The 71,064-nt window shown below is 46.5% G+C and overlaps 1 protein-coding gene across 1 annotated transcript; it reads right to left on the bottom strand.

The window, feature by feature from the left end:
• Positions 1–48,189: 48,189 nt before the first annotated feature.
• On the bottom strand, positions 48,190–68,435 carry LOC114225355 (myosin-3). The gene is made up of 39 exons (XM_028124993.2): positions 68,232–68,435; positions 67,000–67,143; positions 66,449–66,605; positions 65,976–66,003; positions 65,067–65,175; positions 64,398–64,490; positions 63,352–63,415; positions 63,175–63,273; positions 62,350–62,453; positions 62,126–62,264; positions 61,605–61,723; positions 61,372–61,521; positions 60,481–60,651; positions 60,073–60,379; positions 59,890–59,960; positions 59,163–59,250; positions 58,957–59,074; positions 58,431–58,554; positions 58,205–58,341; positions 57,864–58,119; positions 57,421–57,663; positions 57,154–57,330; positions 56,918–57,063; positions 56,749–56,839; positions 55,935–56,324; positions 55,708–55,834; positions 54,288–54,406; positions 53,918–54,114; positions 53,351–53,534; positions 52,537–52,702; positions 52,145–52,269; positions 51,287–51,595; positions 50,982–51,185; positions 50,782–50,907; positions 49,494–49,664; positions 49,296–49,400; positions 49,038–49,133; positions 48,792–48,929; positions 48,190–48,216 (listed from the first exon to the last, which is right to left on the bottom strand). The coding sequence occupies exons 1-39, from the start codon at positions 68,433–68,435 to the stop codon at positions 48,190–48,192; spliced, it is 5,823 nt and encodes a 1,940-aa protein (XP_027980794.1).
• Between the last annotated feature and the right edge of the window lie 2,629 nt (positions 68,436–71,064).

Genomic DNA, 71,064 nt, shown 5'->3' with positions numbered 1-71,064 from the left:
TTCCAGACTGACTGGTTTAAAATTCAGCTCCTGGGAAGGCTGAAACTGCAGTTCGGTTAGCTATGAAGTCCTGGTTTGCTGACCTGAGGCTTAGCACAAGTGACTGCATTTTGGGCCTGTCATTTCTTTTCTTTTCTTAGCAATTCCCCCTTTTTGATCAGACTCTCAGCCTGAGAAATGGAGTCAAAATTTAAGGCATTAGCACTGCTCTCAGCTATTCTTTTATTCTCACAGCTTTTACTGATAGTCTGGGTGACACTCATGATTCATGATGTTTTCTTTTTGTGTTTTTATTTTGTTTTGCTTTTGCTGAATCTCTGCGGTGTTCATAGGTCATAACTTCAGACTCACAAGTTTTGGTTGGTCATTTTCTTTCTTTCTTTTTTTTTTCTGATGTTCTAGTCTTAGGGAGATTATTTGCTTGGTGGTTAGATGTTGCTAATATGCATTTAAAACCTTTGAGAGAATACAATGCACCAGGGAGATTACTATGACTATTATAAACAGGATAATCCCCAGGTATATTTTGGGGCCAAGACCCAAACCAATCAAAATCAAATAAGTAAGAGACCCCGTTGAAGGAATCAACTTTTTAAGCCAAGTGACTTGCTCAGTGATTTTATGTCATTGAGTTTCAACTTCCCCAGAAGTGTTAATCTAGGTGCAGAATGTGATGTGGGCTACAGCTCAGCTAAAAGATAATCATGGGCTATCCTATTGTTAAGAACAACTTTGGCCAGAGAGTCTGAGGATTTTTGTTGGGCCACTATTACTTTAGCAACAGATTCTGCAATTTCAAGAGTTAAGGAGAGGTTCCTGATTATAACCTCATTTACATTTTTTTCTGAACCAGGGAAGTGGGGCCCTGCCAAAGGAAGCAAAGCCTGAATCGTGAAAGCTTCCTGGTAATTTGCGTTTGAATCTGTGGCTTGGGACTGGAAAGGTGACAGCCATGGATGCCAGTAAAATTATAAAGGTCTGTAAAGCACAGTGCAATTTTATTCTTAACCCTTGCCTTGTGCCCCCTTCTTTGCATAGGTCCTGGATGCAAAATTCCCCAATTTGGGGGTTGTTGACTGGAGATAGGGAAATGGACCAGGGGGTCTCTAGCATCATGGACAGATGAGAGTTTTGATGACAAATCCAGCAGTTTGAAAGGGTACCTAGCAATAGCCTAGGAGATACAGATGATGGTATTATCTTTCCAGGCCAATGCCAGAGTAAAGGAAAGAAAGAAAAGAAGGGTTTCATGTTTAGTTAGAGTATAAAGTCTTGATGTGGCATCTTGGGTGGGAACAGTCTATATCAAAGTCTGCTGCTTCTTCTCCAAGTCAGTTGGATATGGAGGTCTCCAGCGTTTGCATAGGACCAGGTGCCAGGTGGAGCCCTTTTCACTTGTGAGATGTGCATCCAAGGTTCAGGTCTCTGAGGTCTGGCTGTCATCTGGGTAGTGAGAGGACCTGGTGTAGTAACTTTTGAGGAGATTTAAGGTCCGTCTTTGTTCTTAGTGATTCCCAACTAGAGAGTGGAAGATGCATGCAAATATTAGTTTAGTGAATCATAGTCAGATATTTGCAGAAGCCAGAATTCAGGATCCAGTACAATTGACAGGTATGTCATAAAGATTATAACCATCCTCATCACTCACTCAGTCCCATGTTATGTATTCTTTTTCTGCTTGAAGCCAGTTTTTCCATTAGTTCTGGGAATTCTTACCCAGTTCGGTTTTATCTTAAAGTTATCAGAAACCTGTATTCTAGAGTAGTTTCCATGAGTCTCCTTGAAGATAAAGCACTTTTGCAGAAGCACTTTTACAAAAGCATCAAAGTAAAATAATAACTCTCTGTAAATGACAGACTTAAAAATGTCCATTGTTAAAGATCTGATGAGAATTTACTGTAATTATAATAGAATTGACAAGAAAACTTGGTTATTTCTGTAAGGCACAATATTTTAAAATAATAACTGGAATTATGATGATAACATTATACCAGGAAATATCAGACTTTTAAGAATTTCATGTAGTCCCTGGAGCACTTATAACACATACCTATGAGTATTACTTCTTCTTTGATAATGCCTCCAATGTAATTTACGCACCAGATTAGCATATATGTGTAGCATCTTTCTTTTTTAAGGAGAGACAACAAATAGATGTTCCAGGGACCCTCTGAAAAATCCCAAATATGTTTGATGTCAAAAAGACTTTATTTAGAATTTGATTTTGGGGAAGCTTGTCAGTAATATCAAGAGGCGCTAAAGCACTTGGTCACCTAGGATCATAGGTCACTGTGTAACAGTAGATATCTGTTTAACCAAAGTGACAAAGAGCATAGGCAATTATAGAAGGTTACAAAATTCTGAGAAAAACTTAACTCTTGTAATATTTAGAGTATTAGATCTGAGTCATCAAAGACCCACTGAAGACAGTGAACACAGAAAATTATTTTGATGAAACGATCATTTAAAAGGTAGAGGAATACTAATTTCTTATTGAGAGTGGACCAACAGCAGCTCCTGGGTGGCTCAGTTGGTTGTGTCCAACTCTAGGTTTTGGCTCAGGTCATGATCTCATGGTAGAGGGATGAGGCCTGCAATGGGCTCTGCGCTCAGCATGGAGTCTGCTTCAGATTCTTTCTCCCTCTCCTTCCCACTTGTGCTCTGTCTCTCTCAAATAAATAAATAAAATCTTTAAAAAAAAAAAGAGTGGACCAACCAACACAAGAAAATTGTCCCTTCAGCAGACACATTAAGGTTTAGTTTTACATAAGTACACAATAGACATTAAAGCTCATTAAAACATTTTTTAATTCGCATAGCTTGATCATATGTAAAATTCCTTTCCCAGGATACCTTTCCACAAACCTTCTACAACCTTCTTTTTTACATTTAGATTTCGTCCTGTTTTTTTCCTCTTTAAACAACCCACCTCACTTTAAGACAAAAGTTACCTTCTTTTTTCTCAACCAAAAATGCATCTCTTTTTCTCCTCGTACCTTCTCTCTTGCTGAAAACATGCATCCCACTTTCCTTGCCTATAGAGGTATTTCCCTTATTATTTCTAGTAGCTTACATATATATTGAATTTTCAGCCTTTAATAACTGTAATTCCTCATGAAAATAAAGAAGTAAACACTTGTGAACTGTTACCCTAGTGTTCTATAAATGGACAAATTTATGAATACATTTAGACATTAGACAAAGTCAGCCACTACTACAGCTGTTTTCTTGCTGACAGATTTTGTAAGAGAAAACATGAACTTATTTGACCTTTAGTAAACCCAGGTAGAATGAAAGTATTACATTTAATGCTTGTAACTCTGGAGTCATGCCTCTTTGTAATTAAACTGATGAACTTAAACTAGCTTTAATACCAAATATTTTTCTAGATCACATGAATCTGTAATTTACTTGGATTAAATCTCTATTATATTTCTGAGAGTTTAATTTATATAGGCACTCAATTTTTTTTAGCCAATTAAATAGAGTTCTTTTACAAATTAAGTTTGGCAGTATCATCCCGAGGTAGTGAATACCACACATCTACGACACCTGTATGTAGACATAATTGAACACAGACATAGAGGCCTCCTAGCTTCCATTCTAAAATTTTAGCCATGAGATGGGTTTTGGTGGAAGAGACACTCGAGGGGTTTTTTTTCCACTTAAGTTTCAAATAACCTTTTCCCCTTTTGTTTTTCTTCTGACAAGAATTTCCTCCCTGAAGTAGGTATTTTAAAGAGATGACCTAGGTAAGAATCCCTGAAGACCAGGCAGAATGTTTACATCTCAGGGCACAGGGCAGACTTTTGAGATCAAAGGGGGGAAGTTTTAGGATTGGTGAAAAGAATTGGTGGGTTTGAGGTGCTTCTGGAGCCATACCTTTGGTCCTATAAAGACTAGATTTGTAAAACAAGAACAGCTGTTTTTAATTCCTCAAAGAATTGGGTCATCCCTAAAGGATACTAAAGGACTGACACATCCATTCACTTATGTTGGAATGCTTTTCTTTCTCCCTGGGTACATTTAGCTGAGGGGATAAAGCCTAAAACCAAGTTCTAATCAGGCTCTGAATGTCATCCTCCAGCTTGGCCCACCTCCACCATAGAGCTACTTAAAAATTCTTTTAAATATCTTGTCCATTTTCACCTGGAACAAACAACAGATATTTCTGACAGTATTAAACCACCCCATGGATCCAAGAGGTGTCCTCAAGGAGGGTACAGAAGGCATTATCTTCATAAGATGTAGAGTCACTCCCAAAGATCAGTGACCCACGGCCTGGACTTGGAAAGCAAAGGACACAGTGACCAAGGCCCTTAGATTGGCCTTTGACCTAAGAGTGGAAGACACCTGTAGCCTTTGCTGGTCTTGTTTCAAAGTTTATTTATTTTTAAGTAATCTCTACACCCAACGTGTGGCTTAAACTCACAACCCTGAGATCAAGAGTCACATGCTCCACCAACTGAGCCAGCCAGGTGCCCCAAGTGGTCTTAGTTCAAAGGTAACTGTTTAATACTCTCTTCAGAGTGGAAAGGCAGGCTCAGACACAGGAATTCTAGAATGAGTGCTCAGATCGAGGAGGGGAGGAGGGGAGCCGTACGAGTTACGTCATTCTTAACGTCTTTTGCTTTAGGTTTTATTATATATTATTTTTCATCAGCCTTTTGATTAATCTTTCAATGAAGCTGTTTTGGAAATTTGAAACTTTTGGGGGGCTTCTGCATGCCAATTCAAGTAGGTATCCCATTCCGTTTGCTTAATTTGGGAACCCTTACTTTCAACTGCACTGCTTAAACGAATTGTCGTATCTAATTGGGATGTTCCCCATAACAGCGGTTGTGAGTCTAGGTTGTCATTAGTAAGATTTTGCCATTTTTGGAGATATCTACAAGGACCACAGTTCTTAGATATAGAATAAGCAGCTGTGCTGGAAGGTGGCACACTCAACTCTTTGGAATTAGACAATCCCATTTTTTATTCTTTTATCTTCTCCTTATTATATTTTTAGCTAAGCCTTTGAGTCTTTCAGAGTTGAACAAACACCTAAAAGGGACATGTGCTGGGTTGGGAATTGTGTGGTGTTTTACAATATACCTCATTTAACAGAAATTTTCTTGAGGTTGGTGGGTGATCTGTGGGGTGTCCTGACTGGATGGGGGGGAGTACCAAACGTGGGTGTGCTCCGATCAGGTGGAGGCTAGGGGCACGGGTGGTGAAAGAATCCACCCAAGACAGAACAGAAGAGATAGACGTTTATTGGATACACTGCAAGGGAACAGCGGGCAAGACAGCAGAGGAGAGACTTTCTGCCATGAGGTGGTGGAGGGGTCACAGTTATATGGCGGAGTGAGGGAGTAGAGGAACAGATGGAATTTTCCCTTTTTTGGTAATGTTAGGAACTGTGCCTGGTTGTAACTGGTCAGTTAGGGCCTATGGTTATTTTGAGGTGGGTCACCTAATGAGCCTGTTTGCATTCAGCTCTGGGGTCACCGTGGGCCCTTATGCTTATTCAGGTTTCCAGTGCTCAAGCTTGTTGCCAAAAGGGTCAGTCTAACCTGGTCTGTGACCAATTTATCCTAACTTGGGAGTCTTTGGGTTAGGTGGTGAGCACTCTAGCAGCTTTTATTTTTTTTTCTTTAATTTTTTTATTGTTATGTTAATCACCATACATTACATCATTAGTTCTTGATGGAGTGTTCCATGATTCATTGTTTGTGCATAACACCCAGTGCTCCACGCAGAACGTGTCCTCTTTAATACCCATCACCAGGCTAACCCATCCCCCCACCCACTCCCCTCTAGAACCCTCAGTTTGTTTTTCAGAGTCCATCGTCTCTCATGGTTCATCTCCCCCTCCGACCGACTCCCCTTCATTCTTCCCCTCCTGCTATCTTCTTCTTCTTTTTTCTTAACATATATTGCATTATTTGTTTCAGAGGTACAGATCTGTGATTCAACAGTCTTGCACAATTCACAGCGCTCACCATAGCACATACCCTCCCCAATGTCTATCACCCAGCCACCCCATCCCTCCCACCCCCCACCGCTCCAGCAACCCTCAGTTTGTTTCCTGAGATTAAGAATTCCTCATATCAGTGAGGTCATGTGATACATGTCTTTCTCTGATTGACTTATTTCACTCAGCATAACACCCTCCAGTTCCATCCACGTAGTTGTAAATGGCAAGATCTCATTCCTTTTGATGGCTGCATAATATTCCATTGTGTGTGTGTGTGTGTGTGTGTGTGTGTGTGTGTGTGTGTGTGTGTGTGTATATACCACCTCTTCTTTATCCATTCATCTGTCGATGGACATCTTGGCTCTTTCCACAGTTTGGCTATTGTGGCTATTACTGCTATAAACATTGGGGTGCACGTACCTCTTCAGATCCCTACATTTGTATCTTTGGGGTAAATACCCAGTAGTTCTAGCAGCTTTTAAATGCTTGATTCATGCCCACAAATTATTGTGGCTTTGCTTATTTCTGAGATTCCCATTAGCAATTAGCCTTTATCTACACAAAAGACAAACATATGCACCTTAACATACTAGCAAAAATCAAGAAGTATTACTGTGTCCTGGCCAAGAAATGGCCCATGTGCACTACCTCCTATTCCCATGGAACCTTGAATGGGGAAAGGACTGAACTGGTAGGCAACAATGGGGGATTGTGGACTGCAGGCTCCACATGGATGGGGAACTGCACCTCGCCACTAAGAGTTCCCATGTGGATCTTGAGGCAGAATTATGGGCCCGGGGTTTTCCACTCAAAAACCTGGTAATTGGGGCGCCTGGGTGGCTCAGTCTTTGGGCATCTGCCTTCGGCTCAGGTCATGATCCCGGGGTCCTGGGTTCGAGCCCCACATCGGGCTCCCTGCTCAGCAGGAAGCCTGCTTCTCCCTCTCTCACTCTCCGAGCTCGTGTTCCCTCTCTCGCTGTGTCTCTCTCTGTCAAATAAATAAAGTCTTTAAAAAAAAAAAAAAACTGGTAATTGCAGTCTGAAAGGCACGTGGCTCCAAACAAAACTGTCTACAGGCTTGGTTGGGGTCTAAGGAGAACCGTCTGCCAGCTCAAGCTGACCTGCCGTATATTAGAAAGCCAGTTAGATTGGGAGCTCCATACAGAGAGCAGATCTCACAGCTGAGAGGAATTTATCCACAGCCCTTAGAAAGTGGGGAGGAGAACTCAAAAATGAGTTCACAGTTTCCATGCCTGCGTTTCTCATTGCCCCCGGACACCATTGGAAGTTTGCTTTGGATCCCCCTGGTGTCATGAAATCTGTTAACAAACAAACAAACAAACAAACAAACAACATTCAACTTGTTTGAAGATCTAAATTTGAAGTTCATTTGAAGACCTAACTGACTTTATTCACTGATTTATGAATTGGGTGGCATCCCATCTAGCAAGTAGAAAGGAGCCATGGGAAGTGGGAGGCTTTCATAGACAGAAAGGGGCAGGGAAGGACATCGTAAACAAAAGAAGGGATTTCTTCAGGCAGAGTCACCTTACTCTGGGGGAGGGGCAGGGCTCTATCAACAGATCACCTGCCTAGTGCTGGCCAGGAAATTCAGACTGATTGGTTTAAGTTTTGCTCCTGGGAGAGGGTGACCCTGCAGTTAGGTTAGGTATTAAGTCCTGGTTTACTGACATGGGGCTTAGCACAAGTGACTCCATTTTTGGACCTGTTATTTCTTTTTTTTTTTTTCCCCAAAGTAAACATATCATAAGATTACAGCTTGATGAATTTAGCCAGGTCAAAGCTAGAACATCAGCAGTACCCCAGCAACCCCCTTCTACATGTTAATCTGATAATGTTAACATTTAGTCCAGTTTAGGCCTGAGGCTACCAAAAAAAATGTAGTCTGCCTTTAAAATAATATGATAGCAGTTTTAGAGTAAACTGTTTACTTGGTTATATGAGCATTTCAGTACTGGAAAACTGATTTCAGAAATATTTTGCTCTTAAAAACCACATCTTTAAGCAAAAATCTGAATTGCTCACAGCAATAATTTTCATCTTTTGGTACATCAGCAGAATCTGTCAACTGAAGTGGTAAATTGGTGAGAAATAGAAGATGAATAGAATAGAAGCAGTGATGAATGAGCAAAGAAGCAAAATATTAGGAAGCAAAACAGGGGTGACTGTACCTTAGTGATTTGATTCAGGATACTGCTCTATAAACGCACTCTCTGAGTGTTATGAACCTATTAATGGCTCTTGAAGGTGTTTTGCTGTGTAAAAGGTGGTTATTATAGGAGAAAAAACTGTTGTTGTTTTTTTACTTCATTTAATGGTAGTAATAATGTCAATTAGTATCTTGTTTTATGTATTTTTTAAAGATTTTATTTATTTATTTATTTGAGAGAGAGAGCGTCTGCAAGTGGGGGAGGGGGAGGGAGAGAATCTCAAGCAGACTCCTCACTGAGTGTGGAGCCCGATGCAGAGCTTGATCTCACAACCCTGAGATCATGACCTGAGCCGAAACCAAGGGTCAGCTGCATAACCAAGTGAGTCACCCAGGTACCCCTCTTGTTTTATATTTTTATAGAGCGTTGATATATTCATTTTAATTATTCAAATTCTTTCCTTTTTAATTTGTACATCGATGCAGATCTGGCATCTATCTTCATTCAATCCACACAAGTATGTTTATGTAAATGGAATGTTGGACATGGTACCTGTGTTTTAAAACATCAGTAGCTGGTTACAGTTTTATAGCTGTTTTTTTTTTTCCCCCTGGGGTAAGGTAGAAGAAGCAGTTGAGGATTAGAAGGGGAAAGATAAGAGGCCAAGAGGTCATGGGGGTTACTCTGCTGAAGCTGATAGTCAAACCAGGGGACCATATGGCCAAGCTGAGGTGTAGGGGATCCTCCTCCAGTGCCCCTAGCTCCCTTAACCTTGCCTGGTCTCTGCTGGGACTGAGGACTGGGAGGGGGGTTGCCATCAGCTCACCTACTCTGGGTGATTCAGTGCTTCCCTCTATCCCTGCTTCCAGCAATGCTGCAGTTCCTGGGGCCAGGCCATGTGTTTGTATATGTGCGTTTAATTTATAAGTGCACACCCTCATCCTATCACACACTGTTTACTGGGAAAACAGTAAACATTGACATCTGTTAGGCTGAATATCAACAGTAGCCAAAAAGTCTGGTGAATGTCAGCTCTTAAAAAAAAATTGTGATAAGAGCATTTAACATGCGATCCACCCTCTTACTAACAAATTTTCAGCGTACAGTACAGTATTGTCACTATAGGCATGATATTGTACAGCAGATCTCTAGAACTTATGCATTTTCCAAAACTGAAACTTTATACCTGTCGAATAACAACTCCCTATTTCCCCTTCTCCGCAGCCCCTGGCAACCGCCATTTTACTCTCTGCTTCTATGAGTTTGACTATTTTGGATTTTTTATGTAAGTGCAATCAGGCGGTATTTGTCCTTTTGTGACTGGCTTATTTCACTTAGCATGATGTCCTGGAGGCTCATCCACGTTGTTGCATGTGGCAGGATTTCCTTCTTTTTAAAGGCTGAATGATATTCCATTGTCTGTATTAACCACATTTTCTTGATCCATTCATCCATCAATGGACATTTAGGTTGTTTTCCACATCTTGGCTATTGTGAATAATGGTGTAACAAACATGGAAGTGTAAATACCTTTTGGTTCTTTTGGATAGATACCCAGAAGTGGGATTGCTGGATCAGATGGTAGTTCTATTTTTAATTTTTTAAGGAACCACCAGACTGTTTTCCATAGTGGCTGCACCATTTTTGAGCATGTGATACGTTTACTTAAGTTTTTTAGGTAACGCTCTCACTGCAATATGGTTGTGGGTACAATTTCTACTTCTCAAGACATACCCACACCAGTAGTTGTAACATTTTCAGTTTTTAGCTTTTGATAAGAAAGGAACTTCACTATAGGAAAGGAACTTGAATATGAGGAGGGTCATACTCTTTGAGTCTCAAAAATGATTTTTTTCTATCAAAGATACTTTAAATCTACCTTTTTTCTTTTCCCTTCCTTCCCCGTGTGTTTTAAATTCAGCACTTTAGGCTTATTACTTTTTGCCTTCATTTAACTTTTCATTCAAGGTAATTAAAATGTAATGGATGGTCCTTAACACTCTGCCACTCTTTATCAAAATGGACTGTTGGATATACAGCTTTTAAAGGGGAGAGTTTATGCCCACCTTAGGGGTGGGGTTGGTGCTAGCACTGAGTGAAATGGAAACAGTGATTTGGAAACTCAGAATTGCAGGTTATTGACATGTAGACATCAAGAAAGTTACACATGTTTTTCTGTCCATGGAAAAGTGTGAGGGTGACTGGTGATTGGAGACCGAGTCAAATACAGAGGGATGAGTTAAGGCAGCAGAGTGGGGAAGGTAGAAGGAAGGGGCCAGAGTGGATTTGAAGAGAGAGGACACCGGTGGTGGGAGTGTAGGGCTTGGAAAGTGCAAGGGGGAAGAGGAGCAGGCAGGAAGAAAACACAGAGAGAGAAATAGGTTGAGAGGTGGTCCCTGGAATACGAGGGGAGGACCTCCTGATCCTGGAGTACGCAGGGACGGAAGGGGGAGCTGAGGCCAAGATGGCAGGGTGGGTAGAAAGGGACAGGGGCAGAGACTTCAGTTTCCAGCAAACCCACTAGCATTCCACCTGCCTGTAGAATTATGGCCTTAAAATAGCTCCCATGGAAAGCTAGCACGTCTAGAAAAGTATTGGATACAGAGCATCTGTCAGTTTACTGAGCCTCCGAAAGGCAAGAGCTTGATTTCCTGACTTGTGAATAAACATTTACTCTACTAAGAAAAATTAAGGGACTCCACCTCATCCACTTAAGTCTAAGTCAGAGAACTGAAGGCATGGTCCTGCTCCAAAGCAAAGTGAGTCCATTTTTTGATCAGCTTAAAGGAATATTTTTGTGTGTCAGGTGTTCCAGAAGTAGCCCATGAGAATATTGGTACTGGGTATCTTGCCAACAGCTAGTGATATTTATATTAGACAACCACCTTACCAGAATAACATGTCTTGTGCAGAGATTTCTTCTTATTAATCAATTCATGAAAATACAAGGGTCTTAGCTAAAGACTTAAAATATCCTAGCTGAAACGTCTCCACTATTAACCTTCCTGAAAGAGTGAAATAGATTCATATGAAGTAGAAATGCCTCCGTTTAAGAAATGAAATATATCTGCTACTAATGAAAGGAAAATGGCCTTACTTCTTCTGGGGATCTGCAGTGCCTAGGAATGTCCTGAGCACAGAAGTGTTAAGTACAATGTTGCCCTTGGGAGTCTCACGATCAACCTGGTGAAAGATGGCTTGTGTTGAGAGACAGTCACCTTCATCTGGAACTTGTAAATTTGAGCTGGGAACACATTTGTCACATAGCAACCTTGAAATAAACAAGGTGGTTCTCCCCCAGAAATAAGATCTTTATTTGCCGAGGGGGTTGGACAGATAATCTCTCTGGTCTGGTAGGGCTCTAGTCCTCTGTGACCCTTTCTCTGCCTTTTCCCTATGCCTGTGGTGAGGGATTCTCAACTCGTCTTGGTGGTGGTATAAACCAAAGTAGTATCTTTCAGGGGGGCAATCAGGGAGTATGTATCAACAACCCACTTACATGAGTAAATCCTTTGGCCAAGCAGTTCTACTTCTAGAAATTTAACTTGTACACTTAGTTCCACAGGCACACCAATATACACACACAAGATTCATCGTAGTGATGTTTGTAAGAAAAAAAGTAGGGAAAACCCTACACACCCATCAGTGGGAGACAAATGAATACATTATGATTACTCGTTCAATGGGATACTGATCAATATTTAAAAATATGAGCTTAATCTGTTATGTGTTCATATATATGTATTCTTATCTCTGTGAGAGCATGTATTTTTTTGTCTATTTTCCCTCCAGCACTTAAAACAGTACCTGGAACGTAATAGATGCTAATAAATTTTTGAACTGAGTAAAGGAATGAGGAATGAATTTTAAAAATGAGTTTAAAGATGCCTATTCTAAATGCCCAAAAAGCACTTTGTCTTTCCCAGGGCACTTCATAATTGGATCCTCGGCCGTTCCCAGTTGCAGTTGTAGGAGATAGGAATATTTTACACCACCCTGCCCTTGAAGAGTAGATGGTTTTGTTTAGAAGCGGTAAGGCTTACTCCCCAGTCCAGATGATGTCCCTGGGTTGTGGAGGTGGAGGTGGGAAAAGTCACCACAGGCACTGTTCCCCATTCAGAGCACTCCACAAACTGTTCTCACGGCTGCAGGCAGCTTCGACCGTACTTGAAAACTGAGTAGGAAAGAAATTGCCAGCATTTTACTTGATTCCTTCTTCGTTTTACCACAAACTCTTTAGCTCAGCAAAATTTACTCCTTAAACGAGACAAAACATTTGAAAAGAATGCATGTTTGCAATGAGCGTGGTGGAGTTACACTTCATATCAAGGAGTTTGAAGCTAGATTCTTAGCGAAATGAGAGTAACTTTGAAAATGTTCTTTTCCTGAACTGATAACATAAGAGACAAAAATCCTAACATTAACCTTTATGGTTACCTGTATTTTGATTGGTCAGAAAGCATGGATTTCACTTCCCCTTTGCTATTTTATTTCTCCGCCTCATGGTTTTTTGTTTTGTTTTGTTATGTTTAATTTCCATTCTGTCCATTTCAGTCAAACACCTGGGGATGTGCTCTTAAAGGAACACGGCCTAGTTTTCACACCCCTAGTCCTTTATAGAAGACATCAGAAAGCCTAATAACTATAACCACACCTGTTGGTTAAAGATACATGTCACAGAAAATAAAACTGCCGCTCATTTTCCTTTCCGTGTTCACAAGATTACTTAAGGATTTGCTTCAAAAGAACCGCTGAAAATATGGGAACTTGACATCATCTTAAAACTTGCTGAGATGCTAGGTGCTGGATTTACAAGTACACTCCCTCAGCACTGGTCTTGCAGTGGATAAGTCAGGTCTTGGCAGCTTGTTTGCAGCCACTGAAATGTGTATGACTCTCATATTGTCAGAAGCTCAATATAGCTTCCGATGGACAGCTCTATGGCTTTCAGAACCACGGTATTGATGCCGTACAACCTTCTTATTTGGGGGCATAGGATTGAAGATTAGCCACTTCGTTGCTTACCATTAGCAAGATCCTGCTTCTGTCTCTGTACTGTCTTAATAGATTCCAGAAAGACTGGAAAGAAATGTATTGAAAATTGGGCCCATTTGTCAGCTTATTCTATGGCAACAGTTCTTACAATTCTTTTTTTCTTTTTCTTTCTCTCTCTCTCTCTCTCTCTCTTTTTTTTTTTTTTTTGGCTTTCAATCTGACACATTTTATCTTTTCAGTTTTTTAAACGTTTTATTTTTTAAAATTTCATTTTTAGAAGCTTTACATCTACAGAAAAACCGAGAAGGTAGTCCAGAGAGTTCCCACCCACCTATGCCCAGTTTCCCTGTTATTAACATCTTATGTTAGTATAAAACATTTGTCACAATTAATAAAGCAATATGGATACATTATTATTTTTTTTAAATTTTTTATTGTTATGTTAATCACCATATATTACATCATTAGTTTTTGATGTAGCGTTCCATGATTCATTGTTTGTTCATAACACCCAGTGCTCCATGCAGAACGTGCCCTCTTTAATACCCATCACCAGGCTAACCCATCCCCCTACCCTCCTCCCCTCTAGAACCCTCAGTTTGTTTTTCAGAGACCATCATCTTTCATGGTTCGTCTCCCCCTCTGACTTATTCCCTTTCATTCTTCCTCTACTGCTATCTTCTTCTTTTTCTTTTTTCTTAAAATATGTTGCGTTATTTGTTTCAGAAGTACAGAGCTGTGATTCAACAGTCTTGCACAATTCACAGCGCTCACCGTAGCACATACCCTCCCCAATGTCTATCACCCGGCCACCCCATCCCTCCCACCCCCAACCACTCCAGTAACACTCAGTTTGTTTCCTGAGATTAAGAATTCCTCATATCAGTGAGGTCATATGATACATGTCTTTCTCTGATTGACTTATTTCACTCAGCATAACACCCTCCAGTTCCATCCACGTCGTTGCAAATGGCAAGATCTCATTCTTTTTGATGGCTGCATAATATTCCATTGTGTATATACACCACCTCTTCTTTATCCATTCATCTGTCGATGGACATCTTGGCTCTTTCCACAGTTTGGCTATTGTGGACATTGCTGCCATAAACATTGGGGTGCACGTACCCCTTCAGGTCCCTACATTTGTGGATACATTATTATTAAGTAAAGCCCATAGGTTATTCAGATTTCCTCAGTTTTTACCTAATATTCATTTTCTGTGCCAAGATCCCATCCAGGACACCTTGTGACATTGAGTTGCCATTTTTCCTTATGCTCCTTTTGGCTGTGACAGTTTGTCATGCGTCCTTTCCTTTTGATGACCTTGACAGTTTTTTTTTTAAATGTTATTTATTTATTTGTCACAGAGAGAGAGAGGGAGAGAGAGAGCATGAGCAGGGGGAGCAGCAGGCAGAGGGAGAAGCAGGCTCCCCGTTGAGCAGGGAGCCTGATGTGGGACTCGATCCCAGGACCCTGGGATTATGACCTGAGCCAAAGGCAGACGCTTAACTGACTGAGCCACCCAGGCATCTGGCCTTGATGGTTTTGAGGAGTACTGCTCTGGTACTTTATAGGATACCCCTCTATTGTCTGATGTTTTCCTTATTATTGGACTGGGGTTATTGGTTTGGGGAATTGAGATCACAGAGGTAAAATGTAATTTCTTGTTAATGTTGAGTTTGATCACCTGGCAGACGTTGTATTTGTTAGGCTCTCTAAAGTTACTCTTTTTTCCCCCTTTCCACCTTGTATTTTTTTTTCTGAAGGAAGTTACTAAGGCAGCCCATACTCATGGAGTGGGTAGTTATGTTCCGCCTTCTCAAGGGCTGAGTATCTACATGAGTTACTTGGAATTCTTCTGCATGAGAAATTTTTCTCTTCTCCCCCACTTACTAATTTCACCAAGTATTTGTGTCAGTATGGATATTTATTTTATACTTTGAGTTATAACCCAATACTACTTTATTTATTTTGTGGCTCAAATCATTCTACTTTTGGCCATTGGCAACTGTTTTAGTTGGCTCCTGTTGTGTCCCTTTGACATACTCCTATTATTGTGTGTGCGGGTGTTTTGTTTGTTTTGTGTTAGCACTGCCTTACCTTCTGACACTATAAGATACTCCGGGCTCATCTATATTTCCCTCTCTTATCCTTCATTCAACTCTTTCTTCAAGGAACCTGCTTCCTTTTATTGGGGAATGGTATTAGAAAGCAATATCTGGGCTTTAAGTGTGCTTGTTGCTAGGGCGGTATCATTACGTTAAGCCTTTTCTGTGGACAGAGCAAAGAAATATACGTGTAAATCTTCACCTGTGTATATATACATGTCAGTATTATATAACCATCTGTCTATTAAGTTAATCCTGGTGAACTTTAATCTGTTACCACATAGATCATTCTAGACTCCTTCCTTTGCTTATCTATAAACTCCCACTCCAGGAGTGAGAAATCTGGGTCCCAACATCGACCATTCACTTAATTGTTCAATTTCAGTATATATGTACAGCGGTATCGGACTTCTTACCCTGTATCCCCCATGGGAAACAACTTCATCAACTAGAGTACGGAAGGTATGTGTAGGCCCTTTTGCTTTTTTAATCTTACAGATTCTATTCATTCCTAAAATTACTTAGGTTACCACCTCTTCTCCCCTCCCCTCCTCAGTATGATTGTTTCATACATTTGTAATATAGTTATATTCCTTTATTATAGTCTGCATTCCTTTTGGGATCCTCTGGCCTCCTAAAGATTTTTTTAAAATTTGCATACCTTAAGGTTCACTCTTTGTACTCTAAGTTCTCCGGGTTTTGACAAAGCCATATGTCATTTATCTATCATTGGAATATCATACAGAATAGTTTTACTGGCCTCAAAATCCCCTGTGCTCTACCCATTCATGCTGCCCCTTTCTTGTAAATAAGTTAGCCTAGAAATAGAATATCTATCTCTAACTTCCTGACAATGACACCATTTAACTTTTTAAATAATTCTTAGTATTACCAAATATACCTACAAAGGAGCGTATCTAAGATGTGTGTATGGTTTAACTAATAGTAATAAGTTTTCCCCACCTTACAGTTGTAGTCTTTCAGAATGTGAAGGGACCTCGTTCCCTTTCACACCAGGGCTCTAGAAGCTTCCTGACTCTCTAAGGTGACCCCTCGGCAAGATTGGTGCCTGGTTCTACTGCTTCTTGGTCTAGTGGGCTCTTCATTGTTCAGCTGTAAAATGCTGCTATATCTTTAAAAGCAAATATTTGACATTCATTTTGAACAAGGGCCATCTTTCAAGTCAAAATAGATACCTAATGATTATTACGTACATCCATTCTCTACTACTTTTTGGTTGATACAAACATTCCTTTTTCTAGACCCTTGGTGGAGCAAAGGCCCAAAGATTTCTATTTCCTTACATAATGAAGAAAGTAAGGGAGTAGAAGTGATTTCTAAATACTGGATATTATGACCTGTGGCTTTTAAATAGCAACAGGTTATAACAAAGGGCTACCAAGAATCCTCTGCATCCTGGTGCTACTCAGAAATGGTCCACAGGCCAGTAGCATCAGCATCACCTGGGAACTTGTTAGAAATCCAGAATCTCTGGCTCTGCCACAGGATGCTGAATCAGAATCTGCATTTAATGAAATTCTCAGGAGATTCATATGCATCCTTCAGAGTCCAGTGTCCAGGATGCATAATTAGATGTCTACCCAGCTTACATTTAGGGCACAGAAAATCATTTTCCAAATTCTAGAGTTTCATAAAGAAAGAAAGATAGAGTTTTCTAGAATGCTTTTTTCATCTCTTAAAATACTGTTTCTTATATACACACAATTAATGCATCCCTTAGAGGCATCAATCAAGGTACATGTCTGTATATCTTTGTCACCCTTTTGCTTACCACTGGAAGCTGACCTGAGGTAAATGCCCAAGAATGGGAGCTGGTTCTGTCTCACCTCTGCAGGATCTGGAGGAATCGACAGCTTATGAAATTGCAGATTACACCAAATGAGCTCGAGTCAACTTCATTCAGTGTCATTGTTAAATGACAGTTTTGAGACACAGTGAATAAAATAAGGAAATCTATTGAGTCAGCAGTGCACGTCTCAAAAATGAAATGCTGTAGGCTAACCAAAAGTACGGATCCCAGATTAATTCCTATGTCTGGGTTTTTGATTGCCAATTATATGTCAACTCCTACAAGCTGTAAATTATGAATTTGATGGATAATGGCCTGTCAGCAGATGGACTTGAAGTAACAATTGAAATACATTTCAATGTATTTTAAATACATTTTGAACAAGATGCTACAGCAGGATAAAATCCCCGTTCCAGGGTTTCTCACCCTCCACAATGACAAGGTGATTCTTTGTTGTAGGGGTAGACCTCTGCATTGTAGGTTGTTCAGCAGCATCCCTGGCCTTTTCCCACTAGGTACCAGGAGCATGTCCCCTCCCCTGAGATGTGATCATCAAAAATATCCCTAGGTATTGCCAAATGTCACCAGGAGGGGCAAAATAGCCCCCAGCTGAGAACCACTGCCCTATGCCAATGTAAATATTCACACCCAAAAAAACATCTGTTCCTTGGCAATATGCTGAAATCATAGCCACAATGTATCAAACAATGAAGCTTCTCCACACTGGCTGGAAATACCTAGAAGGTTGAATTTTAAGGATGAGGGCACTCAGTTAATAGGCTTGGTGTCTGATAACATCGGCAGTCACTGGTGTTCTATTCTACTTCTGACATGCGGTTATGGTTTATAGGACAGTTTCTTGCAGAAGGCCTGTGGTAGCTTCTACTGACTTTAGAATTAGGGCATCCTGAGAAACACGGTCATGAGCCAAGCCAGAGCACTGTTGGGATATGTAGAGCAACCAGTTCTCAAGAACGAAATGGTGACTTTTTCAGAGCTTAATAAGCACGGTGACTCTTGGTCTTGTTCTCCTTGACCATAGCCCTGGACTCCTGGGGACCCTTATAGGGAGTGTCTTAGTCAGTTTTGGCTGCTGTAACAAAACACCATAGACAGGTAGGAAACAGAAATTTATTTCTCCAGTTCTGGCAGCTGGGAAGTCCAAGGTCAAGGCATCGGCAGATTCAGTGTCTGGTGAGAGCCTGCTTCCTGTTTGATAGACAACCACCATTTCCTCTGTCCTCATGTGGTGGAAGGGCCCGGGAGCCCTCTGGGGGCTCTTCTATAAGGGCACCGAGGGCTCCACCCTCATGATCTCCTTGTCTTTCAAAAGCTCCACCTCCAAATACCATTACATTGGGGATAGGTTTCAACATAAGAATTTGGGGGAGACATACACATTTTGTGTATAGCAGGGAGATAGATCAGAAAGCTAACTCCTTCCCAGCTGTGTTTAAGCAAAGCCCTCCTAGCAGGTGCTCTAGGAAGAGAACCGTGTTAGATTAGAATCAAATCCAGTCATTATTCTAAAATCCTCCAGACTCTAAGATTTTACTTCCAGTCAGGCTGCCTTCTTTCCCAGAGCTAGGTTGACTGAAAATAGCGACAGCCCCTAAAATGGCCTCTGGAAACTTTGCCTTCCTTAAATCAGGGTGGTCGTGGCCCCTGGAATTCATGTAAGCATCAGCTCAGACGCAGTTCCTCCTGTTGTCCTCTCAGCAGCCCAAGCTTTGAATGTTTTTGCATGACAAATAATGTCTAAACTTGAAGGTTTTTTTGTTTTTTGTTTTTGTTTTACAGACACTAGTTGGATCACTAAGGTCATCCCTCTACCCCTCTGCTCCACCACGGGTCCCTCCAGTTCTTTTGATTTCACAGCTATGCCTTCCTTCATTTCCCTGCCTGCTGCTTCTACCCACGCCCAGTCCTGGTCTTCGTTTGCCAGACTGCTCTCCCTTTGACATTGCAGGCCCACTCCTTCCCAAGCTACCCGGGTGGAAGGAGACCCTAGGACCACCACGGCCACATCCTCCCATCCTGGCAGTGCAGCCAGCCTCCTGGTGGTCCACCCGTGAACTCTGATGTCCCCTCCCTGGAACTCTGTGCCTCAGGGTGGGGACTGCTCCTCACTGCATCTCTTCCCCCTCACGCCACTTACCTCCCTTACCATGGCTCTTACCATTTGCACGAAAATAGGGGAAAACTGTATCTTCTAACGTCTGATCCATGCAGTCTATGCTCATTATTCAGTGGTTCCATATTTGCTAGCTTGTTGCTGAAATGTATTTGTAACCCGCCAATCAGTCCTCATGAACTTTTGTGGTCACCGTGGACATGCTCAGCGTGGTGAAAAATCTGAGTTCCCAGCTGAGGATGAACAAGGTGACACTCTGCCTTCAGCTCACATACTGTGAGCAACGCCCTTTTCCTGGTCTGTTAGGTGCCCCATTTTTTTGCATTTGTGTGATTTTTCATCGTTTCAAGCCCAGGGGTAATAACATTCTGTTCACTGTCCCAAAGTGCAAGAAGGCCATGATGTGCCTTATGGAGAAGATACTCACATTCACTAAATTTCGTGCAGGCAGGAGTTGTGCTGTTGGCCATGAGTTCAACGCTAATGAATCAACAATGTATACTAAATAAGGTATTTTTAAACAGAATGACACATAAAACCAGATGATGTATTGATCAACTGACGCCGAGTGTGACCAGAGGCTCACAGGAACTGAACCCTAGTTTCCCCTAGTTGCAGTCACTCAGTATGCGCTAATTTATTTTTAATCATGTATAATTATATATATATGTATATATGTATGGGTGCTCCCTTGAAACTGAGAACCCTGATTGCCCAGCGGGCAAAACTAGGTGCTGAGCGACGGGTGGGAGGGGACTTTTTACTGGAATACCTTTTGTGTTTTGTGCCATACAGTCATACCCATCAAAAAATTAAATTTAACTATTTAAAAGCAAACAATAAAATGAAAAAATGCAGTTAAGTCATATTCCTCTTCAATTTCAGCAAAACAAAGCAGCTGCTGCTAAAAATCCAGTCTATCAGGTGACACCGAAACTTGCTCCCTGGTCTTTAATGTCCTGCACCAGCTCCCCCATGCTCTGCCTCCTCCACCCTGCTTCTCAGCTCCCTTTCATGAATGAGTCAGCTCTACTTGTTGCTCCTTCAAGTGCCTTCAATGATGTTGTTGTCACTTACTCCACATTCCTTATGAGAAACACTCCTCTCCTCTATACCTGCAGTCTGCTTTTCCTTCAAAGTCTTTGAAGGTGTCCTTGACCACTTTCTCCTTTCTCTGTTGGAACTACTTAGAAGAGGTCACTGTCACTTAGCATCCCCACCTGATTTTGTCAGTTGTCTTTAAGTTTCAAGTATCCCCAAACCCACTACTGGTTCTTGAGGATGGGACTGGGGTCTTACTAACCTTTGAATTCCTTCAGTGCCTGGCATGTAACAGACAATAATATTGATGGATTGATTGTCCTTTATCATTCAGTACTAAAAAATATTTTTATTGAAGCCTTTATTTCTAAGTAAATTCATACCCAATTATATGAAATTGAAGCAAGCTTTAGGAGTAGCATGAGGATTTTGTTTGGAGCCCTGGGAATGACTTGTAATTGCTCTACGAGATGCATGGAGGGAGGTAGGATTGTTCCATCTGTGAGGAGGGAATCTGGAAACCAGATTTTTTATCTCAAATAAGTCACAAAGTGGGAAGGAATCCCAGTGTGGTTTTGTTGAGTTCTTACTGTGCTGGGCACCATCCTGGCACCTAACATACCTCATTTTATTTATGTAAGCCTGTCAAGTAGCTATAATGAAGCCCGTTTCATCGATGAGCAAACAGAAGCTTAGTACTGATCTAAGCATTATGTAGCTGGTGAACTGCAGAATTGAGATAAGAACTTGGGTCTGAATGTCTACCACATTGGATTGCCCCTGAGCAGAACAAACAAGCAACATTTTGAACAAATATGAGTGAAAGTATTATTTTTGTTGTAAATTCATAGTATGGTGCCTTTGGGTAAAACACAAGGCAAGAGCATATGAGATGGTCCCGAGCAAATCACTGTATAAATGTGATATATGCTCTAAGGTGGGGGAATAAGATGAAGGATTTTGCCCTCCTTCAAAGTACTGACAAAAGTTGTCAATCACCTGACAAAAGCTGTCAATCCTGGCTGAACGTCAAACTCACCTGGTGACTTAAAAAAAAAAAATACAAATAAGAAATAAAATAAAAAATACAGACATGGAGGGCATTCTGTCCTAATTAATCTGGGTGGGACTCAGGCACTGGTACTTTTATAAAGCTCTCCAGATGATTCCACTGTGCAACCAGGGTTGAGAATCACTGAGATGGAACAACAGAGAGGAACAGGAACCAGGACACTTCTCTAGTGTAGTAGCTTTAAAATCTGGTCTCCCAGGGGTGCCTGGGTGGCTCAGTGGGTGAAGCGTCTGCCTTCAGCTCAGGTCATGATCCTAGGGTCCTGGGATTGAGTCCCATGTTGGGCTCCCTGCTCAGAGGGGAGCCTGCTTCTCCCTCTGCCTCTGCCACTCCCCCTGCTTGTGCTGTCTTTCTCTCAAATAAGTAAATAAAATATTTTTTAAAAATTAAAAAAAAATAAAATCTGGTCCCCACCTCAGCAGGATTAGCATCCCCTGGGACCATGTCAGACATGCATATTCACATTCACTCTTTGAATCAGAAACTCTGGGGGTCGGGCCCCACAATCGTATTTTAAGTCTTCAGGATGATTCTGATGTGTGGTAAAGTGTAAGAAGCCCTTCTCTTCAAACAGGCAGTTCAGTGGAAAGGGAATATAGAAAGTCAATAAACATATGGAAAGATGGAACCTCACAACTAGGGAGATACACATGAAAATAAAAGGGGGTACACTTTTTATCTTTCAGATTGGTAGCAATTTAAAGGATTGATTATCTGGTGTGGCAGTTGGATATAAGAAACAGATACTCAGATTTGACTAGTAGAAGGTAAGCCAATGCAACATCTTCTACTAGAGCAGAGTTTGGCAGGTTACTTTAAAATTAAAAGTAAGCCTATATACATGACCAAGCCATTTCCCCTCTTAGCCTCTCTGCTAGAGAAACCCTTGTACCAGGGCAGAAACAGACACATACAAAGATATTCGTAGTGCTATCATTGGCCATGAAGGGAAACTGGAAACAACCTAAATGTTCATCAATAGAGAAATGGCTGAGTAGACTGAGTAGCACAGCCTTCCTGTGGAATACTATGCAGCAGGTTAAAAGGAAGAGGTGGCTCCAAATATACGCATGTGGAGCTCTCCCTGAGACATTGTGGAGGGCAGAGGCAAGTTGCAGAAATATATATAAAACATAGTACCATTTAAGTTTGGTAAATCACACCCAAATCCTCTAAATTTTCTCTGTGACTGCAAAATTATGAAAATGCATAGAACGACCGTCATCTCTGTAGGGAGCCACAGTAAGGGGAACAGATAGGAGGCAGGTATGGAAGAGGCTTCAGACTTATCTCTTAATTTTTCAATTTCTTGTAAGATTTATGTAATCAAGTAATTCTTGTGCAGTGAAAAACAATTTTTGAGAGTGCACAAAACACCCATGGAAATGTTGTCCTAACTTGATGGTTCTTAGTCATTTTTTGGTCATGACTTCTGGGAATTTGATGAAAATTTCCCCCCAGCCCCAAATCCCACAAAGGCGTGAAAGTTTTTGCTCAATTTCAGGGAATTTCTAGATACCCTAATGCCTCTTAGGGCTTTTGGAACCTGGGTCAAGGGTTTCTGGCCTGCCTGATCTTTGAGGATCCTAAATAGCTTTGCTTTTCCACCCTGGGCTCTGTGACCCCTTCACCGTACGTGTCCCCGAGGAGTCATAATGTCTGACAGCTATTTTTATGAGCGTCAGCAGCTCTTCTCCAGCAGATTAAATTTCCCCAGAAGGTAGATTTTCGCTGACATCTTAATACTTGGAAAGGAACGGATGATCCTTGAGGAGTGAGTGAATATAGCATATGGTTTGCTGAGCTGCAAACAGAAGCTGATCTGTGTCAAGGAAGCTTCAAGAGTTATGCATTTGCTTTTAGACATCATCAGGTTCTTTTTTTAAGTTTTGCAGTGTCATTCTCCCTTCACATGCACACAGACCCTTTTTCAGACCCCTTTGGCCGTAAAAAGATTTTTTCTTTTATGTTTTTAAAGAAGAAAGGGACAAGGAAATGGTATCTTTTCACTTATAAAATTTTAATCACGTTCCCTTCTGCTATCCTAAAATGGTTTTTCAAGAATGAAGGCTTTTAATGGTCCTTTTTTAGTCTACTTTAAACTGTCTTAAATGGCAAAGTCATTCCTCATAAATGTGAAGCTCCTTGGTAACCTACTTCTTATTAAGTCCCTGAGCTGCCAGTAGATTTATGGTCCTTGTGCGCTGAGTCTCATCTTCAATGTGGTGTGTGTGCCTTCCACACTGTCTCCTGGGGGTTGGGGGAGCACTTTGGACTCTTTTGCTGTGCCTACCTCAGTTCCCCAATGCTTTTCACACAATGTCAGGTTTGGGAGAGCCCTGGAGAGGTTGGCTATGAAGGGATTTATTTATCCTTCCTCTAGCTTCTCATTGACTTGCTTACATTTGAAGTAGGAGATGAGAGGTCTAAGTATTGGATGGCATTAAACTGGTGCAGCCAAAGTGGACAAGAGTATGGAGATTCCTCAAAAATGTAAAAATAGAACTACCCTATGACAATTGCGTTATTTGGTATTTACCCAAAGAATACAGGAACACTAATTCAAACGGATACATGCACCCCAATGTTTATAGCAGCCTTGTTTATAATAGCCAAGATACGGAAGCAGCTCAAGTGTCCATCAACTGATGAATGGATAAAGAAGATGTGGTATATCGATAAAATGGACTATTATTCAGTCCTAAAAAAGGATGAAATCTTGCCATTTGCAACGACAGCAAAGGAGCTAGAGAGTATAATGCTAAGTGGATTAAGTCAGAGAAAGACAAACACCATATGATTTCACTCTTGTGGAATTTAAGAAACAAAAGAAAGAAGTAAAGGGGAAAATAAGAGAGAGAGGCAGACAAAGCAAGAAACAGACTCTTAATTATAGAGAACAAACTGATGGTTACCAGAGAGGAGGGGAGTTGGGGGGATGGGAGTTAAGAAGTGCACTTGTGGAGATGAGCACCAGGTACATGGAAGTGTTGAATCACTATATTGTACACCAAAAACTAATATAACACTGGGTGTTAACTAACTAGAATTAAAAATAAAAACTTGAAAAAATACTGTATGGCATTTTCTAGGAAATGTCAATGGTCATTCTCTCAAAACAACAACAAACTATGGGCTTTATTCAGTAGGAATGCAACCAAATATTCTTGAGTCCTTTCTCTTCTTGGAGAATATTTTCTGCCACTGGCACTGGGGCTGTCCACGGGCTGGTCCAGGCTGCCTTTTCAGGCTCACTGCTTGCTTCCACAAACTCTTGGGTTCAGCCATTCTAACGACTCCTTCCTGCTTCCAGGTCCTTCACTCATGCCCTTCTGGCCCACCCTCATATGGCCCCAGCCACATTCATATTTTCTTTGTTCATCATGATCTAGATTCCAATCTAAATTTTGCAGATAGCATTTGCTGATCAACCCAGTTCGCCATACTCATTCCCCTTACACTGTGCAAAACTTTGTCTCTTCTACTTATAAGGTACTTCTCTGTGGAACACTGTGCTGACTGCGCCCTCAACAAATGTGTGTTGAGTACTCACTACATTCCAGGTGCTCTTTGGGTTCTGGGGATACAAATGAGATCCTGTTGCCATGGAGCCACCTTCAACCGTGTGAAACAGAATCAAGAGGCACGCAGATGAATGCAGTCATTCCAAACAAAGAAGCAAATGAAGCAGTGTTATAGTAAAGTGAATAAGAGAGAGGGATACCATTAGATGAGCTGGTCGGGGAAGGTTTCTATGAGGAGAAAGCATTTGAGTTGAAATCTGTCTGGTCAGAAAAAGAGCATTAGGCAGAAGGATCAGTACATGCAAAGGCCTTGAGGCAGGAAGGAGCTTGGCATGTGGGGGATCATGGGTTTCCTTTAAAAAAAGGGATTTTATAAGACAACTATGTCTCCCCTGAAGCATCTAGCCCATAATAAGGCAATCAGATGCTAGACTGTTCTCGCCATAAGAGTAGATTCCATGCCTATCTCGCTTTCCGTGACTACTAGCATGGTGACTGGCAGATACTAGACACTCAAATTAATGAATGAATGCTCATTGAGTAACTGAATGACTCCTGTCTGGTCTGAGAGCAATTTTGCTGCAGAGCCAGAATGGACAAAAGAACTCCTTCATTTCCTAAATATTAGTTCTTGCTGAAGCCAACTCTCTTCAAATCTCTGTTACTATTCATTCAATGAAGTAAGAACAGGGCACTTAACTTCCTTTTTGGAGGATCACTATACTCATGAGAGATCTCATATATAAAATGTTTGGAACTTTTGGAAGCTGCTCAATAAATTCAGGCAATTCCTACAGCATGGCTCAGCAGGTGGGAAGCCGGAAGTCATTGTATATTAAATTTTCCCTGAGCAGCAGTAGGAATGCAGTGTGACCAGTCCCTGCCCTTACTGCTGTAGGATTCCAAAGCTGGCACCTCTTTTAAGCTTTTGGAATGTGGATAAAGCATTCCATCATGTTAGCAGGACACTATTTTACCTTCCCTGCTGCTGAGTTTATTGTTTTTGTAATCCCGGGGCACCCGTCTGGCCCTTCTCTTGCATTCTCTCATGGAGAAGGCTGTGCTACAATTATTCAGAGTAATCCCTAGTGGAATGGTGTTTTTAGCGAGCCTATCAAGGAGCCTGTCCATTCATAGAAGCAATAATGTAGTAAGATCAGTTTTCAGGAACCTCAAGTCTAATAAAGAATATAATCAAGAACTTGATTAAAATAGTGGACCTCCATGAAACCTCCCCCCTCCAAACAACAGTATTTGAAACTAGGCCTGCTTCAGCTTTCAACAGAAGTATAAGAAACATAAACTGCTCTGAACACCTTTGAAATGCCTAAGGATAATTTATGCTTTCAGGGTTATGCTTCTTTCCAGTATTACTATTTAGGATTATAAAATGGTAGAGAGGGGCACCTGGGTGGCTCAGTCAGTTGGGCATCTGACTCTTGATTTTGGCTCAGGTCATGATCTCAGGGTCGTGAGATCGAGCCCTGGATTGGGCTCTGTGCTCAGTGGGGAGTCTGCTTAAGGATTCTCTCTCTATCCCTCTGCCCCTTCCCCCTGCCCACCACTCATGCACACATGCGCGCGCTCTCTCTCTCTCAAATAAATAAATAAACCTTTAAATAAAAAAAAATGATCGAGATAGTGGCTATTAGGTCAAATAGGGAAGTGGATGAAGCACTCTGGTGCTCTTCCTCCAGTGAAACCAAGACACATCCCAGGTCACTCTATCAAGGGGTCAAATTTTTTCTAAACAATAAAAAGCGAGTGCTTTAGGAGTGATATTTCCTAGAAAGAATCCTTAGCCCACACCTATTTCTAGACCCACTCTGCTGCTAAGCATGACTGCTGCTGATGGCAGTCTACACCTGAGCACAGGTGCAGAGAACACCCATATGCTAATCCCCTGTCATGTGACTCAAGAGCCAAGCCGGACTCATAGCTAAGCTTTATTTTTGCACAGCAATGGAGAATCTGGGCTGAGTATTTCTTAGCACACGACCTAGTTGTTCTCACCACTCAACTTGAAATGTCAAGTCCGACAGTGACCTGGTGTAGTGGCCAGAGTTCACTATTGTGTGTGTAATCATAATGTGTGATGGATGAGGGTGGGAAGAGGAGACAGAGGATGAAATCGTAGAGCCCATACTCTTGGCTTAGCCCCTTTTTACCACTTCACAGCTCCTCTTGGAGAGGGCAGTGCCTGGACTACAGCCTGAGCTTAGACACAGACACATGTTAGGACTGGTCCTAATCATTTGATTGATTGACTGATGGATTGAATTGAGTTGGGGGCCGGTTTGGCAGCTGAGATCCTTAAGTATTCCCTGCTGCACCAGATACATCTTCAAAGCATTATCCAGCCTCTAACATAAGGACCTCTCACCTCCCAGGACCCGTAGTCCAGGTGGCTGCTAGGCCAGGCAACCAAGGTGCCCTGGTGTAAGCACATCTGTGGTCTCTCTGATTGACGTTGAACCCAGTTTGGAATGAACTTGAAAGTCCCCCCAACAGCATGGAGGCACATCATGAAGGATTATTATTTGCACACAGTTACAGTAAAACTTTTTTCTAGTTGGTGTCTACTTATTTCCAGAAGAAGCAATTTCCCCTCTTTTCCAGAGGTCTCAGGAAGGAGTTTTGACCCTTAGAAGTCAATAAATGAGGAAGATCTCCTTGAATCTATCTGAATAAAAGATGTTCCCATTAGATCCTTATGTGTCATCAAATAAGTCCAGTTTTCAGAACATACTTTCCATTTTGGACTACTTTTCATAAAAACAAAATGTACAGGTAGTAGGTTACCAGCTAAGACTGAGGGTTTGCTCAGTGGATTTACACTGGTTCTGATTTATCTTTTGCCTTTAATTCTTTTGTAATTTGGGTAATATGACTTTGACCCAATCATTGTGAGCCTCAGTGTCTGCACATGCAAATGCAAAACAGTGACCCCTGAAGTCCTAATTCTGTCTTCTAATTAAACTCACTTTTTCCCCCAATTTAACTCACTTTATGCATTCACTTATACTACAGATATCTTAAGTACCCAGCATGCACTTGGTACAATAATACTAGTACTAACTCATTATGAAGGTTAGTAAGATAAGGCAAGAGATGAACAACTTTTGCCTGCACAGCGTCTAGTGGAAAAGACAGGCATGTGCACAAATAATCAAGAGCAATATGCTAGAGGCTAGATTTGAAGTTGACACAATGTGGAGAACACAGTGAGGGGAGGAAAAGTAAATTCTCTCAAGGCTAGGAAAAGTTTCACTGAGGAGGGGACAACACTGGCATTTATTCTTTAAAAAATTTTTAAAATTAAATTTAATTTAATTTTTAAGTAAGCTCCATACCCAACATGGGGCTTGAACTCATGACTCTTGAGATTAAGAGTTACATGCTCTGTGGACTGAGCCAGCCAGGCACCCCAACTTTGGTATTTATTCTTGAAAGGAGGCTTTGCCAGACAGAGAATAGAGAACATGTATCCCCAGCTGGTGGAACCACGTGGAGATATAGGGAAGCCTGACAAGTCTGAGAAAAGTAATTGTCCAGGTAGCTACTGTACGGGGTATGGCAGGGCATGCAAGAGCACGGAAGAATCTGGAGAGCCATGTAGAGGCGAAAGATGAAGGGTCTTCGATCAGTTCAGGTCTGGGCACTATGAAACAGCTTGCAACCTCCAATAAAACCCTCTTTTTGAGCGAAAGGGCTCTTTTGCTCATGCCATAATGCTACTGAGACCTGGAGAGCAGGACTTAGGAGGCAGGAGTCTGTGCTTTGGTGTGCGGCAGACTTGAGTGGCATTCTTGGCTGCGAAACTTGCTGTAACTGTGGGTTCAGAAAATTATTAACCCTCCCTAAACCTCAGTTGTATTACCAATAAAATAGCACCCAGACTCGTTCTTTCTTCCTAACTAGGAACAAAAGGAACAAGTGAGAGAATAGATGTGACACACTCAACAAATGTTGACTGGTACACAGGAAGTACTCAAAAAATGTTGAGTTCATAATAATACGTGATTCGTGTTACTATCTGATGAATAACATATGATTGATAATAACATTTCCTTGGTCAGGGTCAGTAGAGAAGCCCAGGGTCCGGTAGATCGAGTGAGGTCAGATAATCCCATCACTTGGTTTCTGAGAACAGCCCTGGTGGGATTTACAGCTTGGGCCCCATGTCCCAGCCAGATCTGCAGCGTTGGGAGGACATGCCCAGCAGGCTCACTCTGTCTTCAGATTTCTTTCCCCCAGAGATCAAGGAGGGGGAGCCCAAGCCTTGGATTATGAAGACTTTTGCATCTCCCTGTGTAAAATGATAATGCCAAAGGTTCTTGGCACTAAGCAAGGGAATATGTCCCCCATCCAAGGCTCCTTGTCCCCACATGGTTACTAGGTGCTTGCTGTTATTAGGCCCCAGAGACTATCTATAAAGTTCTTGTTTCTTTCCCCTTTTGTCTCTGTGTGCTTAACAGTTGCCTCATACAGGTGGGTACAGAGTGTGTCTCTACTTCCTGGCAGTGTTTCTTGCCTTCAAAAGAGATTCTTTACTAGATTTTATCTTTTAAGAGCAATATTAGGTTCACTGCAAAACTGAGCAGAAAGTCATGGAGTTGTCATACTCCCTACCCCCCCTGCCCTGCCACACACAGCCTCCCCAACTATCAGCGTCCCCCAGCAGAATGGTACATTAGTTACATTCAATGAACCTACATCGATGCATCATTTTACCCAAATTCCTTAATATACATGAGGGTTCACTCTTGTTGTTGTACCTTCTATGGGAGTTGTCAACTTTTTAGACCAGCAACTGTCTCAGGAAGACCTATCCAAATAATTTGGGGTAATGCTGGTGATGCTATTTCCCAGTAACCTCTTTTGGAGCATAGCATTTAAGGTTGAGTTGAAGTACAAAAGAAAGGGAGACAGGCATGAAGGAAAGAAGGAAAGAGAGAGAAGACAAAGGACCATCGGCTCACCCAGACAAGTCCCACCCCCAATCTCAGAAGCTCGCAGGAAAGGTTAGCGATAGTTCTTGCCTAAAATGTCGCTATTCTCCTGTTTCCTAAATCTGTCCTGCATCTGCCTCTGGGCCTTTCTCTTCCTGGAGAGAGAACTCTTTGAGGCTTTTCCTTGCAGCTTTTTTCCCCACATAGTTTCTAGGGCTACCTGATGGGGTCCCCAAACTGTGATAGGGGCAAGTGTTTTGAACCAGAAGTCTCAGAAACGGACGGGGGCAACTCTGGAGAGATTTCTGTCAGCACCTAACATAACTTATTTTAACTGCTCTTGGAAAGATCTTGTAAGGAAACCCAAGTCGGCCTCTTGCTCTGACGGATGAAGCCTTGTGGGAAGTTGGCTGCTTCAGGCACCGCAGGCAATGCTGAGATGTCTTTCCAAACAGGGACCCAAACAGCTGAAGGGCTCCAGTTACCTATGAGGTGAGTGACATGGACACTTTGCCAGGCGGAGAAAGGGAAGGAGTGGGGTGGGGGAGGTGGTGGAGAGTAGACCAGAGGAGAAAGGAAGGAGGAGGCGGCGGGGAGTGAAACCAAGATGATGAGCCACAGCCAGCCAGCAGCCTGGGGAAGGGAGTGGGGCACCCTGCCTCCAACCACACTTCTCGCTGCACTTTGGGGGGATGCAGGTGGTGCCCCGCCTGGAACCTCAGGTGTGATCAGTGATTTACCAGCCCAAATTACACCCTGCCTCAAGTGGAAACCATCTGGGTACTCACCCAGGGTCATTAATGTCCTCTCGTGGCAAGTGACTGTTGAAAATGAACAAAGCCAGCCATCTGTGAGCTGGCTACTGGAGTTCATCATGGACCTTGGATTCAGGATTTAAATGTGTGTTAGGCTTTTTTCAAACAGCAAATTAAAATGCACACTCAGGGGCGCCTGGGTGGCTCAGTTGGTTGGGCGACTGCCTTCGGCTCAGGTCATGATCCTGGAGTCCTGGGATCGAGTCCCGCATCTCACATCTGCTTGGCGGGGAGTCTGTGTCTCCCTCTGACCCTCCCCCCTCTTGTGCTCTCTCTCTCTCTCTCTCTCTCAAATAAATACATAAATAATCTTAAAAAAAAATAAAATGCACACTCATTTAAAATGCTTTTAGTTTACCTTGTTTTGACTCATGGGCATGTTCCGTATTTCTCTAAAATGAGTATGGGTTGTGTTAGCAATGATAAAAAATTATCTGCGATTGTAAAAATTGAATTGGTTTGAAAAAATTCGAAAACAATTTTGTAAAATTTTGTAAATTTTGTAATATTTTACAGAGAATAGGGTAAAGGTGTCCATCTCAAATCATTGGCCCTGTTTAACTTGTGGGATGGAGGTAGAATTAGAGAGATAGGTGCTTGCCAGCTTTTTTAACTGTCTCTGTATTGCTTAGATCATTCAAATGAGTATATGTTACTTTTGCCATTTTTTAAGGAAATTCAGGAAAGAAAGAAAAATTAAAAAAATTTTGCCATGTGTTCTTCAAAAGCAAATCTGTCTCATTAAGTGCAACTTTTAATTTGCTTTTTTAAATTGTATAAAATGTTGTGAATTAAATGTTATTTTCTTAACTCTTCAGCAGATCCTTTCTGCCAATATTACATGTGTCAGCCCACCTGGCAAAAGTTGAGTTTTGCATTCATCCCTCAATATGGACCGTACAGGCCTTTCTGCCGCAAGCAAATGTCTCTGCCAAATGGAGTCAATATGTGCATTTAACTCAGAGCTTCAATAGCTCAAGTGACGTTTTTTTGACTATGAAGTTTCCAGCTGACAAAAAAGATCTGGGAAATCATTTAACAAATATCCATGACTCACCATCTTGGTTTCACAACTGTCATTTTCCCATATTTGCTTTAGAGCTTTAAAAATCATTGCAATGAATAATAATAGTTATGTATCTCCTGCCTTTACTGCAGTAGCAACTGTGTCCCTGAAATTGATGTGTATCTTACTGTCCAGTGTTTTAGACTTTTGTTTTACGTGTGTATCCATGAACAATATGCACTGTTATTTTATATTTTATGAAACTATACCAAAATAGTATGGCTCTGTATATATGATTACTTTTTGTTGTTTTTCATAAACTTTTTTTTAGAGAGGTGTGGGGAGGAACAGAGGGAGAGAGAGAATCTCTAGCAGACTCCCTGCTGAGCGTGGAGCCCAACGTGGGGCTTGATCTCACGACCCTGAGATCAATGACCTGAGCCAAAATCGAGTCGGGTGCTTAACCAACTGAGCCACCCAGGTGCCCCATCAACTTTCTTTTCTTTTGTGGTTTATCCACGTTGATACATGTAGCTATGGTTCATCATTTTCATTGCTATATACATCTCACTGTATATCTCTTCGCAGTTTATTTATCCATTCTTTTACTCATGGACATAGTTTTTTACTCAGACCAAGACATGTCTGGTTTTCTCTATGATAACAACGGCTGCCCTGAACATCCTTGTCTGTGTGGTCTTGTACACTTGAACCAGAGTCCATCCTAGGGGTTATTCTTGTGGGGGAACCACTGGCTATTGAAACATCTACTGAATTTTAAGAGAGAGGGAGACGTGCACATGAAGTCTTGGTCTTCTTCGGGAAGTGGGGTTAGTTAGGACACTAGGTCATTTCATTCCGTGTGAGGGTGTGCTCCCCACTTCTTTTCACTATGTTTTTCTCAAACTTGGAAACTGGGAACCTTCCTCATTAGAGCCCAGATTGCAAAGAATTTTTTGGTCAGATGTCAGAGAACTGACTCTTCCTGAAGCAGAACTTCCTTTACGTTCTCTTGGAATATTGTATATTGATTTAGAACATGTTAAGCAAGATATCAAGGCCCATGAGCTTGTTTAAGAAAGAAAATGTCTTGCTAAGTGGAATGGTAAATTCAAGATCCTGAATTATGAGCCAGACTGAAGGATGTCCCCGGGCGTGACTTGGCGAGCATGCTGTGATGGTATTTTTCCCTCCTTCTAGATCAATTTCAGCATGTTTCCATCAGCAGATTCCAGGTGGTGGATAGGTGGCTTCATTTTAAGAGTCTGTTGGTCACAGGAGTGACCTATGTCCTTTATAGAAGAGGTAAAATAAGCCCTCCTGACATTGCCCCCTCGTGCCTCACTCCAACTTTGTCGTAAGTCAGTCCTCCCAACATGAGTACTTCTCAGGACTGACAGACCCCATGCAGTTGCTGCATAGTACCTGTGGTCACCTGAAGTTTCTTCAGCCCCACATGTGGGCACCTGCTGCAAAAGTGTGCATCACCTGGCCCAGACCTTCCCAAGCTTCCCACTGCTGTCAGATCCCAGGCCCTGTGGCTGCAAAGTGTGCCACATGCACTAGGCGTGATAGGCAGCATGAACTAAGGCAGCCTTCTGCTAAATCTGTTGCATTTTAACTGTTGTTAATTTTTAGGCATATTTCACAAATTTTATTGCAGAGGGCAAGGCTAAAATACGCATTGAAGTTCAATCATTAGGTCATTAGTTTTAAAGGAAAAATATTAAATACGTAAAGATGCATGTGTCTCTGGCAAATATTATGAAGATATGCAAATGACCACATTTAGGAGACATTGCCTGAGCCAAAGTGTAGTCCGGCCAAGTGTATGGTAAGTTGCTGAACTCACCTGATCATTACACCTAGTGAGTGTTGCTTTGGGCACACCTCTCTTCAGTTCAGTTCAGAGTCTCAGCTTACCTACCTAGAAAATATCGGGGGGTTGGACTAGGTCAGTGATTCTCGGCCCTGCCTTCACCTTTGAGTCCGTTGGGCAAATTTTAAAGTTACTGATGCCTGGCATGCTGCAGACCAACTCAGTGAATGTCTCTAGGGGTTGGGCCAGACATTGGAATTTTTAAAAATTTTTTTATTGTTATGTTAATCACCATACATTACATCATTAGTTTTTGATGGAGCGTTCCATGATTCATTGTTTGTGCATAACACCCAGTGCCCCACGCAGAACGTGCCCTCTTTAATACCCATCACCAGGCTAACCTATCCCCCCACCCCCCTCCCCTCTAGAACCCTCAGTTCGTTTTTCAGAATCCATCGTCTCTCATGGTTCATCTCCCCCTCTGATTTCCCCCTTCATTCTTCCCCTCCTGCGATCTTTTTTTTTTCTTAACATATATTGCATTATTTGTTTCAGAGGTACAGATCTTGTGATTCAACAGTCTTGCACAATTCACAGCGCTCACCATAGCACATACCCTCCCCAATGTCTGTCACCCAGCCACCCCATCCCTCCCACCCCCCTCCACTCCGGCAACCCTCAGTTTGTTCCCTGAGATTAAGAATTCCTCATATCAGTGAGGTCATATGATACATGTCTTTCTCTGATTGACTTATTTCGCTCAGTATAAAACCCTCCAGTTCCATCCACGTCTTTGCAAATGGCAAGATCTCATTCCTTTTGATGGCTGCATAATATTCCATTGTATATGTATATACCACAGCTTCTTTATCCATTATCTGTCGATGGACATCTTGCCTCTTTCCACAGTTTGGCTATTGTGGACATTGCTGCTATAAACATTGGGGTGCACGTACCCCTTCGGATCCCTACATTTGTATCTTTGGGGTAAATACCCAGTAGTGCAATTGCTGGATCGTAGGGTAGCTCTATTTTCAACTTTTTGAGGAACCTCCATACTGTTTTCCAGAGTGGTTGCACCAGCTTGCATTCCCACCAACAGTGTAGGAGGGTTCCCCTTTCTTCACATCCCTGCCAACAGCTGTCATTTCCTGACTTGTTAATTTCAGCCATTCTGACTGGTGTGAGGTGGTATCTCACTGAGGTTTTGATTTGGATTTCCCTGATGCCAAGCGATGTTGAGCACTTTTTCATGTGTCTGTTGGCCATTTGGATGTCTTCTTTGGAAAAATGTCTGTTCATGTCTTCTGCCCATTTCTTGATTGGATTATTTGCTCTTTGGGTGTTGAGTTTGAAAAGTTCTTTATAAATTTTGGATACTAGCCCTTTATCTACAGACATCGGAATTTTTAAAAAGCTTCCTCAAGTGATTATGTGCAGGCAGGATTGAGAACCAGCAGATATAACGATGTCTGAACTTCCTCACAGATCTAGGATGAATTAATTTTCTGATCCCATGGGTAAACTGTAAAGTACTGATTCAGTGACAGTGGAGAAGACTCATTGCCCCCTCCAGGCTCAGCCATAACAAGTGTGATATTTAACTGCCATGCAGGCCTAGTCAGCATTGGTGTCTGGAAGCTCCCCGAGGAGCTTTATGTGGGTCTTACCTGTTCCTACCATGATGCGTGGTATAGAGTAGGTGCTTAATAAACGTTGGGTGAAATAATGGTAGATTGAAGTTTAAGAACATGTTTTCTGAAGACATCTAGGATTAATCAGGTCATCAGAAATTAGTAATCAAACTCGCAAGAGACTGTTTGCATGCCTGACTTCCAGTTTATTTGTTTCTAAAAGGAGCTCTCAGGGTCCAAGGAGTAGAACCAGTCTTTGTCCCAGTGCAGTCTATTCCTGGCGAATGAGATCAGAAGGTTACTCAGTGAGCACAGAACAGATGTTGGATCTTCTTATGTGCCACTGTTACCAAGTTCTGGTGATCCAATGGCCTCCATTTTTTTAAGGCTCTTTCAATGTAAAGGGTCAGGATCAACCATCCAGAACCAGAGTGCCTTTCAGACCTCCTAGTGATGCACTGACAGATGCTGGTTGTGCCATTTTCCCTTTTCAAATATTCATGCAGACCCCCACCGTGCCGTTCACACTTGTTACCACAACAGTCTCCCAAGTGTTGGACCGACTCACGTTGAGTTCGGCTGCTGGCTAGTGACATACTCAGGCCAGGCACTTTAATCTCCTCGGTAAGGTCACTCCCAAGTCATTCTGCAAGATGGGTTACTTCTGGAAGCTGTCCTATAAACAGCTAATCCCATCCTTCTTGCAGCTTGACTTACAGGGATGGCATCTGCTGACCTTTCGTTTTGGGAGCCATCTTATTTTGAGGGTAGTAGCGCTTTGTCCAGTGTCTACAATTACCTCATCTAAAAATACCTCAACTAAAAACACCAAAGTGTGTGAATAATCTTCAAGGGGACTTTGCAACCTGGGCTGTGTTCCTGATAGGTTGCTACCATATTTCAAGGCAGTAGCCTTTTTATTGTACTAAGCTGCATGTTACCTGCTAGACCAATATTTCGTGTTGTAGTTGTTTAGAAGCCAATCTATATGCTGAGCCTTACGACAATGTTGCCTTTTCCCCATGAATACACCCAATAATCATGTTGCCTGTGATTTCCCGTGTAACACCATCACCATTTAGCCTCAGCATAGAGAAGTAGCCACCTTCCACGTGCACCATGCCAGTGCTTCACTTCCCTCCTGGCCAATGTAAGTCTCCATCCTTCTGCATCAGCCATAATCCTCCTATGTGCTACCACTACCTCCCGACCCAGTTGTATAGTTGGTGAGCTCCCACATAGACCTAAGATCAGAGGAACAGAGATGTGCTTGTGTTGCCCACATGCTGGTGTTTGTCTAAAGAAAAGCATGGAATGTGATGCTGAGGGTCCAAACTGAACGGTGGATATATTTCTACATCTTTGTACATTTTTGATTTAATGAGCTGTGTGAATGTCACTCAGATTCAATCCTGATTTTGGGCATAAATTTAGTAGACTCTAGCACTTGCTGCCCCCTGTTTCCCAGTGTGCTTAAATAATAAAAGGAAGTGCTTCTTTCATATAGAAATGTTAGAGTAACTCTGAGGACTTGCTCTTAGGTTAAGGAAGCCATTCCTTAAAATTAATGTGCATTTTTCCTCTTAGTCTAGTTGGACCGGGGAGGTGTGTGTATGTCCTTGCACACCAATAGAACATTTATGTAAGGATATACAAGAAACTGGAAACAGTGATTACTTTAGAGAAGGTGACTTGATGAACTGAAGTAGGAAAGAGACATTTTTCATTTTAAAACCTTTTGTGCTGTTTTGGACTGCTTTTTCATCCATTAAATAAGAGATTATATCTGAAGGATCATATGGTCCTCTGAACCCCTTTTCTGAGAGTCTGTAATTCTCTTGAATTGAGGGTATGTTTTGTATTCCTTCTCTAATCTTTTTAACAGAATTCAACTCTGCTGGCTATATTAGAAACACCTCCTTTTTCCAGCATTGCCTGAGAATGGTATTTTACATGCTGTGAATTCTCTAGGTAAATGAGTCTAATTCCTTTATATTGCTGAAGTCTGGAATAACTTCTAATGGAATATTTATAAGTTATTTATATTTATCACATACCTTCCTATCTCCCTCGTTTCTTCGCAGCTTTATTGGGATATAGTTCACATATCCCAACATTCACCTATCCAACGTTCAGAGGCATTTAGTATATTTACCGAGATGTATAAACATCACCACAGTCTAATATTAGAACATTTCAGCACCCCGGAAGAAACCTCATCCCATTAAGCAGTCACTCACTAACCTATTTCTGTCTCTTTGGATTTACCTATTCTGAATATTTTACACAAATGGAATCATACAACATGTGGTCTTTTGTTTCTGTCCTCTCACACAGAATAAATAGTAGTTTACCATTTGCTGAGAGTTTAGGCTTCTTATCATTGCCAGTGTGCTCCTGAGAACCTCAAGGCTGCTGAGGCAGGGAGGCTGTTGGCCTCTAGATTCCGTGGTCCATTGTGATGAATGGGACTTCGTCAATGCCCTGCGGCTCAGGCCATCAGAGGGCCTCTCGAATACCTTGTCGTATGACCTTCCACTTGTGCAAATTAGTCCTCCATTAGGTGCATAAACTGGGTGAGGCCCCGAGTCCAGGCTTATGATGGAACTCAACTGTGAACCTCTTTGGTGCAGTTCTGTCTTTCTGGAGTGACTAAAAAGGCTGAAATCTTCCCTTCCTTTATTGCTATCTTGAGTATCTCGTATCATTCAGTCAGCTAAATTCCATCTTAGAGATAAATCCCCCACAAGTATTTTATGATCTCTCTGCTTTAAATGGCGCTAAACCCTTTGATTCCTTGTACCCTTCCTTTCCCCTTTCTTAATTTAGTCTGTGGCTCTCACGTCAAGGACTCTACTGACTCCCCTTTTTCTAAAGTTGTATAATGGTGATAGAACACTTTCTCTTATTTTCCTTGAAGAGCAGTGCATAATCAAAACATTCTCGAATGCAAACCTCCAGGCAGGGTGGGGCCGGGCAGCCTCTAAGTCAACAGGGCAGGTGTCTGCCAAGTCCAAGAGCATTTGAATGTCTGGCTCAGAGGGAGGCGATTTGACGTCTAAACTGTCTTGGAAAGTAGAATCTCTGTAAGTGTTTCCTTTACCTTTTGGTAGGAATGGAGTGAAGGCGGAAGAACCTCGGGCCTGGGTGAGACTCTCATAGGGGTTGTTTGAGGTTTGAGTTGGTTTGGCAGGACGGGAGTTGTCACTATTCTGAATTTGGCTGGAGGAACATGACAGGGTCTGACCAAGAGTGTGTCCTGGCAATTTGAGATTTCAGGGCTTCTCTTATGCTCAGTGTCAGCATAAGTCCACAAGTTTGGGGCACCCTTGCCTCAAGCAGCTCCAAGATGTGGATCTGGAGACCCAAGAAAATTCACTCTGTGTCGGGGAAACCACCCCTTCTTGGCCTGCCTTGGGCAGGGAAAGGGTGGCAGGGAGGAGGGTGCCTGATACAGAGCAGACGGTAAATATCTGCTGAATGGCCAGATCTCTGGTGTGGAGTCTGACTCCATGACTCTCTGACACGAGATGCTGAGAAAGAGCTTCAGCGTAGGCTTGGCAGGAAATGCTGTAACTTAGGATTGATGGGCCACAGATGCAGGTGAGTGAGTGGAGAGGAGCAAAATGGACAAATGGATGGGCGAGTTCTGCTGGGGGAGGTGAGAACGAAGAAGTCTGAGCTCCAAGACAGTAAAGCAGCCCCAACTTGCATTTGGGCGCCAGAGGAGTTTGGGTGCACCCTGCTCTGGATGCCCTGGTATCAGGGGGCTAGGCTGAGTGCAGACCTGGACAGACTAGCAGACAGGTTACCCCCAGGCTTACTCAGAGGTGGCCAGAATTGAGGCCGGGGCCCCAGCTGCTCTGCTCTGTGGGCCTGCCTCCCACTGACCGGGAAGCAAGTCCTCATAAGTGGCCCGGCAGTGCCCTCTGGTGGTCAAGTCGGTCAAATGCTGGCTGGCTTAGCCGGAGCCTCCTTTGCTTACAACTCCTTGGCAGATGCCCTCGGCATTTGGGCTTTGGGACTAATTTAACTAATCTACATGAACCCAATCCTGCTGTGTTGTGAGTATAATAAGTAGGGAAGAAACGTACTTGGTGCGTCTGTCTGGTTCCAGACAGTTCAGTTAGCCTTCAAGAACTGCCACGCTAACACAGTATGTGACAGGCATTGTGCTAGGCCCTGTATTCTGTCTTACTACTGATCTCTAGGACAGGTGCTGTCATTGCTCAGGTTACAGATGAAGAATCCGGCTCGGAGAGAAAGTTGCCCTCTTGCTGCAAGAATATGACATTTGGTTCTGGGTGCAACTAACCTGTTAACAATGGTGTTGTTCCCCCCGCCGCCGCCCGGCTCCTGCCTTGGACCATGGGAATGAGAGGGGAGTGGAGCGGGCAGGGGCACTTCTATTTTAGTTTATGTTTTACAGATATATTTTCACAATGAATATATATTATTTTGAGAGAGAGAGAGAGAGAGTGCTAGCAGGGAGGGGCAGAGGCAGAGGGAGAGAGAGAACCTCAAACAGATTCCCACTGAGCACAGAGCCTGGCCTGGGGCTCAATCTCACGACCCAGAGATCATGACCTGAGCCGAAATCAGGAGTCAGATGCCCACTCAACCGAGCCACCCAGGCGCCCTCCCCCCCCATTTTAAAATTTAGACTAAGTTCTCGATGTGGCAGGTGAGGAACGTGCTTGCCTGTCAAGCACGTTCGGAGGAGAGTAACCGGGAAGGAAGGGCAGGGACCAGGAACCAGGGCTCTTCTCCTTTGGTAGACATGGTGTTGTAGGACTATGGTAGCTGTCTTATGATCCCCACAGAACCGGGGGAGCAGGTTAATTCTGTCTGTTTCTCCAGCGTGCAGACCCAGGGCCAGGAGAGAGGATTTCTCAAGGCAGATTTCAGCTGCATGTCAAAGCAGTTTGCTAGCCACCGGGGGCTGCCCCACCCGTGAAAATGGTGACAGGGAGATGCAGCCTCTCCGGAAGGGCTTAGGTTGGAGGTCACTGGGAAGTTTGTACAGGGGACGCACTGTTCTAAGTCCTTAAAGCCTCTGATGTCCCTCCGTCCCCCAGCCTGTGACCCTACCAGCAGGCAGCAGTACCGGCTCTCGCCTGCAGGTGGCAGCCCTCGCTGAGTCGAGCTGGAGCCTGGTCGGGCCGGGGCTCCCACCGTTGGCCCGGTGTCTTTCCAACGGAGGAGACTTACACACTCCTGAGGACTGAGGGGAGGGGACGGACCGCTCCCCCAGCGGCTCGGGTGTCACTGGGCGGGGGTGCGGCCCGGGCCTGGGAATGTTTAGACCTCCCAGTGCTTCTAGAGGCAGTGGCTGACGTTCCTGTTGGTTTAGTGGGCAGCTTGTTTCACTTTTTCTTTCCCTGAACCCTGCAGGGGGAGCCTGGGGCTGCCCCCGGACGCTGTAAAGAACAATGGCTCACGGGGGGGGGGGGAGGGGGGAGGAAATGAAAAGGTTTCTCCCCAAACAAGAGGGAGACAAGACACAAGAGCCCAGCCAGCGCTCAGGAGGGAGTGGTAGGCCTTGATTCCCTCAGGAAACAAATTAAATCAAGCGATGCAGGGAGCAGGGGAATATTCTAGAAGGCAGGGTGATACACGGGGTTGCTGTTCCAGAACGGCAGAAACAGCCATTTCCATAGGCCTCTGACCCTGGAGCACGAACCATGTTGCCGTGGCCCTGGCCGAGGACCCAGGTGAGGCAAGTGAGCGCAGAATTGGAGGGGACAACAAAACACTTGGTAAGGAATACGATTAATGATATTGCAACGCAATATATTTTCAATCGAAATGAAGACACAAGAATCCATGATGAGCAAAATATCAACATTTTAAACTAAGATTGGGTTGGTATTGGCGTGTTCTCCTTTTGCCTTGGCTTCCATACGCAGCATGGGGCCCTGCCCTGGACTTCTTGAGCAAAGTGCAGGCAAAGGACAGAGGGGACCTTCTCTCCTCGCCCCCCCTCCCCCCAAGCCCTCCGCCTGAGCCACACAGCTGCACCTAGAGAGCTTTGCTCCCTTCCACGGGGGCCTGTGGCGGCTGGGAGCAGTAGTGCCACCTAGTGGAGACTCTTGCACCAACGTGTGGAAGGGGATGCGCGGCCGCTGTCCAGGGCAGAAGCTGGGGCCAGGGACTGTGTGAACAGAGGGGCCCGGAGATAGGAAGTGTGAGTTGGTGTCGCTGGGGCTCTGTTAGTTCCCACAGGCCGGGTACCCCCAGGGCAGAAAGTTCCCATGACACAGCCGGGCCGGACCTGTGGCGTGACCTCGAAGCAGTCACGCACCCTGTCATTGTTTATGATTATGAAGGAAACTGGGAGCAGAGCTCACACTGGAGCTTGGATTTTGTCACTGCTGGTCTGGCGTTCCTGCAGTGACGAGGCTCTGTGTGTGAATGTGTGTGTGTGTGTGTGTGTGTGTGTGTGAATGTGTGTGTGTGTAAAATTGAAAACACAGGGTATTGGGGTAGGAACTAAGGTACAAAGGTAGGTAAGGCAGTAACTCACAACTCCTACTTAGAGGGGGTCAAGGGAATAAGAATGTGTCCCCAGAGGTGTGTAAAAGGATCGGGGGTGACCAGCGGTGGATGCGGAGGACCAGTTCGGGTGTGTGGGGTGTCAGGTGGGTGTCAGTCTGGGGCCTGTGTGCTCAGCCCAGGGGCAGAAGGGGCCATGGATGGTGTCTGGGCAGAGCAGTGACCAATCGGAGTCATGTTTCAAATAGGCCTAAGGAGGGCTGAGCTGTATGAGCCAATTTGAATGAACTCAGCGTGATGTTGGTTACCTTGAACACAATACTCTTGGCCAAATGGCTTGTGATCCGCGTGTACCCCAGCTCACCACGTCTTCAAATCACTGACCTTTAACGTCCAAAAAGGGGTTTTAGTCCAACCACACAGGGCAGGAAGAGCCTGGCAAATTTACTTCTTCCTTTTGTGGTGGAGCAATGATGGATATCCACACTGTCTTTATCTCAGGAGCTCAGAATGATTTAAAACACAGAACTACTAATATTGCCTTACAGAGATGCCTAGAGCCACACACACACACACACACACACACACACACACACACACACACACACAGCCCATGTTCATCTGCAGCCCCAAATTTCAGGCAATGAATCGAAGCCAATAGATCACTCGGGATTACAAGGCAAAATAGAGCTTCAAGGAAGAAGGGGGGGCTGGACCTGGGCCAAGGGAACCCTAACTGAGTGCCCACACCTGGTCCCTCGGGCGGCAGAAATGCCCCTGGGACTACAGTCAGGAATTCAAGCCCCAGCCTGTGGAGCTGTCTGGGGTTCCGAAGTTTGGGGGCCCCTCATTGATAATAGGACTGATTCCTGGCTTGAGGGCAGCCCAGCCGGTGTTGCTGCTCCGAGTCCTCCTTAAGGGGGCACAGAGGCAGGGGGAATGGGGAAGGGGCGGGAGACACTCTCTTTAAGGCTCCCCCTGAGTACAAAGGACCTGCTGAGGTCACAGCTGCAGTGCTGCTTTTTCCGGAGGGGACGGCCTTTCTGCCATGTCCCACAGAACCCGCTTCTCAGAAGGTGAGAATGAGCCTCCTGGGGCCTGCACACTTCTGGCCGTGGGAGATTATTTGTGGCCACAGATCTTATCAGGTGCATTTATCGATCACCCATTACACTACACTTAAGACCCTGTTACAGTCTGGATTTACTGTGGGACTGAAAGCAAGTCACTTATCAAGTAAAAACTGTCATTTTAAGTCTCTGATGAGCGATCATCACGTACGTCTGCAGGCTGACGGCCTTTGCTGCCTCCTGGGGCGGTGGTGGAAATGATCCGGATAGTGTACATCAGGATGGTGCATTCCTTCATCAGCCCGGTCAGGCGCCAGGCGCCAGACCTCAGCGTGGGGGGCGAGAGGGGCGCCCAGTTCTCTCTGCCTCCTGCCTTGACTCTGCTCAGTGGGCTTCAGGAGGAGCGGGTTGTGACTGTGAGCAAGCGTGTACTCCACCCTCTACAGCCCAGAGAAGGACGCACATCCCAAACCTACTCTCCTCCCGGAAACCTGCAGACCCTCCAGGGCAAGGCTGAGGGTGGCTCAGACGGCCACGAGCTGGCGGGCCCACTGGGGAGACAAAAAAAGGAGGAAATTTGAAGTTCCTAGCTGAGGACGATTATTTGAAAAGCTGGCTTTTGCCCCGGGAATGGTGCCAGGATGCCCTCAAAATGGACACTCACGTGGTATGCCTTGCTCTTCAGGCCTCAACACCTGTTGCCCATGGGACAGAGACCCCAAGCCCCAAATAGGCACAGCTGCTGCGGAGGCTAATCTCACCCAGAGCTGAGGCAGAGCCATATTTGGAAATGTATGCCCCCCCCCTCCCCACCTCTGAGCCTTGAGGCCTCAAGACTGGAGTTCTCGCTTGCTCTCCTGTTCCTGGTCTAGCCCCCTTGGAGACTTCTGCTTCTCCCATTCCCCATCCCTGGACCCCTAGTAGGCAGTTGGTAAATGATAGACGAATGAACGAGCATATAAAGAAACTTCTAGCAGCAAAGCGTGGGGCAGATGGATGCTCTGGCCCTGGGGCTCGGGAGCTGCCGGTCTCCAGCCTTCACGCGGCAACACCTCACCCTCAAGGGCCTCCTCTTTGATACTTGATTCTCTCCACAGGCTTGGGAGCCAGTGTGAACTGCAAACACCCATTGTTTCAGAAAGCCAAGAAAATCAAGGTCATGGTTAGGATGGCTCACAGATTTGTAAAGAGCCCTCCTCTGGGGTATTACTCTTTATTCCTGATACTGGGAGGCAGACAGTCAGTATAGCAAGAACACGTTTTCCCCAAGGGCACACAGATTCCCACCACTTCACTTACACTGCTGGGAACTCAGTTCCGCAGAGGCACGGAGCCCCTGCTGTGCACAGAGCTCTGTGCTGACTGCTAATGGGATGGACTTTCTTACGATCCATAAAAGCATGTCATGGCCTCACCTTTCTCCGTGGCCCATTACTTCTGGGTTTTGTGTTGTTTCTCATCACTGTTGTCTGAGTACTTCTATTTCCTTTCCTGTCCCCGGGGTCCGAGGTTCCGTCTTACTTTGATCTTTCTGTGCCTGGGGCACTGGGTCACCCGTGTTGGTGACAACTGTCCGCTTAGTAAGCTGCCCCTACTCTCAGCAAGCTAGTGTCGGGTTTCCGGATGAAGGTGGTCTAAGGGTGTCGGTCACCTGCCCTCCTGCGAGGGCCACGTCTAATGTGATAAAATACCGAGAAGGCCCACAAATGCCCAGGCGGTGGGTTTTCTTGCTCCTCGCTGCCATGGAAAGCCTGAAACATCTTAGCTAAAAATAATCGGTGCCACCCTGGGCCCCTGGCTGCTGGTGGCCTGCTTCCAGGGGCAGCAGAGCCTCCGGAATGTCTCAGCATTGCTCCGGGTAACTGGATCCCCACTCGGCGCCAGCAGGCAGCCTTAGACGCTCTCGGCCTCAGCTGTTGTAACAGTGGGATTATTGGTAGGGGCAGAAATAGACCGCCCATGTTCTGGTGGCTTCCTCACCCCACATTCCTAGGCGCACCTTGCTTTATTAAGGCTCTCAGCTGTCACGGTGATCCAGGCATGGAGAAAGGAAAAGCAACCCTTACCAGCTGCTGGGAGGCTGCAAAGCAACCAGTGTGCCCGCATAAGGACATGTTACTCTTATTAGAAGCTGTGTCCCTCGCATGTCCTTAAGAAGGGGGCCATCTGCCAATCATAAATCAAGATCTCATCTGTTCCAAATAAAGAAGGAGTCTACTGTCTTAGCTGGCAGTCCCTTTATAGTTGATGGAGATTTTTTTTTAATCCTGTGCTGGAGCATGTATGTCTTGTATAATTAAAAATTATAAAAGGTAATAAGAAATAGAAATCTGCTAAGAGATTTGAGGCTCAGTAAAGAATCCAGAGAGTCCAAGGTTTCTGGATTGTGTAAGGATTATGGGGGAGGGGGACATAAATAAATTCTATGCCCAGATCCCAGAAAAAAAATAATGAGTGAGGCCATTTAGCAAAAGGAAAAGTAATTTGAAATGGCCCTTAATTTGGAGGTAGCGGGGTTCCACCTAAAAAAGTGAGCCAGAAGTGGAGGGACCCCACACCCTCTGTGGTCATCTGGTTTGGGGGCTCGTGTGCAGAACCAGGAGATAGCACGAATGGGCTGAAGGTCACCCAAGTTCCTGCTGGACGGTCCCATGGCCCGAGGGAAGGCTGTCTGAGGATGGGGCGGGTGAGTTGGTGGGCAAGACAAGGGTTTCAGGGTGACGCCTGGAGGGGTTAACACGCATGGTCAACAGTCAGAAAGACAAAAAAAAATGCACCCTTTGGTTTTTATCAGCCCAATCCTAACACACCTCTGCCCCGCGCCCCATCCCCCCGGTGTTTCTCCAGTCCCTTTTGCCAGATGCTCAGGTAGGCAGTGCTTTGTGGTCTAAGAGTCTTGGGATCTAGAGAGATTCCCAGCTCTGCCATTTTGACCTGGAGCAAGTTACTCTACTTCGGTGTCTTCATCTGTAACCCAGGGGGCATGGCCCAGCTTGTCCTCACTATGCCGGTCTGTGGATGACGTGGGGTGGTGTGTGCTGAGAGCCCATGGTAAGATTCAGTAAATAGCGCCTGAGATCATCCCTTCCTGTCAAGTCCTTATTTGGAATTTGGAGGGAGATCGTGTTTCATTTTCTAGAATAACCAAACTTGTGTTTTCTATAGTCAGGACCGTCCCTCACCTCATGGAGCAGACACACTGGCAACGTTGGGCATAACATGAACTCTTAGAAAATTAGTTTTTCCATTTTATCCTTCACAAAATGGGAGCTACGACAGACAGTCACGGATAGCTTCCAGAACCAACGGCTCACCTTCTCCTTTGTGAGAAACACCACGCTTTGCTGGTAGGAGGACATTATCGGGTCCCACAGCGCCAGAGGTTTTTATGTTTGTGGCTCCAGGTCTGCATAAATGCATCAGGGCCTCATCTATCGATTCTTTAAGTCTGGAGTTGTATAGAATAAGTTTACTTCAAAGATGGTCCCTCCTCCCTTTCTCCCTTCTCTTTTCCTTTCTTATCTGTATTTCAGTATGAATTTTTATAAGGACTATTTTGGAAAACGTAATCATAACATCACATTATACCTTGAACATGAACAAGAACCCTATTGTGCTATCAAATATTGAGCCAGGATTCAAATTTTACCAACTGTACCAATGGGGTGTGTCTGTGCGTGTGTGCATGTGCACACGCGTGTGCCCTCACAAGGCCCATGCAGAGCAGTTGGTGGGCAGGTCTGTTAAATATCTTTTAATCTATAATTCCTCCTTCTTTTTCTTTTGTATATTTTTCCTTGCAATTTATTTATTGAGAAAACTGGATTTTTTTTTTCAGTTGACTTCCCCACATCCTGGAGTTTATTAGTTGACTCTCAGGTCCATGTCTTCTGCGTTTCCTCTGAGTGGTCACCAGATCACCAGACCCAGGTCAGACTGTGGGGCAGGAGATCTTCGAGGGCAACGGTGTGTACTTCTGTCAGAAGGTGTACGATGTCCGGTGGTCTATATTTTTGTGATCCTAGGAGCCAGAATTCATCAGGGGCTCGTAATTCATACCCCAATTGTGGTGTTCCAGTTATATCATTTCTTTATTTACCAGTCTGAGGACCCCTGTAACAAGGGACCGTTTGCGTTCTGTGTCACCCACTTCCCACGGAAGGCAGTCCGTGGCAGTCCTTGTCATTCTGAGCGGCACTGAGCCACCGCCACCCTTTTGGTCCAGCCTCACGCCTGGGTCCTGGTCAGGCTTGTTCTCACCATGACTCCTCTCAGCAGCAGCTGCCCCAGAGAGACATGCCACTGTTTAGTCCCAGTGTGGCCACAAAGTGGCCCCAAAGGCCGAAGAGATGAGGTCTTGGAGACAGAATTCTCTGAAACCACTGACACGCCAAATCTGACATCGACATTGGCCTCCTTTCTAGTGACAGATCCCAGGAGGCTCGAAACTCCCCCTCCCCTCCCCGGGTCTTTGATGCCCACTGAGTGTCTCCTCATCTTCTAGAATCGGACAAAGAAGGGAACCTGGCAACTATTTCTGATAAGTTTAATTATGACAAGAAACAGATGATGCCAGGTTAGAAGATGCTCTTTCCAATAGCAGATCAGCCAGAGAGTTACTGTGACTTCCTGCCATTTTTTTCTTTTAAGGGAAAGACAGGTTTACCCTGAGTAAAGGGTAAGATTGTCTGTTGTGCGGCTTTGAAATAGTGCAGACTGAGCCTGGGGCTCAGTGGTAGATTTTGACAGAGCTCTTGAAGGACCCAACACTTCCTCATTCATTTGTGTATGTTTAATAGTTACCACAGTACTTGCATGGAGGGCTGCCCGACAAACCCTTGCTGGACTCCAGGGATCCTTCCTGACAGAATGTGGAGGAGGGGGATCTGTCCCTTGCCCTATAATGCTGTTCACCTTGACACAGGGTTTTCCCCGACCTGAGCCTCTGTGTTTCCCTCACACCACACTGAGAGGCAACTCTTCTGACAAATTTCCCCACCCTCCTCCCTCTGCTGAAGCAGTGGCTAATCTAAGAGTATTTTTTCTTTATGATCTAATCTCACATTTAAAAGAAATCTCTCGGGGCACCTGGGTGGTGCAGTCGGTTAAGGGTTCAACTCTCGCTTTCGGCTCAGGTCATGATCTCAGGGTCGTGAGGTCGAGCCTCGTGTCGGGCTCTGTGCTGAATGTGGACCCGGCTTAAGATTCTTTCTCTCCCTCGCCCTCTACTCCTCCCCGCTTGCTCTCTGTCTCTCTCTCTAAACAAAACAAAAACAAAAACAAAAAACCTTTAAAAATAAATAAATAAAAGCACTCTCTCCCTGTCCCCAAATATACACACTGGAGGAATTTATCAAGCCATCTGCGGACGGAGATTTCAACATTAGGCACAAAAATCACTGAGCGGTGAGCCATTTCCACGCAGGGAAGAGAAACGAGATAGTCAAACAGCCTCGAGTTGAAAACGAAGCAAAGTTTAATGCGTGTGAAGGGGCCACATGGAAATTCGCAGAAATGGCCAGGAACCATGAAAATATACATTTTGCATATTTTCCGTCCTGCTCCAGAAGAGGATCGCTCACTCTTCACTCTCATGGACCACCATCTGGAAAGAAAGTAGGCGTTTTTCGTTACGTCAGATGGCAGAGACCCATTTTCTCCTGTCCCTGTCCCTGCAAGCGTCGGGGAGTTGCTCGCTTGTGCTTTTCAGTAGGACACAGGATATTCTTTGGACCTCAGGAGAATACACGATTGCAAACGTGGAGGGAGTCACCCCAGAGGCTGAGAAACTGGCCCCCAGAGAGCAAGCCCCACCCTCGGGGACTTCCTACCTCTGGTTTTCCGTTCCCTACACGGACAGTGACTGAAGACTTGGCGCCAGCAGAGGGCGCCGGAACGATCGCAGCTGGAAAATGCGCCTTCCTTTTCAGGATGTTGTTTGCTTTATCGCAACTTGCGTTTTGGTGGGGCTCTTCTCAGCTAAGTGATTTGAAGCAAATCCCTTCCCTTCCTGAGCCTGAGACTGACCAAGTCCTAGGGCACGGGGATCTCCAAGGTTCCTTCCAGCTCAAAGGTGTCTGCATCGCTGTGGGCTCTTCCCAGCTGGCCCTGGAGCGACAGCCCTGGCATGCACCTGCTGTTCTCCATCTGGGGCCTCTAGTGCCCACGGGAACCACCTACCCTGCTGGAGGTGAAGTCGCGGGTCTTAGCGCGAAGCTTATTGACTTGAGATTCTGCAATATCAGCACGTTCTTCTGCCTCTTCGAGCTCATGCTGAGCTTTGCGGAATTTAGTGAGGTGAGCGTTGGCTTGCTCGTCCTAAAACCAAAGAGGCCAGGCAGGTAAGGGGAGCGTGCACCCGTCTCAGAGCTCCCAGTGAGGGACAGCCCAGGCTGCTGTTCAAAAATCCCTAGCTGTCTGACTTACAGCCTCCTCAGCCTGCCTCTTGTAGGACTTGACTTTCACTTGAAGCTTATCCACCAGGTCCTGTAACCTCAGCACGTTCTTCCTGTCCTCTTCACTCTAAAAGCAAGAACACGGCCTGCAGCTAGAGGAGGGGGCAGAGTTGCACGAGGTCTGGCCAGTCTTCTGGGCCATGGGTTTCTTCCAGGATTCTGGAGAGAAAACCCAGGGCGGTGTTCGCGCTCTGCAGAGAAAATGCCTACGGGGCTTTCTTTCTCTCACCTGGTAAGTTAACTCCTTGACCCGCCGCTCATATTTCCTCAGGCCCTTGACAGACTCCGTGTTCTTCTTCTGCTCCCCTTCAAGCTCAAACTCCAGCTCCCGGATCTGGGGAAACAGTTGGGAAGTTGGTCTGGGGCTGGAGAAGGAGCGGCTGAGGCCGGAGGCCCTGCTTATGCCGGGGCTTCATCCTGCCAGTACCCGCGTCTCCAGCTTCTGGATCTGCTTCTTCCCGCCCTTCAGGGCCAGCTGCTCAGCCTCGTCCAGACGGTGCTGCAGGTCCTTCACCGTCTGCTCCATGTTCTTCTTCATGCGCTCCAGGTGGGCGCTGGTGTCCTGCTCCTTCTTCAGCTCCTCGGCCATCATGGCCGCCTGTAAATGCAGACAAAGATCAGGTGCCTCGGAGCTGTCAAAACCTGGGCCCCCCGAGGACCAGAGCCATGCTAGAGAAGAAGGACAGCAGGGAAGGCAATGACTGAGCCCACCCTTCCACAATGGAACACGAGAAGAGCTACGCCGGGTACGTAACAGAACCTAAGAAATGCAGTGTCCAGGGACTGGATGGAGAATGGTTTCTTGGGGCGCCTGGGTGGCTCAGTCGTTAAGTGTCTGCCTTCGGCTGAGGTCATGATCCCAGGGTCCCGGGATCGAGTCCCTCAAAGGGCTCCCTGCTCGGCGGGAAGCCTGCTTCTCTCTCTCCCGCTCCCCCTGCTTGTGTTCCCTCTATCGCTGTGGCTCTCTCTGTCAAATGAATAAAAATCTTAAAAAAAAAAAATGGTTTCTTCCCCTTCTTAAACTGGCCTCTCCGGGACCTTACCTGCCCCCACCCCCACCCCCACAGCCCCAGGAAATTCTTCATTATCACCAATATGTTTTCAAAGGAACCTAAGACCTGGAGAAGACCGGATGGTACCCCACAGGGCAGGTTTGGGGATAGTGAGTTAAGGGAAGTCGGGCAGGGCATTGAGGCAGGCGTGCAGACGCGAGAGCAGAAGAGCTGCAGTGGTCCCCACCAGGCGGCAAGGTGGCTCTGTGGGAGCTGTGGCCGTGGGGACCAGGCTGCTCAGGCCCAGGTGGGTCAGGTGCAGGTGGGAGGGGAAGCCGGCTTCACGCCAGGTGACATTGGGTGAGACATCGACATCTAAGGGTCTCATTTTCATGTTTGCAATAAGTCAGATGTTGAAGAAAAGAGCATACCTCTCTGTGGGCCTTAGAAACGGACTATACTCCTTTCCAGTCTTTTTTTTTTTTTTCCTATGCTCCATTATTTATCATATTGGCCTTTTAAAGTGCGGGAGGAGACGTGCTGAGTCCAATGCAGGAGAGATGGATAGCAGTTTGGGAGCAGAATGCACCTGCCGTGTGCCCCCGGGGAGGCCCTGACCTGTCTAGGGGGCACGTTCTCAGGGTCGGGAGAAGGAGGGGCTTCAATGCAGTATGAATTCGGCCACCACACAGGCACGGGAGGTGGGTGGGAGGGAAGCCTTACATCTGTGATGGCCTTCTTTGCCTTCTCTTCGGCATTCCTTGCGTCCCTGCTGGCATCTTCCACCTCGCTCTGGAGCTGCGTCAGGTCCGTCTCCAGCTTCTTCTTGGTGTGGATGAGGCTGGTGTTCTAGGGCCGGAGGAGCGGTGTTACCGGGCGTGCATCAGGTTGGGGACTCTCCCCCCTGCCTGCCCGCCGCTCACCTGGGTGTGCAGCAACTGCACTCTCTCGTTGGCATCCAGGAGCTCCTGCTCGGCCAGCTTCCGAGCCCTCTCCGTCTGCTCCAGCGATGCCCGCAGTTCCTCCACCTCGGCCTGCAGCAGGTTGGCTCTGCGCTCCACGATGGCCAGCTGCTCCTTCAGGTCCTCCTGGCCGCGGAGAGCGTCGTCCAGGTGTAGCTGGGTGTCCTAGCCAGGCAAGCAAGGAGAAGCCGAGTTGGCGTGGAGGCGGGAGGGCCATGAGGCGAGTCTGCGTCTTGGAGTGTTCCCGCCAAGGAGCCGTCTCAAACCTTCAGCTGTCCCTGGACACTCCGGAGGTGCTTAAGGGTCTCCGCGGCCTGGCGGTTGGCGTGGCTCAGCTGGATCTCAATTTCATTCAGATCGCCTTCCATCTTCTTCTTGATCCTGATGGCCTCGTTCCGGCTCCGCACTTCGGCGTCCAGGGCGCTCTGCATGGTCTCTACTGTTCGCTGGTAGTTCCTCTTCAGCTGCTCGATCTCTTCGTCCTTCTCGGCGATCTTTCTGTCGATTTCTGACTTCACCTGGGTCAGTTCAAGCTGGATTCGGAGGATCTTGGCCTCTTCATGCTCAAGGGCGGCCTTTAGAGAACAAAAGCAAAACAGAAATGGGACAGAACCTGCTACACCACCACCCTCTGTGGTGATAAAGCTTCAGCGGGATATTCATGACTGTGACTACACAATACTCAAAACGATCTTTTTTTTTTTTAAATCCCTAACTTACTTAACTTCAGGGCAGAAATAACCCCTCTTGCATTGCTGTTTGTTTTTTATTATACTATCGAACAATAATCATATTTAAATCATCCTATTGCTTAGGAGCATACAGCACCTTATAGATACTTTAAGTTCATCTAAGGTTTAGTAAAATATCATTTTTAGACCTATTTTAATGTAATGATTTTTCTCCACTAAGTCCAAGATAATCCACAGGTGTTGTTTCATGCCATTTGATAGGAAAGGAGCCGGGATTGTGGCTTGACAGAAACGGGAAGGCAGGAAGGGAGACAGAGGGAGGCCAGCCAGCACCCCTCCTCACTCCCCCAACGGGCTGCAGCTCCACCCGGGTCGCGGGGGGGAGCAGTGCCCAACCCCCCTCCCGCCAATGCCTGCTTGCATTCTGCTCACCTCTGCTTCCTCAAGAGCCAGCTGGATATCTGCCTTTTCCAGCTCGATCTGCTTTCTTGATTTCTCCAGTTCATGGATGGTTTTACCATTCTCAGCAATTTGTTCTGTGAGATCTGCAATCTCCTCTGCAAAGACATAAGTTTGGAAACCTCCTCTGCACAGGTTTCCAGGCACGGTAAACACCTACCAAATGCTTTGTAACTAGTTCCCCATCATTCTAAGGTGGCTGTTTCCTAGAGATAAGATTGTGTCTAGACAGAGGCTCTGCAGTCCCCCCTCGGCTGATGGGCACCTTCCGTGCATGCACTGACGGAGCCGTGCGCGGGGATTGGCGTCCCGAAGCCATGCCCAACGGTGCCAAGGGGGACGTCAGGCTGTCGCAAACTGCTTACGCTCCAGATTCTTATTTTCTCGTTTCACAGTTTCGAGTTGATCTAAGGCTTCCTCGTAGGCATTTTTCAGCTTGAAGAGCTCGGTGCTCAAGGAGCGGGACTCCTTCAGAGATGCCTCCAGCTCTGCCTGGCTCTCCTCACACTTGGTTTTCCATTCGGCCAGCACCTGGAACACGGGCATGAGAGGTGTGCCTTTGATTAGCTCTGCTCTAAGCTCCTAACTAAGCATAAGCATTAACGGAAATACTCCTAGAATTGGGGGTTCCCTCGGCAGTGGCTCTTGCCTGGCACCTTGATCTTGATGATTTGAGGAGCTCAAGATCAGTAACATATCAGCAACAGTTGCCATCTCTAAAAACCTCGTGGATCCTCTGAGAAGGTAGTCTCTGGGCTTAACTGCCCTTTTCTTAATATGAGAATGGCCCTGCACTTCTAAATATTTCCTTAAAACTTGGGTTTAAATCAACCTTAATGTACTAAAAGGGAGGCTTTCAGAGAGCCTCCCCATGGGACTCGAGTTAGATTCCCACATGTTAGCCACCAGACAGGCCCCCAGTAGTGTGGGGGAACAAAAATATTTGGAACTGAACACATGCTAGCAATTGGTTCGTCTCCTCTGACAATGCTTGAAGGGGACCTCCATCCCCAACCCACACCCGTTTCATTTTACACCCGAGGAAACAACAGCCCAGTGAAGCTCAGGACTTGCCCAAGGCCACACGGCTGGTGGGGCAGAGGCAGGACTGGGACCCAGTCTCCTCCTCCCATGACTCCTGGGGAGCCCCAGTGAGCTTGCATGGACCTGACCCCACACCTTGTCAAAGTTCCTCTGCTTCTTGTCCAGAGCAGCAGCCAGAGAGTTGGCTCTTTCAACATCAACCATCAGATCCTCGACCTCCCCTTGCAGCCTCTGCTTGGTCTTCTCCAAGGAAGCACACTTAGCATTCACTGCCTCCACCTGTTCCTCCGAATCTTGAAGGCGCTGCGCAAGTTTTTTCCTTAAAGCATATGAAAGAGAAGCAGGCACTATTCAAATCTCAATCCTCTTGAACGCCACTGTTCATCAAGTTGGAATCACTCATCTGTGTGACTCAAACACTCATTTGCTTTCTGAAGCCCAGGAGAACTTCCTGTCTGCTAAAAACCAGTGATCAATAACCTGCTTTGTCTCTAACTGAGATCAAAGCTGTTTGTCTTAATGGAGTGTGGTAACGCCAGGTCCCTCTCATGGCGCGCACAGCACTGCATTAAGAGACAGATGAGGTGAGAAAACACCTCGTAACATAACAAAACCATTCCCAAGTAGCTCTAAAGCCAGTGCCCTCTATCATCTCATCATCTGAGACCTGTCGTTCTTCTACCGGCAAATGGACTAGCGTACTTGGCCTCCTCCAGCTCCTCCGTGCGCTGGATGGCGTCCGTCTCGTATTTGGTCCTCCACTGGGCCACCTCGCTGTTGGCCTTGGACAGCGCCCTCTGCAGCTCGGCCTTGCCCTCCTGCTCCTCCTCATACTGTTCCCGCAGCAGGTCACAGTCGTGGCGGGCGGACTGCAGGGCGTGGGCCAGGGCGTTCTTGGCCTGCGGGAGTCCAGAAAGAGGAGAGCCCCCAGTGGATGAGCGTTTTGGTGTCATTTGCATGATACAGTCCAAGCGTGTTCCTGCTATCATCACCTACTGAATAAAGTTGCCCTGTTTTCTTGCAGGTGGTAATTGAAGGTTAGACCAGGAAAGTAGTTCCTCAAATGACTTACCTTGCTTTCTTCCTCTAACTGCCTCTTGAGCTCTTCTATTTGCTGGGTAAACGCTTGCTTGCTCCTGGAAAGTTGGGACACTATGCTTTCCTTTTCTTCCAGTTGACGACTCAGCTCCCCTGTGTCCAGAAGGAAATATTTTCATTTTATTCACGCACTCATCCATTCATCAAGTTCCTACTGTGTGTAAGGCCCCATGATAAGATCCGGGGAGAGAGTAAATGACGAGGTGTGGTCCTTTCTTGGGGGAGAGGAGAGATATCCATGAAAAAGAAACCAAAGACTCAACTCATAAGGTATTGTTCTAAACTACTAGAAGCTTGGAGTGACTTTGGTCAGTAAAACCCATTGAGAACAATTGTAAGTTTAAACATTACCACCTAAAAACGCCCATCAGACCTTCCAGGGCTGGTGTGTCCAGCTGCTTGTTGATTTGTCATTAAGAGAAATAGTGCCTTCCTTAGGACTTTATAGCTCGTAATTTGAAGTTAGACTCTTGGGTAAATGTGGTGGGTTCAGGTTTATATGCTCATGCAGAAGTAAGAGGGAAAAGGTGGAGGGAGAGAGCTTATGACTCCAGAGGTGAATCCCCAAGATGATTATAGAAGAGGCAACTAAACCTGTTTTCTTTGCTGTTTTGGTTGTGGCTGCCAGCAAAGGATTGATTGATTCCCTGGGATGATGGGCTGGAGGACCAGGGCTGGGCAGGGCCACGTTTTCTAGGTGAAAGCCCCAGATAATATTCCCTATATATTTTAAGATTTATTTGTTTGAGAGAGAGAGAGCGAGCACTGTGAGCAGGGGGAGGGGCAGAGGGGGAGAGAGAGAGAGAAGCAGACTCCCTACTGAGTACGGTTCCAGCCATGGGGCTCAATCCTACAACCCTGAGATCATGACCTAAGCCAAAATCAAGGGTCAGGGGCTTAACCGACTGAGACACCCAGGCGCCCCTTTGTTCCCCTATATTTCTACTACACACCAGAAACCTATACAAATTGGCTGTGTTTCTTTATCTCTTTTCTTAAAACACTTGATTGCAGACCACAAATCTGAATTTGTGTGGAGCAACAAATAGAAGAGCCTTGGGAATTCATTTCTAGTATCATTTCTGCCATTTAGATTCTTTCTGATGCAAGGTATTATTAATGTTGAAAGAGCTTGAACCAAGTGATATTCTGACTCCCCTCTTGTTCCGATCTGCTTTTCTCGCTCCTGTTTTTACTGAACTCTCAATGTTCCCTCCTTCATGATATTTTGAACAACTCTTTCTTGAGTTATTCTGATAGCTTCTCTCCGAAAAGATGCTTTCCTAGAGATTCTCCCCCACACAGTGCTGCCCTTTGGTGTTGACCAGTTGCAACCTGGCCCCATCCTCCTGGAGGCGACCACGAAGTGTGGCCCCTCCCATCCAATCGCTCACCAGCCTCTGTCTGCAGACGGGACTTCTGTGTCGCCAGCTCGCTCATGCTTCTCTGAATTTCCTCGTTCTTGCCCCTGGCCTCGCTCAACTGATCCTCCAGAGTTCGGCATATTTTCTCCAGGTTGGCCTAAAGGATTGAGAAGGGGGAGAACTTTAGCCGTATTCAGACTGGAATGACCCAGAGGTGTCTCTCCTCAAAAGCACTGGGTCCCATCCTGCCCGAGCACCTTGGATTTCGACACGCTCTCCACGTTGCTAGAAAGATCGTCTATCTCCAGCTTGAACTCGCTCTTCTCTTTCTCCAGCTTCTGCTTGACCCTCTGCAGGTTGTCTATCTGTTCCCCGAGCTCTGCCACACTGTCTGCGTGCTTCTTCCGCAGGGTGGCCAGCATAGCTTCGTGCTGTAAGGTGGCCTCCTCCAGGTCCCTGCGCATTTTCTGGAACTCGGCCTCACGCTTCTTGTTCAGCTCAATCTGGGTGGAGGTGACACCTCCCGCCTCTTCCAACCTCTCGCTCAGCTCCTCCAGTTCCCGGGCATAGTCGCTGCGCTGTTTCTCTGTCTTTGCACGGGTTGCCCGCTCTGCCTCAATCTCCTCTTCCAGTTCCTCAATCCGAGCCTGTGGAGGGTGGCCATTCACCCATGGGCAGTAGGTCCCCAGGGTGACTCACTCTGAACGTCAAGTGCAGGCTAGTTTCCATTCTCATTAAACAAACCAAAGGTTGGGCTTCTCCCAGGGGAATAGGACTGTCATTAATTTCCTTTACTATGAATTTTCCCTGCCCCAACATGGTCATTACCCCTGCAGTGACCAACCTAGGACGTTGTCCATTCAACTAAATGTTGACCCCCCAATACCTTCATTATGTATTTTAAGTTATGGAAAAATTGTTCACCGTTGCTATGTCAGTCTAGGAGAAAGGAAATTGATGAGGCAGGCAGACCCATGCTCCTGCCCACTTGCTCAAAATGGCTTACAGCAGATGGCACCCAGCCCACATGCGTGACCTTCACATGAAAGAAAAATCCGGGATGCCTCCTACCTGTAGCTCTTTGATCTTCTTCTGAAACTGGAGGCCTAGAGTCTGCTCATCTTCCACTTTGCTTTGCAGCTGACTGTATTCAAAATCTTTCCTGTGAAGGGCAATGCAGACTGTGAAGACAGAATAGCCAGAGACTCAGAAGATTCAAATCAGTGGCTTTAGGACATACTTCTTGAGCCTTTCATCCAGCTGCTGCTTGTCATTCTCCAGATCTAATATGGATTCTTGGGCAAGCTTCAAGTCTCCCTCAAGCTTCCTTTTGTTCCTTTCCAGATCAACACGGAGCTTCTTTTCTTGTTCTAGGGAGCTTTCCAGCTGAAAAGGGCACCATATCCTTTTGAGAACAAATTCTTTGCACCCAAGCATCCCTGGGTTCTAGGACTCCCATTAGCATTATTTACTTACATCATCGACTTGCTGTTCCAGTTTGCCCTTGATTTTGCTCAAAGAATTGACTTTGTCTTCTTCAGCTTGGAGGTCATCCAGGGCCTGCTGGTGGGCCTCTTGGAGGGCCTTCTTCTCCCTGGTGAGCTTTGCGATGATTTCATCCAACCCCGCAAGTTCCTCAGTAAGGTTTTTAACCTAAGAAGAGGACACAAGCAAATTATAAGAAGGAATAAAGTCTGGTTCGCAATGACTACATGAAACTGGAGAGACCCACAGAGAGAGTACCTTGTTCTCCGTGGCATGCTTCTCCTTTTCAACCTTGGCCAGGGTCAGCTCAAGGTCGTCAATGTCTTTCTTGAGCTCTGAACACTCGTCCTCCAGTTTTCTTTTCTTGGCCGTCAGCTCGGCGTTGATCTCCTCCTCATCCTCTGCTCTCTCAGTCACCTCCTTGATCTTGGCCTCCAGCTGGAATTTGGCTTTGATCAGCTGGTCACACCTCTCCTCTGCATCCAACAAGTTTTCACTTTCCTTTAAAACAAACAACAACAACAAAAAAAGAAGAAACACGATTTCCTTTAATGAGATAAGGTTTGTGACATTCCAGGACCTTGGTATAAATGAAGTCCTTTAGGAAGCATCCCAACAGCAAAGCAAAAATCCCCACCCCAATTCCTGTCTTTCTAAATAATGAAATCCACAAGCAAAGGTAAACAATCCTAAACACATACGGCTTGCACTTGGAGCTGCAGGTCATTCTTTTCTTGTACTAGAGTCACCAGTTTTTCCTCCAGTTCCTTCCTTTTTGCCTCTGACTTGGCGAGCTCGTCTTTGGTTTTCTGAAACTCTTCCTTCATGGTAGCCATCTCCTTCTCAGTCTCTGCGCTCTTGAGGAGAGGCTTGATCTTGAAGAAGAGTTTCATCCAGGGCCAGTGCTTGACGTTCATGAAGGCACGGATGTTGTACTGGATGCAGAAGATAGACTCCCTGAAAACAAAATATGAGTTCTTTCCAGGAGAAGACCCCCCATGCTCCCCAAAGAGCTCATGTTTGAACAGAGACCCTGCTCAACCTTCTCTGCACCATCTTCTGGAATTCCACACGCATGAGGAACCCTCTGCACACTGCTTGCGTCCGGGTGATCAGTTTGGCCAGGCGGTCATCCCTCATTTCCTCCAGGGTTCCCAGCAAGCCAGCCTTGAAGAACACCTTCCAGGGGAGAAGGATGATATGAGTCCCTGTGATGGAGAAGTCCAGAAGGGACTGCGGGCCAGCATCTGTCAGAACCGAGGCACTACCTTGGTATGTCCAAATTTGTACTGAGTGTGGTCAATGTCGATGGAGGCCAACAGCTTCTCACAAGCTTTCTTGCTGTCAATGAACTGTCCCTCAGGGATGGCACTGGCATTCAGCACTCGGTATCTGCCATTGTAGACACAGAAACAATTGTAGACCTTTAGCAAAGACGTTAATCTTGGAGACCAACTAGTTCAGGCCTCTCTTCTATCTGACAGGCAAGAAGGCCAAGGTCCAGAGAAGGAAGGAAACTTGCCCATCGTCATACTGCTAGGTGGTGGCCTGGAATCCAAGCCTCCTGAAGCTTAGGGCAGGCCTTTTCCTGCTGTATCATGTATCACACATGCTCTTGAGAAAACGTGGAAGAAAAAAGATGTACACCTTGGTTGGGAGGTAGGTCAATCATTTGACATGAAAGTCTACAACTGCTCTGTTGAAGTGGGCCTTTTCATATCGGTATTTCTCCCTCTCAAATTCCAGCATCTACACACCACAGCAAGAAGCATATAGAACATTTTTCTAACACACCTTTGTTTAAAATCCCCATAGAGAATCCTGTTTGGGAATCCCTTCCTGCAGATGCGGATGCCCTCCAGAACACCGTTACACCGCAGCTGGTGCAAGACAAGGCTGTGTTCCATAGCCCCTGCGAAGAGAAGCGAGAGACATCAGCTTCACGAGGGATTTCGCAGAAACTGAGCACCATCTACAGCAAGCATCAGCAGGGGTCCTACCTGGGGTTTTGGTCTCATTGGGAATTATACAGCGCACAAAGTGAGGATGAGTCGTTCTTAAATTTGACATCAGCTTGTTCAGGTTTTCCTAAAAGATGAAATTTGACAGTCTACTGTAGGCTTTTACAAAGATGGAGATATACTGTGATGAAAAATGAGATCTATATTTTCAATGTATCATGAATTCTAAAGAATGAAATTATTTAACTCTTTTTTTTTTTTTTTAATAGCCCAGTGACTAGAGGTATAGGCACATAACTGATATAATGGTCTTTCGCTTCATGGTGAGCCAGAGACTAACCACGTACAAAATGCTCTCTGAAATCAATTCCAGAAATGTGTCTGGCTCTGCTGGGAGCTTGAGATGCTATTGCGCGGGTCCCTCAGGCAAGTGGGAAAGTTTGTGCTGAGGACTCATCCCCCAGGCCAGCCAACTCAACTACCAGCAGTACAAAATAACTGAATTCTGGGCCAACATTTGTTAAATCTCGTTTATATATTATATATATTTATATAGTTACTATATATTATATGATTATATATTCGTATATGTATATTTTATCATACTGCCATTCAGCTTCACCAAGTAACAGCAGATTAAGACCAGAGTAAGACCAGAGTAAGACCATGTTACTATTCTTAAATAAAACAAGGTCAGAATCTCTACATTGCTCATTTTGAGATCACTTAAACCAATTACAAGCAAATAAACCTGTATTTTTCTTACCCTGAAAAGGGCAGAGACAGTCTGGAAAGAAGAACCCTTCTTCTTGGCAACTTTCTTCTTTCCGCTGTCAGCTGAAAGACAAAGATGGCACACACTGTTTTCAGATCTCCTGGGGTTTCTCGGGCCTGTGAACTGCGTGGCAGGAGAGAGCATGAATACAAGGCAGTCTGTGGAGTCTTTTACCGTCTGCTGTCGCGAAGGTGGCATAGAGATGCGCCAGGAGCCTGTTGGAGGACTTCTGGTACAGCCCCACCACAGTCTCATTCAGCGGGTCCTTGTTCTTCTCCAGCCAGCCCGAGACACTGTAGTCCACGGTGCCTGCGTAGTGGATCAGTGAGAAGTGCGCTTCAGCCCTGCCCTTGACCACCTTGGGCTTCTGGAAGTTGCTGGACTTGCCCAGGTGCTGGTCATACAGCTTGTTCTTGAAGGAAGTGTCTGTGGCCTTGGGGAACATGCACTCCTCTTCCAGGATAGAGAAGATGCCCATGGGCTGGATTAAAGCAAAGCAAAATGCATATAGGGTAAATATGAGCTGTAGGATGAGCCACAGAGTTTAGGAGAAGATGTTATTGAGTGGACAGATCAGAAGACCTTCTCGATGAGCTCGATGCAGGCAGCCAGGTCCATCCCGAAGTCGATGAAGGTCCACTCGATGCCCTCCTTCTTGTACTCCTCCTGCTCCAGCACGAACATGTGGTGGTTGAAGAACTGTTGCAGCTTCTCGTTGGTGAAGTTGATGCACAGCTGCTCCAGGCTGTTATACTAATACCAAAATAGAGTGTTCACATGCAAAGTCCGACTTCCTTCAAAATCAAACATCCATCAACCTTGCCTCCTCTTTACCTCTTTGCCAGCTCATTTAGCCCTTCAGATATGGGCATATTCTTCAACGTCTAGCCCAGATCATATCTCTTCCTTGGAGACTTCTCTGAACTTCCAGCTAGGTGTTTCTCTGTCTCCTGAGTCCCTGTGGTCGGGATCTCTCCTGTGCACCAACCATGGTCCGCCTTATTTTATAGTTACTCTTCCGTGTACCATATATACCTTCCGTTTCCCTCTACGAACTACAAACTCATCTTTCATTCGCCAGCATGTCTTGTGTCTGGTAGACACAAAATATATGCTCTCAAGAACAGCTACATACTTCTAACCCAGAACCAGCAGGATATTTATGTAAAGGTCGCATGATTGGCTTATCAAATCCTCTATATGCCTGACTCTACCTATGTCAGTGATTGCATTTGAGTGCTTTCTTTTATCCATTTAACAATGTCCTTTATAAAATTCCACTTGTCCCAAGTCTTCTGCTCTCTTGAAATTATACAACCCCCCTCCCCGCAAGGTGTTTCTCTTCTACCTTATCTGCCCTACGGTTTCCTACACGATGTGATGCTCTGACATATGCTCACCTTGATATCTTCCTATGGGATCATGATGACCAATCCCACCCCACATGAAAACATGAACCTAAGGAACCCAGACCTCAAAGATCTCAAAGCCGGCAATGTCCAAAACACCGATGAAGTGTTGTCTTGGCAGCTTTGTATCCAGTTGTTGGTTGATGCGAGTGACCATCCACAAGAACAGCTTTTCATAAACTGATTTGGAAAGGGCATTCACAGCATGGTGAACCTGTTGGGGGAAAGATCACAGGAGTCGGAAGGCAGTGGCCATCGGAAGCCTGCGTCTCTCACAGCCTCGAAGCAGGAGCTTACCTGATCCACGGTTTGACCTTTGGTAACATACTCATTCCCGACTTTCACCCTGGGGAAGCACAAAGCTTTCAGGAGGTCTGACGAGTTCAGGCCCATCAGATAGGCTGTTTTGTCGGCCACTGCCAGGAAAAGAAAAACGATCACAAAGAGGCACTCCTGATACTTGGCAAAGTAGAAGAACCACTTTGAAAAATTCTGCAGATGTTTCAAAGCTTGGCGAAGCTTGTCTTGGCTGTTTTTTTACATCCCTTATCTTTAAATGCTTGTATGTGGCCAGTGGAAGCTAAGTCACTCTGAGAATACAGTAGGTTTCATGGGAAGGCAGGACTGGGTTCCAGAAAGCCCTGGTCATGTCTCATTGCCTTTGAAACAGGCCCATCCCTGTGATTCAGCAAATGGAGGTGGTAACGGTAGGCATCAGAGCCCAGGAGAGGGTTCATTGCTTTCAAAAGAGGCACCAAATGATCTCCACTGACCCGTCACCCAGCTCTGGTGAGTGGCCTGGTGTGGTTATTTCGTACCTTCGGTGCCGTCTGGCTCGGCCTGCTCCTCCCGCTGCTTCTGCTTGAACTTCATGTTCCCATAATGCATCACGGCCCCCGTGAGCTTGTAGAGCCCAGACTTCTCTTCTGGGGTGAAGCCCAGGATGTCGATGGCACTCTGACAGCCAAAGAACAGCAGGTTAGTCGGTTGACCTAAGTGATGGAGGAGGAGCACCCCACACCCTCCTCCTCATTCTACTTACGTCCGTAGCCAACAGCTCCTCCGCATCGTCAATGCTGGCCACCAGGATTTCACCCTGGCTGATGAACGGGTAGTCGTAAGGGTTGGTTGTAATAAGCAGCAGCTCTGAAACAAGAAATTTCAAATAAAGAGGTCACACAGATGCAAAGCAAACATCCACCCAGTCGATCTGAGCTCCTAGATTCTGGGCTGAGACTTTCACCACTAGAGCCCAAATTGAATTGAGAGTCAGAAATTGCTTTCCTGCAGCGTGCCCGTGCCATGTGGATTAAGAGCCCCTGAGAGAACATTTAGGTTCTCTTGCTCTGCACGTGAATGGCGCACATCAGTGTAGGTTGGGGAAATTAATATGGGAAGCTAGCTGAGCCTGGGTCAGGAGAGGAGCCCACACCGAGGGGAAGCACAGGTGCTTTGGTATTATCATAGCCTTTTCCAAAACCTGTTGAAGGGCTGCAGCCTGTTTCCAGGCTTTGGGACCAGAAGGTGGAGCAAGCACACGACGTGCACATAGGCCCGTGTTGGGTGTGGGACCAGGGGCAGTTGGTCTGGAGAGAGGCGGCTTCCTACGTTAGAACACCAGGGGGCGCTGAAGGACAATTAAACGCTTAGTTGTGCAGAAGGTTTTCACGAACCCTTGCTGCTTTCGGTTGTGGTTTAATCTCCTTCCTGCCCAGGGGATTCAGTATCTTTCAAACTGGCACATCGCTGTCAAAAATAGCCCCATCCCACTTCTAAAACAAACTTCCTCCGTTGGCTGCCGAGTCACCTATGTATAGGCTGGTGCAACCCTCCTTGGTCTGGTGACGTCAGGGCCCAGATGCCTCACCTATGAGCTCAGGCTTCTTGTTGGAGAGGATTTGGTAGAAGATGTGGTAGCTTCTCTCAGCCTTCAGCTGGAAGGTCACTCTTGATTTTTCCAGCAGATCTGTGGACACGAATACGGCACTGTTTTCCAGACTGCCCCACCCACCCCAAGACGCCATCTGCTCTGTAGTTGACTTACAAGTTTCAATATCCGCAGAGGCCAGCTTCCCAGTGGTTCCAAAGTGGATTCGGATGAACTTGCCCTGTGGGGGGAAAGGGACACCAGTGTCTACGTGGCTCCAGGTGTTCCCGCGAGTCTCCTGGGCAACGTGAACAGATTTCTTCCCCTACCTAAAATTCAGTGTGTCTTCCTTCTTCTCCATTCTCTGCCCAGTGTGATGTGTCCCCTTGCTTCCATGCCCTTCACCCCACAATTCCTCCAAACCCCCGACCCCATCCAGTTGTAAAGTAACAGAGTGACTTTTTTCTTTCTTTTTTTTTTTTTAAAGATTTTATTTATTTATTCATGAGAGACAGGCGGAGGGGCAGAGGGAGAAGCAGGCCCCCCGCAGAGCAGGGAGCCCGATGCGGGGCTCTATCCCAGGACCCCGAGATCATGACCTGAGCCGAAGGCAGACGCTTCACCAACTGAGCCACCCAGGCGCCCAGAGTGACTTTTTTCAAGATGCAAATGAAACCATATCATTTCCCAGCTTACAGAATCCCTCAGGCGCTTCCGGAATAAAATCCAGCCCCCTTCTCATGGCCTCCATGCTCCTACATGACCAGACCTCTGTCTACCTCTTCCCCCACCTTGTGGGACCCACCTCCTGTCCACCTTGCTGCCGCCGCGCAAACTCTCGTGGGTCCCTTGACTATACCTGGCCCTTCCCCACCTCGGAGAGTGTGCTCTTGCTCTTCCCTTTGTCCCTCCTCATCCTACAGATCTTGGGGTTCACAGGCCGGCCCCCCTCGATGCCTTTTCTGCCAACCTTGTCTAAAGGAGACCCTGTCCCCAGTTACTCCCTGTTTATTGAGCTTTTCATGAAATTGTCTCACTGCTGAGTTTCGTTCTGTCATTGGCTATATGCCCTCCCCCCCACCTCCCCAACCCCCCATCCTTCTACCCCCCTAGCCCCCACCCCCCTGCCCCCAGCCCCATAGCCTCTGTAGCCTCCGTGAGGACAGGAAACTCGCCTGTCCGAAGGCCCCGAGAAACCCCAGCGGAACTGAAGTTAGACTCACAAAGCGGGAGGAATTGTCATTCCTCACGGTCTTGGCGTTCCCGAAGGCCTCCAGCAATGGGTTGGCACTGATGATTTGGTCTTCCAGTGTCCCCTAAGGCAAGACGTCAGGGGAGGAAGCAGCTGCAAGTGATGCTGGGAATGCTCCCCAGCTCTGCCCGCCTACCCGCCCTTGCTGCCTGGAAGCCCATGGCAGAGCCCGTCTCCGTCCCCCTGGCTTTCCAGGACAAGTCTCAACCAAATCCTGCACGTGGCTCAGCTGAAACGCTTCTGCTATTTTGTGACATATGGGCGTACTTGGGTGTCTTGATGTAAAATTCCCTTAATGCTTCAAAATGCCTTGCTTCTCTCCAGTGAGTTCGGGTGTCTGCATTAATTTCTTACGGGTCGTAACCGCTCTGTTTTGAAAAGCGAGTATTGCTACAATTCTCTTAAGTCGGTACATGTGGTTCTGCCCTAAAAGAACAAGCTCTCTGAGCTTTTCCCCAAATGACCTTCCTTAGTTAAGCCTTAGAGCCTTGCTTTTTTAGAAAGTCACAGGATCTGGTCCTGGAAGATCAACCACACCCTGGGTTGTCTGCAGTAACTGGCTCTCTTAGGACTTCAAGTCCTTGCCTGCCCTCGCCCCTCGCTGTGAAGTTAACACAGTAAGCCTTTCCCTCCCCTATACCTTCATTTTGGAGTCCTTCTTTTTTGCGAGGTCTCCAGTGGCTGCAATTGTTGCAAAGTACTGGATGACCCGTTTGGTGTTCACAGTCTTTCCTGCCCCGGATTCTCCGCTATTTGGAGTGATCGAAAGAGAGAGGGAGAGAGAAATGTGTCCTGTTAGTATAAACAGCCTCCCCAGGATGTCACACAGAGGCCTGGACATACGAGCCACAGCAGACACACACCTGCCAAACAAATGTGAGAAACTATGTGGAGAGGCCAAGGCGCAAGGGAAGCCTCAACATAGCTGAGATGCCCTGACGATGGATGATTCCAGTTTTCGAGACCTTATATATACCCTCCTGTGTGTGCATCCCCATCTCCGTCTTTTCATCACAGACTCTGCTCTGAGTACTTTTCTTTTCTTTTTTTTTTAAAGAGAGAAAGAGTGCAAGGGGAGGAGGGGCAGAGGGAGAGGGAGAGAAAAATCTCAAGCAGACTCCCCGATGAGTGTGGAGCCCGACGAGGGGCTTGATCTCATGACCCTGAGACCAGGACCTGAGCCGCAATCAAGAGTCGGAAGCTTCACCAATGGAGTCACACAGGCGCCCCTGCTCTAAGTACATTTTTTATTTTTTTAAAGATTTTATTTATTTATTTATTTGACAGAGAGAGAGAGAGACAGCGAGAGAGGGAACACAAGCAGGGGGAGCGAGAGAGGGAGAAGCAGGCTTCCCACTGAGCAGGGAGCCCAAAGCGGGGCTCGATCCCAGGACCCTGGGATCATGACCTGAGCTGAAGGCAGACGCCTAACAACTGAGCCACCCAGGAGCCCCTACTTTCTAATTAATAGAGCAAACGGTGCCTTTGCCTCCTGCCTTGGAGACAAAGAGCCGTAGCTACGAAGCTGCTCTGGGTCTTGAATACTTACGTGATCAGAATGGACTGGTTCTCACGATCTGCCAAAGGAAAAAAATGAAACAGAGTTGACAGCAATATGAAGAGCCTCCCCAGCCCTCTGCCCCTTGTCAAGCAGTCGCGGTTCGCTACGCCCGGCTTCCTCCCTGTAGCATTTTGTGTGGTCCTGGGGGCGGCTCCAAGAGCCTCCTTCTTGACAGCGACACTCAGACGTGAAGCCTCTGCTTTGAACCAACCAGCGGCTTGTCATCCCTCTGGGCTGAACTATGTGAAATTGTCAATCTTCATCCTCGCCCCCGCCCCCGCCAAATGTCGGTTTCATACGGTTTAACCTATTCTTGTGTTCGATCCAAACTTCCTAGCAGAGCCTGCAAGTCCCTAAAAGACCTGGCCTCTTCCAGCCCTCTCTAACTACCCCTCCCCTCCTCCCTTTGTGCGGAGCCCCGGCGGGGCCCCTCCACGGCAGGCCCCCTCCCAGAGACTCACCGGTCAGCATGAACTGATAGGCGTTGTCGGAGATGGAGAAGATGTGGGGCGGGGCCTCCTGGCGCTTCTTGCCTCGGTAGGCTTCCACCACCTCGGGGTTGTACACCGGCAGCCACTTGTAGGGGTTCACGGTGACGCAGAAGAGGCCCGAGTAGGTCTGTGGGAGTGGAAAAACCGCGTGCGCGCGTGTGCGCATGTAAAGCCCTCTGCCGCCATTCTGTCTCTTTACACTAAACCCGTAAAGGAGGGATGGGTTTCTCTTTAGAGATGAGACACAGAGACGCAGAGGGGACCGACCGGCCCTCCTGCGGCTAGCAAGCGACCCTGCCCTGCCCCAGCCCTCGGCTGGTTCTCCTGCCCTGCTCCCTGCTCCCTGCTTCCCGCCTCTCTTCCTCCTAATCCCCCCTTCCTCCCTCACCCCCTGCCTGTCTCCTCCCCCGCTCCTCTGTTTCCTCCAGTCTCCCCTCTTTTGTTCAACAGCTTTGTCACACCCTGGTCACCCACATCTCCACCCCACCGCACCGACCGCCCCAGGGACCCTAGGCACTGACGTAGATCATCCAGGACGTGTAGCGGTCTTTGAGGTTGTACAGCACGGCCGGCTCGTTCAGGTGGGTCAGCATGGCCATGTCCTCGATCCGGTCGAACTTGGGGGGGTTCATCGCATACACGTCCTCTGGTTTGACCACCAGGGTCTGAGTTGGAAGAGGTACGGTGACTACCTAGTGTCCTCTGTGTGTCTTGCCCCTGTTTGGCATTTTTTGTCTCCCACGAAGAGCCTGGATCCCAAGGGGCAAGCCCTGGGGAAAAGGACCCTCGGACAGTGGAAGAAGACGGGGCCAGGGTAGCTCACAGGGGCACCGGGAGCGTGTGATGGTCTCCGTCACTCAGGGATTTAACCCTTTTCTCTCTACAGCGCTCCCATCTCTGGGCAAGGCGGGTGGGAAACCTGCCTTCTCCTGCCTTCAAGCAGGAGTCACTTAAACCGCCCCATGCAACAAGCCCTTCTTGTGAAGAGTCTAGACCGCCTGGGTTCCCCCTTCCCTGCTGCTTTGTAAACCCACTCTCAGCCCCGACATCTGACGTGTACAGAGAGCCCCCCTCTGGGAGCCTCAGGGGGTGATGGCCTCGAAGGGCGAATCTCACTACCTGCGTTCTTCACACCCATCCCAGTGACACTATGCCCTCCTCCTTCAGATTTTCCTTTTTCTTCTTTTAATATTTTTTTTAACTTTTCTCAGAACATTTCCAGATTCTTCTGGTCTCGATTTCAGAAGCTAGTGAAGTCCAGGATTTCACTACCATGTTCTGGGACAGAACGTAGTAGGCTACGCTGCTCATGGCCTTCATGAAATGGGGAGGCTGCCATTTCACGTGGAGTCTGTGGTCCACTAGGATCCCTTACTCACTTTCCCTTACTTCCTCAGCTAGACGGCTACTGCTAGAAGAAGTAGGGAAACCCAGGCTATCAAAGGGGAATATTCTACTGAAGGATGTCTTCTCACTGTTGGGAAGCCCCACACCCTTGCGATGCCAAAAGTGACATGAACATTGGCAAAGAGCGGCCACACCGGCTTGTCCTTCTACCCTTCAACCCGAGTCCAGCTTTCACTCCACTGTCTCCGAGGGCACCTGGGAAGCCAAGGCAGGGAAGCCATGCAAGGCATCCAGGTGCCAGAGCCGCCTCTGCAAGCGGTAGGGGTGGGCAGGTGCACAGACTTGGGGACCCTGCCAGGCAGACAGAGGGCCCCGAGGGCCTGCACAGGGCGTGCGAGAGGCTTACCCGGTTGTCCTCGGTTTCCACCGTGACCTTCCCATCCTGGCTACTCTTAATTCTCCCCTTGGCGTATTCCTCCTTTGAGTCGACCACAAAGCAGTAGGTCTTGGCGTCAAAGGGCTGGTTCTGAGCCTCGATCCTCTCCTTTTCCGACTTCCGGAGGAAAGGAGCGGCGATGCCGAACACTTCCATTTCAGTGTCGCTACTCATGGTGCCACTGGAAGGCAGACAGGCGGGTGACGCCCCGCCCGCTCCGCCTGCCCGCGGCACCCCGTGAGCAGAGGTCCAGGAGCCGGGCCGCCCTCCATCCCCTGGGGCTCCACCCGCGGGACCCAAGTGCTGCAGAAATCACATGTGCACATATTTGCCCCGTGGCTTTTCTGTGCAAAGGGCACAGAGCACAGGTGATCCAAGGTTTGGATCTGACAGTGAAGGGCCCCCAGGGGTGAGTGCAGCTCCTGGGACCTCACTTTCCCGGTCTGCAAAACTCAGCGGTTGCCGAGGAAAGCTTTACAAGTAAACATCATAAAAAAATAACCATTCTTCAAAGAGAGTGTGCTAAGGGGCAAATAGCTAAGGAATTTTTGGACCCTTCAGGTTCAAGGTGGCTACCTCCTCACACAAGGAAACCTGCTTTGGCTTCCTTTAGTGGCTCAGACTAGAAGCAGCATCGGATGCCAGCATTGGTCTGGAAGTTTCCTCTTCCACCTAAGTTGTGCTTGTCTGAGCTCTTAGACTCCGTGCCCTCAAGGCCACTGGGAGGTGGGAAGAATGGGGAACCTGGCATTACCTGGAGACTTCCAACAGCCCAGGGACCTGAGCAGCTTTCTCACCTGAATGGTCACACCCACAGGAAGGCAGCACAGAACAGCACCTGTGGAAATATCAGACCTGCAATCAATACGCAAAAGGCAGAGTCAGGACACGGGGGAGTGTCCGGTTCAGCTTTGCGCAGCTCTTGCTGGGATAACTACATAAGGACCAAGGCTGATCACTTAAGAACAGCCTTGCCCCAGATGCGAGCTGGAGGAGCAAATGGGACACCACCCACAGGGAAGCCACTAAGGCAGGGAAATCCCAACTGCCTCCAAATCTGGCTCCAACCGGCAGTGCCTCCCAGGACTGCCCAGTACTGGGCAGTGAGGTCAGAATCCCTGAGAAGAAGCTTGTGGTTCCGGCCAGGGTCAGGTCTCCTAGTCTGCGGTGGACGGAGAGATGTCTCTGACAGTGGTCATTGCTGCAGAGCCAGTGTGGTCTTGAGAGGACAGGGCGCCGGACAGGCACACAGCCCGGGGCGGGGGGGGAGGGGAGGAGAGGGCAGGGGAGGGGGGCACAGTGCCCCCCTCCCCCGCCCTCTGCAGGGATCAACGCGGCCAGGGGAGAACAGCAGGCCACGGTGGACAGGCTGCGGTCCACGGCGTGCGCAGACGTATCCTACCCAAGAGGGCACCCAAAGATGAGGTCACGGGGAGCGTGGGGAGGCGGCAGGAGGGCCTGAAGGACCCCTACCTCGGTGGGGTGCTGGAGGCAGAGGGGGATGGCCATTTGGGCCAGAGAGATCCAGCCTCCCATCGAAGCGATTCTTACCAAAGCCAGGCAGGGCCACGCACCGCATGCCCGGCCCCACCGAGCCGGTGTCCTCTGAAGCACAGAGACGGAAAACACGAGAGGGGCGCTGTGACTTACCTCCGCCCAGGAGAGAGGGAGCTACAGAGGGGCTGCCGCCGCCTGGGCTTTTATAGGCCCCCCTGCAACCCCACTGGCTCATTCCTTCTCTATATTTGGAAAGAGAGTGACCGACACCACAAGCTGAGAAGCAGCTCCTTCCTCACGTTTTTTGGTCGTTGCCAAGGGAAAGGTATATATAGAAATGAGCAGGATCCGTAACCATTTTCCAGCTATAGAAGTGGGAAGTTTGAGATGCCTTTCTCTGGACTTGGGGCTGGCACCGCCTCGCTTGCCGTGCCAGGAGCAGCTGTCTGGCTGCCGAGGGCCTGATCCTGCGGGCGGCTGGGGCTTTGCAGTCAGTGTGAGCCCGGCTGCGGGCACAGAGCTCGGTCCGTCCCGGCACACGGAACAGTGGATGCCACCCAGGAGGAAAAGCTAAAATCCCCTGGGGATGGTGAGCAAGACTGTTGTCCCAACACAGGGTTGTGTTAGAGTACAACTATACCGGGAACAAGAGGAAGAACAACACTGATAATAGTGACACCTCCTCCTGCTCCCTGTTTACTGTGTAACTTTCTGTCTTATTAGTGTCATTATTAACTTAATCCTTTTTGAAGCCCCAGGAGGACCGACAAGTGCACAACTGCCAGGGAGCCATTCCGGCAGTCGGTATTCTCAGCAACAGCTGCGTGCGGGCCGGCTGTATTAAGATGTATTACCAATCGGGGAGGACCAGCTGCCGGCCTGGGTGGGGGGCAGGGGGGGGCGGTGGGCCCGCAGGGAGCTGTCTGACACATGTGGTTGTTTTCCAAAGATTGGAAACATAAAACCTCAAGACCAGAGTAAGTGTAGATTTGAAGCTTTTGCCCATTGTCCTTCGACTTTTTTGTTTGCCCCCCCTTTTTCCTTGGCCACACCCTTGGGAGGGTGGCCGGGTGGGCATCCTGTGACTAACTGTAGCTAGAACTGTGGGCCAGCGTTCCCACTCGAGAACGGACGACCCTCTCATCCCAAGGGCGGGAAAGGAGGCTACGCAGAGAGGCGTGGGGCAGGGAAGGGGGAGCGGGGCCACAGTCCCCGGATGGAGGGAGACTAATGAAACACCCTCTGGATGCTGGTCCCTGCTTGGGGCACTTCGAGAAGATACAAAGGAAATGAAGGGTAGCCTTAC

Source organism: Eumetopias jubatus, unplaced genomic scaffold (assembly GCF_037043125.1).
Source record: "Eumetopias jubatus isolate StellerSeaLion01/CBP00866 unplaced genomic scaffold, mEumJub1_p1.0 scaffold_10, whole genome shotgun sequence".
Taxonomy (NCBI): Eukaryota; Metazoa; Chordata; class Mammalia; order Carnivora; family Otariidae; genus Eumetopias; species Eumetopias jubatus.
Note: the sequence above shows the minus strand (reverse complement) of the source record. Positions and strands in the feature narration are given on the sequence as shown.

Excerpts from the sequence above, each read along its gene's own strand:
- LOC114225355 (XM_028124993.2), bottom strand. The coding sequence starts at position 68,435 with ATGAGTAGCGACACTGAAATGGAAGTGTTCGGCATCGCCGCTCCTTTC. Across the intron at positions 61,724-62,125 it reads CGAGCCAGACGGCACCGAAG|TGGCCGACAAAACAGCCTAT; the intron begins GTACGAAATAAC and ends TTTTCCTGGCAG. Across the intron at positions 53,535-53,917 it reads GAGGAGCTGGAGGAGGCCAA|GAAAAAACTTGCGCAGCGCC; the intron begins GTACGCTAGTCC and ends ATATGCTTTAAG.